General features: G+C 44.0%; 1 pseudogene; it reads right to left on the reverse strand.

Moving 5' to 3' along the window:
- Nucleotides 1–11,738: 11,738 nt before the first annotated feature.
- On the reverse strand, nt 11,739–47,446 carry LOC132209347 (utrophin-like; annotated as a pseudogene).
- Nucleotides 47,447–72,089: the final 24,643 nt, after the last annotated feature.

Below are 72,089 nucleotides of genomic sequence, written 5' to 3' on the forward strand. Positions count from 1 at the left end.
CGTGTTGTAACAGTGACTGCATCAACCTGTGTTTATGCGTCTGACTGGAAACCCACACAACATGCATAAACAAAAAAATAATCTGAGGTGATAGGAGAAAAAAATGTATGTCTGCAACGTCTTTGAAAAGCAATTATTTGTAGCGGCTGCAAGCCCATAAGGAATCTCGTTTCACAGATTATATTCATTTGCACTGCAGGTCATGCCAGTCAGAATCAGTTTTCGTTTCATGACGGATAACTAAAATGTCCATTACAATGAACTTTGGTTGATCAGAAGATTTTAAGTAAGGACTATGTCTTGTGTGAGCTGACGGCATTAGGGGATGGAGAAGGTACATGCACTGCTGGCATCTTGACACCATTGAATGAGCAAGCGTGGACGCAAAGGTTGTAACAGGTAACAATTGTACAGGCAATATCTTTTGAGCTCCTTCCGAGCAGGCCTGGAATACTCTAAAGCTGTGCTAGACCTTCACTTCCTCCACCTTACGTACGCTGCCTTTTCTTTTTGACAAGAAGCACCTCTGTACCCGTCATCCAAGGCTCCTTAATCTTACCCCTTCTTACCTGTCTCAGAGGAACAATTTATACATCACTCGCAACAACTGCTCCTTGAACAGCCTCCACATGTCTGCTGCTCCCTTTCTGTGGAACAATTGCTCCCAATCTGTACTTCCCAACTCCTGTCTGACAGCATCATAGTTTCCTTGACCCCAGTGAAATATCTTCCCCTGGTAACTGCTCCTTTCCCTTTCCATGGCTATGGTAAATGGGAGGCTCTTGCGGTCACTGTCGCCAAAGTGTTCTCCCACCACGAGATCTGACACCTGTCCTGGCTCATCGCCGAGCACCAAATCCAAAATGGCCTCCCGCCTCGTCGGCCTGTCCACATACTGAGTCAGGAAACCCTCCTGAACACACCTGACAAAAACGGCTCCATCCAAACCATCTGCACTGAGGAGGTTTCAAACTATATTGGGAAAGTTGAAGTCACCCATAACAACAACCCTGATACGTTTGCACTTTTCAACAATCTGCCGGCCAATGAGTTCTTCGATCTCCCAACTGCTATTTGGGGTCTGTAGAAAACCCCCAGTGAAGTGACTGCTGCCTTGCTGTTCCGAACTTCCACCCACACTGACTCAGTCGACAAACCTTCCTGGGCAACCTCAGCCCATACCACCGCAGTAGACGAGTCCTCAAAGGTTCTTTCAGCCGCCGTTATACTGTCCTTGACCAACAAAGCCACACCTCCCCCTCTTTTACCACCTTCCCAGACCTTAATGAAAGATCTAAACCCGAGAACCTGCAACATCTATTTCTGACCCTGCTCTATCCATGCCTCCGAAATGGCCACAACATCGAAGTCCCAGGTACCTATCCAAGCTGCAACCTCACCTACATTATTCCGGATACTCCCGGCATTAAAGTCGTCACACTTCAATCCAGCTTGCTGTCTGCCAGCACACTTCTGTGACAGTGAGGTCCTGACCATGTCCTCCCTATGCTCATCCTCCTGTGTACTAGGGCTACACCTCAGTTTCCCATCCCCATTCTGAGCTCGTTTAAATCCAACCAAATGGCACTAGCCAATTTCCCACCCAGGATATTCGTGCCCCTCTGGTTCAAGTGGAGACCGTCCTGTTTGTACAGGTCCCACCTTCCCCAGAACGAGCCCCAATTGTCCATGTGCCTGAAGCCCTCCCACCTGCACCATCCCTGCAGCCACGTCTTCAGCTGAAATCTCTCCCTGTTCTTTGCCTCGCTATCACGTGGTACGGGTGACAAACCAGAGATGACCACTCTGTTTGTTCTCGCTCTCGGCTTCCACCCGAGCTCCCTCAAATCCTGCCTGACATCCCTATCCCTCTTTCTACACATGCCGTTGGTGCCTATCTGGATCACGACTTGGGGCTGGTCACCCTCTCCCCTCAGGACCCGAAAGAGACGATCCGAGACATCACAGACCCTGGCACCTGGTAGGCAACACACCAATCGTGGGTCTCTTTCGTTCCCGGCAAATCTTCTATCAGTCCCTCTAACTATTGAGTCCCCAATGACTATCACTCTCTTCCTATCCCCGCTTCCCTTCTGTGCAAGAGGGACAGACTCTGTGCCAGAGACCTGCACCCTACTGCGTACCCCTGCTAAGTCGTCCCCCGGAATAGTATCCAAAATGGTATCGTTGTTTTTCAGGGGAGCTACCGCAGGGGATTTCAGGGGAACGATCACAGGGGAAGGTTAGTCAAGCTACACCGGGTAAACGTGCATTTTTGGCTGAAGAAACATGTGTTTCAATGTGAGCTAATGGAAGAAGCCATGGAGTCAAAGCTAAACATTTCGACAATAAGACAACCATTCTTAAAAGCAGCAGACAGCGTGAAAAAGAAATGAGCTGCTTTAACATCCTCTTAAAATTTATGTGGAATATCAGATGGAATTTTCTTATTGACTCCATTGTGCAATCATGTCGAGCTAAAAATGTCAACTGCATTAATTAATACTAACCAGAAACGGACTTTGTAGTAAATGGTTTGACGATTTTCTGTATCTGGAACATCCCTTTTCCTTCTCGAACGAAGATCGTACCAACCTGTGGTACCAAACTGTGAGTCAAACGGATGGGACACATAATCTTTCAATTCCTCATCAAAACAGTCTCATCGTATGGTTCTGTGCAATAAAAGAGAAAGAATAAACATGTTTCCCACAATTTTGCTGATGTTTACGAACAGAATGCTCAAATTCAAAAAGTTTGGGCTGGCATGTCTGCTTCCTCCAGCCTGTTTAAACTGTTCCATTCAATGTGAAATTTGTGATAAGTTTTAGCACACAGGTCTATGTGATCTGCGCCACCACCTTCTATTAGTCATATATGCTTTCCCCCTCTTCCTGTAATACATTCCTTGAAGTGTTCAATGAGATTTTGATTTTAAATCTTATCGTCATATTCTTTTGATTCTCAAGCATCAATGAATCTGATGTTGCCGCCATTCCATGCAGTGCACAGCACGTCAAACAGGAGTCTTACTCTTGCCATGAGCACTGAGGTAGTATGGGGTCACAACTGTCTCATAGTTCGGAATGAAATTCTACATATAGGGCTATGAAGAGTCATGCAGTTAATTTTATTTGACACGCTATTTCTTTTCTTCACAAATATGCTGGATTTAAAGTGATCTTCACCCTCATTTAAAATGAATTCAATATCCAACCATCTGTAAAACTAGCATATCCAAATTTTAATTTGAGTTCAGTGTTACACAAATATATGACTTTTTAAAAAATTATGTTTGAGTCAACATTAACATTTCATTCCCTGACAGCGGGTGAACTTACTTTTAAACTCCAATTTTCCTTCCGTATTAATGGAGAGGTGAGCCTTTTTGCACCGAAAGGCTGCACCAGTTTATGCTAAAACTTACGGAACTGTAAGTTTCACAAATATGTTCCTCTTAAACACTAATTCCTATTGAAGCAGTATGAAGCTAAATTCATTCAACTGGACAGCAAAAATGGTCAAGATTTTAAAAGCAAGCAACTATTTTGAAGTCACTCTTCGAACTAAATTCCATCTTGGTGTGTGAGAGTCCATAGGTTCCTCACTCTCAACGAACCATTCAACTGTCATGCAATTACTGAAACACACAGACAAAAAACATCAATGTTAACAGTCACTAAGATTTTGAGAGTGATTTGGAATTCGTACTCAATACCCGCTGGGGAAAATCTGTTCCAATCTGGATAGTACTCACTTATTACCATCCCACCTACCTTCCCCAGCACCTCCTCCCCCACCACACTAGTTGTTTCTGAGCTCCCTTCCACCCTCCATTTCTCAGGAAGGGTCCTGACCCAAAACCCCAACTTTCTTGAGCCTCTGATGCTGCCTGCCCTGCTGTGTTCCTCCAGCTCCACAATGTGTTATCTCAGACACCAACATTGGCAGGTCTTACTATCTGGATAACTCATTCTCACCATGCAACAAGTGTTTTATAGTCATTTTCTGATCAGATTACGCATGTACATGTATATACATAAATATACATATTACACTTTTATGCCTGAACCACTAACCTAGAGGATATTTTAAAAGAGTCTCTTCATATCTGCATGAAAGAGAAATCATCAAGGTCATAACTTTCATTTTAGGAATAACTCGAACATTCAAAGTACTCACAGTCAGTGTCCCATTTCCTTGACCAGTCAATTTGATGTGAATCTTTCTTCCAAGTGGAAACTATAACAGCAATTATATTTGAGAGTCAAACACTTCATTGCATCACCAATATTTCCTTGTCTGTTTGAAGCATAAGATAATGAAATAATCATGGACAGATTGGCCAACAGTGTAATTTAATGTGTGTTATGGCAACTCAAAATCACAACCATTGAAGTGATCTTTAAAAAGCTGCTGTCATACACCAGAGCACTTTTTGAGATGCAGTGATGAACATACTTCCTGAGATGCAAATAATATATGCCAAATTAATTCCAAAGAATACCTTTACAATTAAAAAGAAGCTAAAAATCTCTTTACATTGCGAAGCTTGTCAGATTGCTATTAGTCAATGGAAATCGTTCAGAACAATTATTTATTCCCAGATGAAAAGGAAGTGTATACATTTCATGACAACAAAATGTGAGGCTGGATGAACACAGCAGGCCAAGCAGCATCTCAGGAGCACAAAAGCTGACGTTTCAGGCCGAGACCCTTTTCTCATGATCATTGTTTCTTGATTTAAAAATTAACCTGGCCGTTACAGCCTAGCATATGATTAATGGCATTACCTCTAAAATCTTCTTGGCTAAAGTGTTCAATAAATTGCTACAACCTGAAAGAAGTCATTCTTCCCTGAATTCATGGGCAACCAATTTGAAAATGTGGCCTCTGGTCGTAAAATCTTTCACAAATGAGAGTAATCTCTCCGGATATACACTATCAAGCCTCTTAAGAATCTTACATGTTGAAAAAATAAGATTTTTTTCAATCTTATAAACGCCAATGAATGTAGTCCCTGCCTGCCCAACTTTCATAAGCATAGCAATCCCCTCTGCCATTTCTCAAATCAACCCAGTCAACATGAGGTGTTCGGCCTCCGCAGCATTCGCTCTGTGGCCGTACATGACTTGTAAGTTACCATCCTGCTGCTACGTCTCTACTTCTATTTACGATGCAGTCCTCTGTCCATCCGAACATACTACCCTTGAACACATGGGCTCTTTTCTTTTGAGACACCTTATGAGCTGCACCTTATCAAATGCTTTGTTGAAATCTCAATGTACGACATCAACTGGTGGTCCTTCATCAGTAATGTTTGTTTCCTTCTCAAAGCACTGTAGCAAGTTTGTCAAGTATTATTTCCCCTTTATAAAAGGATGTTAACTCTGTAGGATGTTATAGCACACTAAGTACCCTGTTATTTCATCTTTCATTGCAGGCATGAACATCTACCCAGGTTGACCTAAATTGGCAATACATGCTTACTACTTTGTCCAAGTATCTTTGTAATAATGGTGTTCTGTTCACAATCTTTCAATCCTCTGAGAATTTTCCACAATCTAAGGATTCTTGGAAGATTATCATCAGTGCCTCCATTGTATCTGTAGCTGCGCTGTTCAACATGAGAGGATACATATCCCCTTGGATATTTTCTCTACTGATTGGAGTCATATTTGGAATTCTGTGCAGTGACATTCACTTTTAACAGTTTGCTAAATACTACCAGGAACAGAAATTGTGATTCAGCTGCAACTAAACTAAAGCTTTCAGCACAGAAGGAAGTCTTTCAATTCATTATGAACCTAATAACTCCTGAAAAGGGCAATACAATTTGCCTCAGTCCATAAATGTTCTTCCTCCAACATCCTGAGATGCATCATCTGTATTTCAACAAATTTACCACAGATTCTGTTTCAATCATCCTTTCAGCAATACGCATGACAACAATTCGGCATTCTTAGTCCCCCTGTAGCCTCCGTTGCACACGTGCATTCTTAGATGATTATTTCTTTGTGTGCCTGCTTTTTTGCTCGAATGGATAAAGGTAAATTTCTGTTCTTTTGTCATCAGAGCTATTGCCTCCTCATTCTCATCCTCCTTGTTTTATCCTGTGCTGGAATATTTAATTTGTTGACTTATCTGAAATATGTTGTTGAATGGATCGGGTTTTGTAACATTGCATTCCCCATAGACCATCTACCGATGCTGTTGCTTGTTCTAACAGTTATTATCTTGCAGAGAGGAAAATGCAGTTTGAAAGCAATGGAACATTATCGATGAAGAAGTTGATGCATAAATTGCTGCGATCTTCCAAACTACAAACTCACCTTCAATTCTTTCTTGGTCAGAGCATTATGCCGGCGCAAATGAATCGTGTTCTCAAAGGGACTTCCAAAACCATGGAATTGAATTTGCATGTTGATTTCTTCTTCCCTCTTCAGAAATGCAAAGTAGTATCGTGATGAAGCTTCCAAGGCGATGATTGTGTCCTTCAATGAACGGAAAAGTGACTTTTAGCTTCATGGAAATATTTCACTACTTCTATAGACATGAAAGGCAAACATTCTCCCTGCATATGACCCAGTCTCATTTTATCGTATCTTTCTGATTTTACATGCCACGGGATAATCATTGCAGTGTAACAGAAATGTTGATCATGGAAATTTATCACTGTTTTCATAAATAATGGCAAATTTTCAACATCTTGCAATTGTATGAAGGCTCAGTCTCATCACACCTCGCCTGCTGCACAAAGACATTCTTACACTGCTTTCAATGTTAGGGCTCAAACAAAACACAATCATGACACAAATGCATCAACACACCACTTTCAACAGGATCTGATATCCTTGCCAGGCACTGGAGGGGTTGCGGAGACTGGTGAGTGGATAAAGTCGTTCCTCTGTTCAAGCAGGAAAACAGGGACTTTCCAGGAAACTACAGACTGGTGAGTGTCTCATGTCTCAAAGGTATGGGCTAATAAGGGACAGCCAGCATGGCATTATGCGGGGCAGGTTATGTCTTACCAAGTCAGTTGAAGTTTTCAAGGAGGTGACAAGGGTGATCAATTCGGGTAGAACAGTTGATAGCATGTACATGGATTTTACGAACGTTTTCAACAAGGTCCCTCATGGTATGCTCATCCAGAAGATTAAGATCCATGAGATCCATGGTGACTTGGCCTGCCCATATAAGGCAGACGGTCGCGGTGGAAGGCTAACAAAGATCACACAGTATAGGGCTGGAGGAACACAGCAGGCCAGGCAGCATCAACAATGTCAGCTTTCCTGTTCCTCTGATGCTGCCTGACCTGCTGCGTTCCTCCAGCTCCACACTTGGTTAACTCTGATTCCAGCATCTACAGTTCTTGCCGTCTCAGTGGTGGAAAGCTGTTTTTCTGGCTGCAGCTCAGTGACGAGTGGTGTTCCGCATCGATGTGACTTCTGCTGTTTGTGATATATGTAAATGACTTGGTGGCAAATGTAGATTGGGGATTACTAAATTGGCAGATGATATAAGGACCAGTGGACTTGTGGACAGCATGGAAGGGTGTCAAAGGACACAGCAAGATACAGACCAATTGCAAACACGAGCGGAGAAATGGCCGATGGAATTTAATCTGGGCAGGCATGAGGTGTTACATTTTAGGAGACCAAGTGTTAAGGAAAGGGATACACAGTTAATGGCAGAATCCCAAACAGCAGTGATGTCCAGAGGGATCTTGGGGTCCTAGACCATAACTCCCTGACAGTAGCCACACAAGTAGATAGGGTGGTCAAGAAGGCATATCGCATGCTTGCCTTTATTCATAGGAGAACTCAGTGCAAGAGTCAGGATGTCACACTGCAGCTTTACAAGACTTTGTTGAGACCACACAAAGTATTGCATCCAATTCTGGCCGCCACATAACACTTAGGATGTGCAGGCTTTGGACAGGGTGCAGAAGAGATTTACCAGCATGCTGACTGGAATAGAGGGTATGAACGAGAGGGAGGAGCTGGAAAAACTCTTCGTTTTCTCTGGGGCAGTAGAAGCTGAGGGCAGGCTTGATAGAAGTCTATAAAATTAGGAGATATTTCAATACAGCTAACAGTCAGAAAACTTCTCCCCCGGAGTTGAAGTGTCCACTATTAGGGGGCATGCATTTACGCTGAGAGGGGGGAAGTTCAAAAGAGATGTGAGGGGCAAATATTTCACACTGAGCATGTTAAAAGTGTGGAATACATTGCCCGGGGTGGTAGTGGATGCAGATACGATGAAAGCATTTAAAAGGGACTTTTAGTTCCGTGCACGAATATGCAAGGAATGGAGGACTATGGATCAAGGACAGGCAGAAGGGATTTTTTCATTTGTTGTCATGTTTGGCCCAACATGGTGGGCCAAAGGGCACATTCCTGTTGCCGTCGTGTTCCAAGTTTTATGCTCACTTGTATCATGATTACAAAAAGTAGGATTGGGAATAATTTTTGAGAAGCGTTTGAGAACATTATTTCATGTTAGGACAAACGGGATAAGGATGAAGTGACACAGCACAATCAGATCTTGGAGCCCATGATGAATCATAGGGACCTCACAAGCACCAATGATCAGAGGGATCTCAGGATCTTGATGTGTATGCCTGTTGATCCCACAATGTAATGGACCAGGTCGTTGAAGTGGTTTGGAAGGCAGATTGGATACTTGTCTTTATTAGACTTAATATTAAGTGACAGAGTTTCAGAATAGGCAGGGTATGTACAACACTGTTGGGCCGAACCAACATTAAGTCAACGATGAGAAAATACAGTGAGAATTGGACAACGATCAGGCTTGGCCTGAGAAAGGATAAGTTACATTTGCACCATACAAGTGCTAAGCAGCAATCAGCTCCAACAAGAGAGAATATGGCCATATCAAAAAAATTCCATGTCCTTACCCTCACATCATCGTTACATTTATTTTTTTTTAAATGTGCAAGTGCAATCCAAGCCATGCAAGGCTACGGGCCAGGTGTTGGAAATGAGGTCAGAACAATTCAGTGCTTGTCCTTGACTGTCACAGAATCTGTCAGCTTAAGAATGCATTTCTCCTGTATTGTAGACTACTGAGGTGCTTGGCTATCCACTGAACCAAGGTTAACACTGATCTAAAACTAAACTGGGTCAGTTATATAATCAGCAGTAGCCAGGTCCATAGTGCAAACCACCCTGCTGTGGGACAGAGTAAGGCAAATCCAAGTGAGCGAGTGTGGTTGGAGACTCATTCGTTGGGGGCATAGATTCTGTTGCCACATTTGAGACACCAGGGCTGCGTGTTGCTTCCCTGGTGCAAGGTCAAGGACATCTCTGAGTGGTTGCAACAAATTCTAAAAGGGGAGGGTGAGCAGCCAGAGGCCACGGTGCACGTTGGTACCAATGACATCGGCAGAAAGAGGGATGACATTCTGCGGACTATGGGCAAGGAGTTAGCAAAGAGGCTGAAAGGCAGGACCGAGAGGGTAATAATTTATGGGTTGCCATGAGTGCCACATCTTAGTGAGCTAAGTCAGAGAAAGATAGGTGAGATGAATGCATGGTTAAGGAGCTGGCACAGGGGGCAGGGTTTCTGGTTCATGGATAATTGGGACCGTTTCTGAGCAAGGGGTGACCTGTCTAAGAGGGATGGGAGGCAAGACGCTGTCAGCGGGTCAGGACAGAGGGGACAAGTCGTTGTGAGCGGGTTACGACGGAGGGAACAAGTGCCTGTGAGCAGGTCAGGAAGGAGGGGCAAGTCGCTGTGAGCAGGTCAGGGCTGCGGGGGCAAGTCACAGTGAGCGGGTCAGGGCTGCAGGGGCAAATCCCTGTCAGCGGGACAGGGCTGCGGGGGCCAGTCCCTCTCAACGGGTCAGGGCTGCGGGGTCCAGTCCCTGTGAGCGGGACACGGCTGCGGGGTTCAGTCCCTGTGAGCGGGTCAGTGCTGCGGGGGCCAGTCCCTGTGAGCGGGTCAGGGCTACGGGGGCCTGTCCCTGTGAGCGGGACATGGCTGCGGGGGGCAGTACGCGGTGAGCAGGACACGGCTGCGGGGGGCAGTACGCTGTGAGCGGGACACGGCTGCGGGGGGCAGTACGCTGTGAGCAGGACACGGCTGCGGGGGGAAGTACGCTGTGAGCGGGACAGGGCTTCGGGGCCCAGTCCCTGTGAGCGGGACAGGGCTGCGGGGCCCAGTCCGCTGTGAGCGGGACACGGCTGCGGGGGGCAGCACGCTGTGAGCGGGACACGGCTGCGGGGGGCAGTACGCTGTGAGCGGGTCAGGGCCGCGGGGGCCAGTCACTGTGAGTGGGTCAGGGCTGCGGGGGCCAGTCCCTGTGAGCAAGTCAGGGCCGCGGGGGCCAGTCCCTGTGAGCGGGACAGGGCTGCGGGGGCCAGTCCCTGTGAGCGGGTCAGGGCTGCGGGGGCCAGTCCCTGTGAGCGGGTCAGGGCTGCGGGGGCCAGTCCCTGTGAGCGGGTCAGGGCTGCGGGGGCCAGTCCCTGTGAGCGGGTCAGGGCTGCGGGGGCCAGTCCCTGTGAGCGGGTCAGGGCTGCGGGGGCCAGTCCCTCTGAGCAGGTCAGGGCTGCAAGGGCCAGTCTGTGAGCGGGTCAGGGCTGCGGGGGCCAGTCCCTGTGAGCGGGTCAGGGCTGCGGGGAGAAGTCACTTCGGGCGGATCAGGACTGCTGGTCGAAGTCACTGTGAGCGGGACAGGACTGCCGGGGGGAAGTCACTGTGACCGTCTCAGGAATGCAGGGGCAAGTTGATCCAGTGAATTCAAATATGAAATTACACGAAAGACAGCAATGAATTTAAAGCATCAAGAGGAAAGGGATTTGGAATCGAGCATTAGTTCGTGGGGATGGAGCAGCACTTGGAATATTGCCTTCAGTTCTGGTTGCTTCATTACAGGGAGGATGTGGAAGCTTTAGTGAGGGTGTAGAAGAGAGTTAGCAGGATGCTGCATGGAATGGATGGCAGGTCTTAGGAGAAAGGGTTCGGGGGCGAGGACTTTTCTCATTGGAGCAAAGAAGAATGAGAGGTGACTTGATTGAGGTCCACAAGATGATGAGAGGCATAGCTGGAGTGGATAGTCAGAGATTTTTTTCCCAGAGCAGAAATGACTATTACGAGGGGGAGAAATTTTAAGGTGACTGGAGGAAGGAGGAGGGGAGATGTCAGAGCTAAGTTCTTTACACAGAGAGTGGCGGGTGTGTGGAATGCACTGCTGGCAGTGGTAATGGAGTCAGATACATTTAGAGACTTTTAAGCGACTCTTGGATAGGCACATGAAGGACAGTAAAATGAAGGGTATGCAGGGTAGCTTGATCTTAGTGGGATAATAGGTCGGCACAACATCGTGGGCCGAAGGGCCTGTACTGTTCTTTGTTCTCTGTTCAGCCAAAGGTTCTTTTCTTTTGAGGAGCGGGGAATTGATTGTCGTTTTTAAAGACAGAACTGGAGGACAGAGAAAGATATCAAGGAAGGTTGCACGTTAGTGACAGTATCAACAAGTCCTCAGCAGATGCACTCTCTGAGTAACTACACTGTTTTGAAGGCGAGAGGACCAATGATATCATTAAGCCCCCCTTGTTTTTGTATTGTGTATGTCTGACATATGCGCAAATGGACAACCTCACTCTCCTGCTAAGCTGCAGAATGAATAATGCTGCAATATTTGTCAACTCCCAAATGGGCATTGATACATTAGTAAATCTCACATCAATAAACTTACATCTCAAGGTTCTCACCTTCTAGGACTGTTTGTACTGGGAAATAACCCAAACGAGGATGCTTGGCCAAGTATTTCTTTGATCTGAACTTATTTTTCAGCACCTTGGTGAAATCACGCACATCTTCACCTGATGTTGTCTAAAAATGTAAAATAAATCAAATTTAGTTCAGAATTAACAATGAACCAATCGACTCAACTCACTCGATAATCCATGCTCTCCCTGCTAAATGTCTTTGAAGATGTAAAATTGAAGAGTCTGCAACTCTGAGGGATAAAGTCAGCTATCTTTCTGTAAGATTATGATAAAGTTAGATATGTCTGAATGTGAGTTTCAGACTATTAAGCTTCAGTTTCATAGAGTCAGACAGCATGAAAACAGATCCTTTGGTCCAACCAGTCTATGCTGATCACAATCCCAAACTGAACTAGTTCCACCTGCCTGTGCTTGGCCCATATCTCTCCAAACATTTCTGTCATCTTTCTATCTTCTGGCGACAACATCACCTGAGAAGAATTCTCCATCTTGTGGCCAAATACTAGAACTATACAATTAAGTCATTTCAAATGATACACAGATCCAGGATTCACATTAGTGGCCTTTCTGGTTGAACTGCTAATTATTTTAACAATAGTGCATTTTTTTGTCCAATTTTGCCATATAATCCAGTGATCCAAAATTCATCTCATTGGGTTTAATTTTTTTGGTTTTCTGTACTGTGTCAAAGATGAGATCAATACATTGGTGAGAAATTATCTTGGTTTGGAGATTCAAAGTCACTATAGTCCCAGATGGGACCACAGGGCTGCTCTCACAGTCAAGAGAGATATCTGGAGGTGGTTTAAATTGAAGGTTACCACACCTCAGATGAGGAGACAGGTTGAGAAGGAGACTCCTTCATTGTAACTTCAGACAGTGTAGTATCCCATGCTGTTGGTATCATTCTGAATTACAAACCAGCCAACTGAGCTAACTGGCTCCCAGGCAAAATATAGAATCAGTTTGGGTAGAGATAAGGAGCAGCAAAGGAAAGAAGTCACGGCTGTGACAGTTTCAGATTCATAGATCCCCTATCAGAAGATACAGTCCAGGATAGCAGAGAGGCTATAGACCAAGAAGTAATGGGATCTTGTCAGAAAGATGTTACAATAAACTGTGAATTCAATTTGCACAGGTAGTCTGGAAGATTCTTTTTTATTCACAGGATGTGGATGTTGCTGGCTAAGCCCAATTACCCTGGAGAAGGTGGTGGTGAGCTGCCTTCTTGAATAACTGCAGTCCTTAGAGCAGTGCTGTTCAGAAAGAAGCTCCAGAATCTTAACTCAATGACTATTAATGAACAGTGATATCGTTCCGAGTCAGGATAGTGTGTGTGGCTTGGAGGGAAACTTGCATGGGGCACTAATTATGCATTAGTGATGATAGAACAGATGTTGAAGGTGGTGGGTGGGGTACCAATCCAACAGGCTGCTTTGTCCCATATGGTTCAAGCTTCCTGAGTGTTGACGGAGCTGCACCAGTCCTGACCAGTGGAGATTACATTCCTGACTTGGGCTTGATAGATGGTGGACAGGCTTTGTGTAGGTAGGGGGCTCATTATTCACTGCAGAATTCTTAACCTCTGACCTGCTCTTGTCGTCACAATAATTACAAGTTTGGTCCAATTCAGTTTCTGGAAACCTGATAAGCCTCAGCATATTGGCAGTAAAGGAGTGTAAGTCATGGGGCAATGGTTAGATTCTCCTTAATGGTGACGTTCATTGCCTGTAACTTGCGCAGCACAACTACCACTTGCTTCTCTTCAGCTCAAAACTAGTTATGTTCCGTGGACATGGACTACTTCAGCATCTGAGGAGCTATGAGTGGTGCTGAACATTGCACAATCAACTGAGAACATCCCCACGTACGACCTTCTGACGGAGGGATGGCATTTGATCAAATAGTTGAAGATGGTTGAGCTCAGGGCACAAATTTACGTAACCCCCGCAGTGATGCTTTGGAGTTGGGGCAACTGACTTCCAACAACCACAACCACTTGCTTTATGGTAAGGTTCCAGCCGGCAGAGGGTTTTTCACCTGATTCTTACTGACTGCAGCTTTGCGACGGCTCCTTGATGTCATATTTGGTTGAATGGCACCTTGATGTTAAGAGCAGTTATCTACCCCTCAGCATATATTCACAGAATGCATTTGGAGTCTTAAAACTGTACCACTGGAACCAAGCAGGGATTAAGATATTTTAGACCTGATAGTATGTTTTGAGATACAACTCATCAATAGTATAGGATTCTCTGGATAAGAATGATCAGGATGTGGTAGAATTTTACATCAAGGTCGAGGTTGAGAATTCGGTCTGAAACTGTTTAATATCTTAAACTTTCATTGAAGATAATTCAGGAGTATAAAGGCAGAGTTGAACTGGGAAAATAGTTTAAAAGGTAAGACCATAGAGAAACAATGGCAGATGTTTCAGGGGATATTTCATAACTCTGAACAAAAATATTGTCAATTTAGAATGAAAGGATGTACAGCTAGAATGCACCATGGTGCCATCTGTTGCTATCTAAGAAAGTTAAAGATAGTATAAATTGAAAGAAAGATTGGAAAATTGTGGAACTGGAAATATTTCAGATGTGAACAAAAGATGACCAAAGTAATAATGAGGGAGACATTAATATAAATACAGTAAAGGCTTCCACAAGTGTATCAAAAGGAAAAGAGTAAAGACAGTGAATAATGGCTCATGAGAGGGTGAGACTGGGGAATTCATGATGGGAAATGAGGGTAATGGCACAAGCTTTGAACCAATATTTTCCATCTGATTTCACAGTAGAAAACATACAAAAAATATCAATGGGCGAAAAGTAGGGAGCAAAAGGGAGAAGGAAATCCTCAAGGAAACATTGAGGAAAACTGAGAAGATGAAGTTAACAGGTTCCCTGGGACCTAAAGACTTGGATCCCAGGTATGCAAAGAGTCCAACCCCACATCGTACCATCAGAGCTTTATTTCTTTTAATAATACTCCATAAACTTCAACCCCTAATTACTAGCTCCCATATTTATACAACCAACTCACACTCAATTCATCCTCAATTAATACAGACATAAAACCTGTTCCCTCACTTCGTTAGTTCTCAGGCATCCCTTCAGACTAAATTAGATGATAACATGGAGGATTATAAGAGTTGACTGCAGAGATGAGATTAAATTAGGTTCCCTACAGTGTGGAAACAAGTCCGACAGCCCAACAAGTCCACATCGCCCCTTGCAGCATCCCACCCCACCCCTATAACCCAAACACCACTGAACACGATGGGCAATTCAGCATGGCCGATCCACATCTTTGGACTGCGGGAGGAAATTGGAGCACATGGAGCAAACCCATGCAGACACAGGGAGAATGTGCAAACTCCGCACAGACAGTTACCCAAGGCTGGAGTCGAACCCGGGCCCTGGCGCTGTGAGGCTGAAGAGCTAACCACTGAGTCACCGTGCTGCCCAAATGGATGTATTGGCTGTAATCTTTTCTAGATTGTGGAAACATCCCAGCAGAATGCAGCGAAGTACGAATTTACTTCGTCTAAAGTTTGTCATTGGGAAATTGCTAGAATTTATTATTGAGAAGGCAGCAGCAAACCATTTAGATCATATTCAGGCAGATTTGATAAGTTAAGTGAAAAGGATAAATTTAAAAATATGGTGAATCCATTTGAGTTTCTACTTCAAGGAATTCTAATTCTTCAACAAACCGGGTCGTTGAAGCGAAATTAGCAGATGTCGTTAATTTGGATTTCCAAAAGGCGTACATGAAGCACAAAAATTTAGCTTCTATGCACAGCATGTATTTTAGAAGGCACGTGAGGTGCAAATCTTTATTTCAAGGAGGGAAGGAGTGAAAATCTTTCCACACAAGACATTGGTGACGCCACTCAAGGAGCACAGTGTACAGTTTTGGTCTATTAAGCGAGGATATGCTTACAACAGCAGTTCTCAGAACGTTCATGATGTTAATTCCAGGGGTAAAAAGGGTTATTTTGTGCAGAGTGAACTGGACAATGTTCAGGCTCAGCTGGTAACATGCTGGGTCAAAATCCAAAATTCCCTCCCAAATGGCATTGTATCTACCAACAGCAAATGTACTTTCAGCAGTTCAAGAAGGAAACTAACTGCTACCTTCTCAAGGGCAACGAGGGACAGTTGTGCTTCAGACCTCAAATGCCCGTTCTCATTTAGAAAATAATCTACGCCTCCATTTTTCCTACCAAAGCACATAACCTCACAGTGTCCCACACAGTCTCTGTCTGCCACTTCTTTGCCCAGTCTCCGAGCCTATGCAAGTCCTTCTTCAACTTCCTCACTGCTATCTGTCCCTCCATCTGTCACTGTGTCGACTGTAAACTCAGCAACAATGTCTCAGTTGCTTCGTACATATCATGAAGGTATTACGTGAACTGTTGTGGTCCCAACACTGATCCCTGCAGGACTCCACTAGTCACCAGCTGCCATCCTGTAAAAGACCCCTTTATCTACACTCTCTGCCTTCTGACAGTCAGCCAATGCTCGATCTATGGCAGTACCTTGCTAAAACACTATGGGCTCTCATCTTATTTGGTACCTTCTCAACAGCGTTCTGGAAATCCAAACAAATCACATTCACTGGCTTCCTTTTGTCTAACTTGCTCACTTTCTACTCAAAGAATTCTAACAGATTTGTCAAGTATAACTTCCCCTCGATGAAGCTGTGCTGATTCAGCCCGATTTTGTCATGTACTTCCAAGGTCTCTGCAATCTCATCCTTAATAATGGACTCTAAAATCTTACCAATGATTGAGGTCAGGATAACTGGCCTATAATTTCCCTTCTTCTGCCTCTCTCTTTTCATAAACAGGGGTGTTGCTTTAGCCATTTTCCAAATCCCTGAGATCCTCCCTATCTCCAGTGATTCCTGAAAGATCAGCACTAATGCCTCAACAATTTCCTCAGCTATCTCCTTCAGAACTCTGCAGTACAGTCCATCTGGTCCAGGGGTGATTGGTCCACCTTCAGACTTTTCTGCTTCCCGAGCACCTTTTCCTTAGTTATGGCTGTGAAATTCACCACTGCCCCTAACTCTCAAAGTTCTAGTATGCGATTGGTGTTTTCCACCATGAAGACTGATACAAAGTACCTGTTCAGTTCCTCTTCCATTTCTTCGTTCCTCATACTGATTCTTCAGCCTCCTTTTCCAGTGATCTACTGCTACTTTTTAATGTCAGTTGCAATACTGGTCGAAGACGATATCACAGCTGTACTGAAGGAGGGCCCCATGGAGGGCTCAAGCATTGAGGCAATATGGGTAGAACTCAGAAATAGGAAGGATGCAGTAACAATGCTGGGGCTGTACTACAGGCCTCCCAACAGCGAGCGTGAGATAGAGGTACAAATATGTAAACAGATAATGGAAAGGTGTAGGAGAAACAGGGTGGTGGTGATGGGAGATTTTAATTTTCCCAACATTGACTGGGATTCACTTAGTGTTAGGGGTCAAGATGGAGCAGGATTTGTAAGGTGTGTCCAGGAGGGTTTTCAAGAGCAGTGTGTATGTAGTCCAACTCGGGAAGGGGCCATACTGGACCTGGTGCTGGGGAATGAACCCAGCCAGATGGTTGAAATTACAGCAGGGAGTGACTTTGGAAATAGCGACCACAATTCCCTAAGTTTTACAATACTCATCGACAAGGATGGCAGTGGTCCTAAAGGAAGAGTTCTAAACTGGGGGAAGGCCAACTATACCAAGATTTGGCAGCATCTGGGGAATTTAGATTGGGAGAAACTGTTTGAAGGTAAATCCACATTTGATATGTGGGAGGCTTTTCAAGAGAGTTTGATTAGCGTGCAGGACATGTTCCTGTGAAAATGAGGAACAGAAAAGGCAAGATGAGGGAACCATTGGTGACAGATGAAATTGTGAGACTAGCCAAGAGGAAAAAGGAAGCATAGATTAGGTCCAGGCGACTGAAGAGAGATGAATCTTTGGAAGAACACGGGGAATTTCGAGCGCATCTGAAACGAGGGATGAAGAGGGCTAAGAGAAGACATGAGATATTGCTGGCAAACATGGTTAAGGAAAATCCCAAAGCCTTTTATTCATATATAAAGAGCAAGAGGGTAACTAGAGGAAGGATTGGCCCACTTAAGGACAAAGAAGCAACGTTATGCACTGAGTCAGAGAAAATGGGTGACATTCTTAACAGAGATAATGGGAACTGCAGATGCTGGAGAATTCCAAGATAATACAATGTGAGGCTGGATGAACATAGCAGGCCAAGCAGCATCTCAGGAGCACAAAAGCTGCTTTGTGCTGCTGTGTTCATCCAGCCTCACACTGTATTATCTTGACATTCTTAACAAATACTTTGCATCGGTATTCATCAAGGGGAGGGACATGACAGATGGTGATGTGAGGGATAGATGTTTGCTTACTCCAGGTCAAGTTGACACAAGGAAGGATGAAGTGTTGGGTCTCCAAAAAGGCATTAAGGTGGGGATCTATACCAGGTTATTGAGGGAAGCGAGACAGGAAATAGCCGGGGCCTTAACAGATATCTTTGCAGCATCCTTAGACACGGGTGAGGTCCCGGAGGACTGGAGACTTGCTCATGTTGTCGCCTTGTTTAAGAAGGTTAGCAAGGATAACCCAGGTAATTATTGACCAGTGAGCCTGACGTCAGTGGTCGGGAAGCTACTGGAGAAGATACTGAGGGATAGGATCTGTTCCCATTTGGAAGCAAATCAGCTTATCAGTGATAGGCAACATGGTTTTGTGCAGGGAAGGTCATGTCTAACCAACTTAATAGACTTCTTTGACGACGTGACAAAGTTGATTGAAAGGGAAAGGCTGTAGATGTCATTTACATGGACTTCAGTAAGGTGTTTGATAAGGTTCTCCATGGCAGGCTGATGGAGAAAGTGAAGTCGCATGGGGTCCAGGGTGTGCTCGCTCGATGGATAGAAAAAAAATGGGCTCGGCAACAGGAGACAGAGAGTAGCGGTAGTAAGGAGTTTCTCAAATTGGAGACCTGTGACCAGTGGTGTTCCACAAGGTTCTGTGCTGGGACCACTGTTGTTTGTGATATACGTAAATGATTTGGAGGAAGGTGTAGGTGGTCTGATCAGCAAGTTTGCAGATGACACTAAGATTGGTGGAGCAGCAGATAGTGAGGGGGACTGTCAGAGATTACAGCAGAATATAGATAGACTGCAGAGTGTGGCAGATAAATGGCAGATGGAGTTCGATCCGGGCAAATGTGAGGTGATGCATTTTGGAAGATCTAATTCAAGGGCGAACTATACAGTAAATGGTAAAGTCCTAGGGAAAATTGATGAACAGAGAGACCTGGGTGTTCAGGTCCATTGTTCCCTGGAGGTGGCAAGCCAGGTGAAGAGGGTGGTCAAGAAGGCATACGGCATGCTTTCCTTCATCGGACGGGGTACTGAGTACAAGAGTTGGCAGGTCATGTACTGTTGTATAAGACTTTGGTTCAGCCACATTTAGAGTACTGTGTACGTTACCAAAAGGACGTGGACGGTTTGGGCAGGGTGCAGCGGAGGTTCACCAGGATGTTGCCTGGTATGGAGGGTGCTAGCTATGAAGAGAGGTTGAGTAGATTAGGATTATTTTCATGAGAAAGATGGAGATTGGGGGTACCTGATTGAGGTCTACAAAATCATGAGGGGAGAGACAGGGTGGATAGCAAGAAGCTTATTCCCCAGAGTGGGGGACTCAATTACTAGGGGTCATGAGTTCAGAGTGAGAGGAGGAAAGTTTAAGGGAGATAGGCGTGGAAAGTTCTATACACAGAGGGTGGTGGGTGCCTGGAACGCGGTGCCAGCGGAGCTGGTAGACGCAGACACATTAGCGTCTTTTCAGATATATCTGGACAGATACCTGCAACAGGTATGAGATTGTTGCTCCCTGTACGGTTGAGGAAAAGGACTGTGGACAGGATGAGCCAGCTGACCATGGCACCGTGGCGCACAAGGTCATTCAAGAGGGGGGGAGCAAAAAGACAGGTAGTTGTTATCAGGGATTCTATAATTAGAGGGACAGATAGTATCCTGTGCAAGCTGCATCGGGCGTCCCTCACGGTGTGTTGCCTGCCCGGTGCCAGGGTGCGAGACATCTCCGACCGGGTTGAAAGGATATTGGAGCAGGAGGGGGAAGATCCGGTTGTTGTGGTCCACGTTGGGACTAACATCATAGGCAAAGCTCGGGTAGAGGTCCTGCTCAGGGATTATGAAACACGAGGAAAGAAATTGAAGTACAGGTCCTCAAGGGTGATAATCTCTGGATTACTGCCCGAGCCACGTGCCAATTGGCATAGGGAAAAGAAAGTTAGGGAAGTAAACATGTGGCGAAGGAATTGGTGTGGGAAAGAGGGATTCCATTTCATGGGGCATTGGCATCAGTTTTGGAACCGGGGGGGATCTGTACCATCGGGACAGTCTCCACCTGAACCGATCTGGAACCAGTGTTCTAGCAAAAAAGATGAATAGGGTGGTCAGTCAGACTTTAAACTCGTGAGTCGGGGGGAAGGGAAAGTGAAAGAGGCAGGGAGTATGGAGTTAAATGGAAAGATAAGCAACAGGATAGCATGTGTACAGGAGGATTTAAGCTCGAGGCAGACTAGGAATACAGCAAAAAGGAAGGATAACTTAAGGCATCTTGGCATGTCCAACCTCTCTCATATTGATAAGAAAGCTTGCATTAAGACACTTCATCTAAATGCTCTTAGCATTCGCAACAAAGTAGATGAATTAACAGCACAAATCCTCTTGAATGATTATGATGTGGTAGGCAGCACAGAGACATGGTTGCAGGGAGCTCAGGACTGGCAGTTAAACATCCAAGGATTCACAACATATCGAAAAGAGAGGGAGGTGGGCAGAGCGGGTGGGGTTCCCTTGTTCGTTAAGAATGGAATGAGATCTACGGCACTAAATGACATAGGGTCAGAAGATGTGGAGTCTATGTGGGTGGAATTGAGGAACCACAAAGGCAAAAAAAACTATAATGGGAGTTATGTACACACCTCCTAACAGTGATCAGGATGAGGGGCGCAAGATGCACCAAGAAATAAATAGGGCACGTCAGAAAGGCAAGGTCACGGTGATCATGGGGGACTTCAACATGCAGGTGGATTGGGTGAATAATGTTGCTGGTAGATCCAAAGAGAAAGAGTTCATGGAATGTTTGCAGGATGGCTTTTTGGAACAGCTTGTGATGGAGCCCAGAAGGGAACAGGCTATTCTGGACTTGGTGCTATGCACTGAGCCAGACTTTATAAAAGATCTTAAAGTAAGGGAACACTTAGGAGGCAGTGATCATAATATGGGAGAGTTCGGTCTGCAGTTTGAAAGAGAGAAGGCAAAATCGGATGGAATGGTATTCCAGTTAAATAAAGGTAATTACAGGGGCATGAGAGGGGAATTGACGAAGATCGACTGGAAGCAGAGCCTAGCGGGGAAGACAGTAGACCAACAATGGCAGGAGTTTATACGTGTTACTGAGGACAGAGTACAGAGGTTCATGCCAAAGAAAACAAAGATTATCTGGGGTGGGATTAGACAGCCATGGCTGACAAAGGAAGTCAGGAAATATATCAAAGTAAAAGAGACAGCCTATAAAGTGGCCAAGAGCACTGGGAAATCAGAAGATTGGGAAGGCTACTAAAACAGACAGAGGATAACAAAGAGAGCAACAAGGAAGGAGAAGATCATTTTGAAGGTAGGCTAGCTAGTAATATTAGAAATGATAGTCAAAGCTTCATTCAATACACAAGAAACAAATGAGAGGCCAAAGTAGATATTGGGCCGCTCCAAATTGATGCTGGAAGGCTAGTAATGGGAGATCAGGGAATAGCTGAAGAACTCAATAAGTACTTTGCGTCAGTCTTCACAGTGGAAGACATGAGTAGTATGCCAACAATTAGGGAGAGTCAGGGGGCAGAGTTGAGTACGGTAGGCATTTCAAAAGAGAAAGTGCTAGAAAACCTAAAGGGTCTAAAAATTGATAAATCCCCTGGCCCCGATGGGCTACATCCTAGAGTTCTGTGGGAGGTGGCTGAGGAAATCGCGGAGGCATTGGTCGTGATCTTTCAAAAGTCACTGGAGTCAGGGAAAGTCCCAGATGATTGGAAAATTGCTGTTGTAACTCACTTGTTTAAGAAAGGATCAAGGCAAAAGATGGAAAATTACAGGCCGATTAGCCTAACCTCAGTAGTTGGTAAAATTCTAGAATCCATTGTCAAGGATGAGATTTCTAAATTCCTGGAAGTGCAGGGTCAGATTAAAACAAGTCAGCATGGATTTAGTCAGGGGACGTCGTGCCTATTAGAATTCTTTGAAGAGGTAACAAGTATGTTAAACCAGGGAATCCCAGTAGATGTTATCTATCTAGACTTCCAAAAGGCCTTTGATACAGTGCCTCACAGGACGCTGCTGAGCAAGGTGAGGGCCCATGGTGTTCAAGGTAAGCTACTGGCTTGGATTGAGGACTGGCTGTCTGACAGAAGGCAGAGAGTTGGGATAAAAGGCTCTTTTTCAGAATGGCAACCGGTGACGAGCGGTGTCCCGCAGGGTTCAGTGTTGGGGCCACATCTGTTCACCTTATACATTAATGATCTGGATGAAGGGACTGCGGGCATTCTGGCGAAGTTTGCCGATGATACGAAGATAGGTGGACAGTCAGGTCGTACTGAGGAGGTGGGGAAGCTGCAGAAAGATGTAGACAGTTTAGGAGAGTGACCCAGGAAATGGCTGATGAAATTCAATGTGAGTAAATGTGAGGTTTTGCACTTTGGAAAAAAGAATACAGGCATGGACTATTTTCTAAATGGTGAGAAAATTCGCAAGTCAGAAGTGCCAAGGGATCTGGAAGTGTTGGTCCAGGATTGTCTACAAGTTAACTTGAAGGTCGAGTCCGTAATTAAGAAAGCGAACGCAATGTTGTTGTTTATCTCAAGAGAGTTGGAATATAAAAGCAGCGATGTGCTTCTGAGGCTTTAGAAGGCTCTAGTTAGGCCCCATTTAGAATACTGTGTCCAATTTTGAACCTCAGGACGGACATACTAGCCCTGGAGCATGTCCGGCGGAGATTCACACGGATGATCCCTGGAATGGTAGGTTTAACGTATGATGAACGGCTAAGGATCCTGGGATAGTCCTCGTTAGAGTTTGGAAGGTTGAGGGGAGATCTAATAGAAACTTGCAAGATAATGTATGGTTTAGAAGGAGTGGACGCTAGGAAGTTGTTTCCGCTAGGCGGGGAGACTTGGACACGTGGGCACAGCCTTAAAATTAGAGGGGGTAAATTTAAAACTGAAATGAGACGACATTTCTTCAGCCAGAGAGTGGTGGTCTTGTGGAATTCATTGCCGCAGAGTGCATGGAGGCCGGGACGTTGGATGCCTTCAAGGCAGACATCGACAAATTCTTGATCTCAAAAGGAATCAAGGGCTATGGGGAGAGTGCAGGCAAGTGGTGTTGAAATGCCCATCAGCCATGACTGAAATGGCGGAGTGGACTTGATGGGCCGAATGGCCTTACTTCCACTCCTATGTCTTATGGTCTTATGGACAGGTACATGGATAGGCAGGGAGCAAATGGACACAGACCCTTAGAAAATAGGTGACAGGTTAGACAGAGGATCTCGATCGGAGCAGGCTCGGAGGGCCGAAGGGCCTGTTCCTGTGCTGTAATTTTCTTTGTTCTCTTTATTTGTACTCTTGCCTTTCTCATACCTTTTCTAGCTGAAAAAAACTCATGCAATTTTTTTCCATATTACCCTCATTAATATTGCCCTCAAATTTCATCATCTTCCCCCTTATTGCCTTTTTACATGTCCGCCGCTAGTTTTCGAAAGGCTTCCCAATCCACTGGCTTCCCACTAACCACAACACATTTTATGCTTTTTCTTTTGCTTTCATCCTGTCCCTGACTTATCTTGTTAGCCGTGGTTGCTGATCCTTTCCTGATCTCAACTCCACTCTCCTGCCTGCTCCCCATGGCCCTTTCTCCCTATTTTTCATCAGAAACATATCTATTTCTTTCTTGAATCGGTCGATTGGTGCTGCCTCCATTGCATTCAGGGGCAATGAATTCCACAGATTCACAACTCTCTCCTCATCTCCATTTTGAACATTCCATCTCTCACTCGATAGCTACAGCTTCTTGTTTGAGACTGTCCCACAATGGCGAACATGTGCTCAATGCCCATCTTTTCAATCCCCTTTACTATTTTATATACCTCAATCAGAACCACCCCCTCACTCTCTCGAACACCAGCAAGTACAGGCACAAGCTACTCAGCAACTTCTCATATGACAGCCCTTTCATCCCGGGAATCAATCAGTCCAACCTCCTCTGAACTGCCTCCAGTGCAGATGTATCCATCCTCAGTAAGGGGATCAAAACTGGACACAATACTTTGGTCTCACCAACACCCAATGTGTTCGGAAAAACACTGTGTTACTTTAATGATCCAGTCCTTTGGTGATAAATGCCAGAGTTCCATCTGCCTTTCTTATGCTATGCTCTTCCTGCATACCCACTTTCAGCTACAAAGACAGCCAGACAACTCTGCACTGACACACTTTGAACCTTCCCTCCATTTAAATAAAAATTCGCCCTTTTTTTCATGGACAAAATAGGCAAGCCTTGTGCTTATGCACATTAACCACCTGCCAGATTCTGGTCCATTCTCCTCGCCTGTCAATATTCAGCTGTCTCTGTTTTATTTCACATCACAGGCTGTTTTCCCATCTCTTTCAGAATCATCCACGCATTCTGTTATGTTACATTTTGTCTCTGCTTACATATCATTTGTATACGTTACAAATAGTTCAGGTCAGAGACCTGAACCCCGCAGCAACCCACCAGTAACAATTCACCATCCAGGCAAAGACTCATTTATCCTGACACTCAGCTTTCTGTCAGTTCGCCAGCCCTTTATTCAAACCAATATTCTACCCTTAATCCCCTTGGATCTAACCTTCTGGTTCACTTTTTTATGCAGCAACTGGTCAAATTCTTTCTGGAAATCTCGATATGCCACATCCCTCGGATCCCTGTAGAAGATCCTCAATTCTGCCACCTCATCAGCTCCTGACTTCATTACAGCTTTTGTTCAAACATGGTCAAAAGAGTTGAATTCCCGAGGTGAGCTAAGGATGGCTACATTTGACCGAGTGTGGCATCAAAGAGCGCTCGCATAACTGGAGCTGGTGGGAATCCAGCAGAAACTCACCACTGGTTGGAATAATATCTGTACAGAGGACGATATTTTTTCATTCTTGAATCGGAAAGAGGTAATTGCTGGTTAGACCAGCTTTTATTGCCCATCCCAAATTGCCCAACTGATATTTGGAGTTCCATGTAGGCCACAGCAGGCCACGCAGTTTCCTTCCCTAAAGAACATAAGTGAATCAGATGGGGTTTTCCGACAATTGGCAATGGATTTACGATCATCATTAGACGCTTAATTCCAGATTTTCATTGAATTTAAATTCCATTATGTGCCATGGTGGAATTTGAACCAGGTCCTCAGAACATTACCTGAGTGTTTGGATTAATAGTCTAGTCATAATACCATTAGGTCATCGCCTCTCATGATTGGCATTTTGGTTGTTAGAGGTCACCTGCAGGAGGTCCTGAGGGTACAGTCCGAAGCCTAACCATCTTCAGCTGATTTATCCCATCATCTCTCCATCATAAGCTCAGAAGTGGGGATGTTCACCAGGGATAGCAGAATATTCAGCATCATTCACCACTCCTCAGATACTGAATCTGTCCATGTCCAAATGCAACAAGGCCAGAACGATGTCTCGGCTTGGGCTGGTAATTGGCAAGTCGCATTTATACTGCACAAATACCAGGTAATGACCATCTCCAGGAAGAGAAAATCCATAAATTGTCCCTTGACATTCAAAGGTGTCACCATCACTGAATTGTCCGCTATCAAAATCCCGGGTTTTACCACTGAACAGAAATTCAACTGGACTTCCTATTTAAATGCAGTGGCTACTAGAGCAGGCCCAAAGCTCCGATTACTGCATCAAGTGACTCACCTCCTGATTCCCCAAGCCTGTCCACCAGCTACATGGAACAAGTCAGAAGAATGTTGGAATAATCCCCACTTGCCTAGATGGGTGCAGCTGCGAAAGCACTCAAGAAGTTCGACACCATCCAGGAAAAAGCAGCCTCCTCCCTGCAGTGCTCAATAGCAGCAGCGTGCACCATCTATGAGATGCACTGAGAAATCTGCAAAAGATCCTGAGACAGGACTTTCCAAACCTATGACAAATTTCATCTACAAGGGCAAGCGTAACAGATATATGGGAACAGCACCACCTACAACACCCTGTCTAAGCCACTCACCATCTCAACTTGGAAATATATTGCTGTTCTTTCACTACCACTGGGTCAAAGTCCTGGAAATTCTCCCCTGACTGACTGAGTCTACCTACAGCACATGGGCTACATTGATTCACCAATTACAAGGGTAACTAAGGATGGGAAGTAAATGCTGGCCCAGTTAGCGATGCCAATGGCCCAGAAACAAATAACAATTAAGTATCACCTATCTCCTCCTAATTCCAGTTTCTCATGCAGCACCATTCTGATTATTCTATAAAACCTGGTCTTTCTGTGGCAATGCTCAAAGCTACACACAGTACTCATTTGTGATCAAATCACATTCTGCACAATATTAAGAGCCATCACTGGCTGATGAGTATGATTGCCCAGCTTGGAAATTCCATATCACAGGTCATGAGCTCTGTGCGGGTTGATTAGCCTCAACTAGAGCCACATATCTGACCACATGTTTAGGAGGTCTTTCAGTGTGATGGAAGTGGTCTTGGCCTTGAGAACACCAGCATTCCTTTCTCCAGTTCCTTTCCCACACTTCAACTTCTTGTCTGGTGCTGTTGAAGAATTATGTGCCTTCATACAGGAGATTCACCAAGTTGGTTTCTTCTGAATGGGGATATCCCATACTTTGACCTCGATGTAGTATTTCTTGAAGGAACATTTCAAGGTCTTTGAAATGCTTCCTTTTACTTCTTGATCAGATGCCTTCCTTGAGTTGGCAAAAATTTACTTTGGTAGTCATAACTTAGGCATCCAAAGTACATGGCCAGCCCAATGGGGTTTGTTTCAAATCATCATGGCATCAATGCTGATGCTAGGAGGTTTTTCCTCCTAGCTGATGTGGAGAATCCATGACAAAACTGTGCTGAAAGGGTCTTGAAGTGGCAGCTCTATGTTATCCAGGTTTCACAGTCATATAGAAGAGGCTGAACGATGCATGCCTTGAACTCAAGGATCTTGCGATCAGCACAGATGTCACAATTGTGCATTCTCATCCTCTGGAGTCCAAAGGTGCCACTCGCAGATTGGACGTAATGTTAGAATCTCTGTATCGATGTCAGCCTTAAAAGAGAGAGAGCGTCCCATCTAAGGGAAATGTTCTACATTTGGGAGGATTTCTCTATTAATTTTGATGAAAAGATGGGCCACAACTTGACAGATTGGTAAAGGATTTGAGTCATCTTGAGGTTCGAACACAGAACATAACAGCGCAGTACAGGCCCTTTCGGCCTTGATGTTGTGAAACCAACCTGAAGCCCATCAAAACTACACTATTCCATTATCATCCATATGTTTATCCAACGACCATTTAAATGCCCTTCAAGTTGGCAAGTCTACTACTGTTGCAGGCAGGGCATTCCATGCCGTTACTACTCTCTGAGTAAAGAACCTACCTCTGGCTTCTGTCCTATATCTATCACCCCTCAATTTAAAGCTATGCCCCACCGTGTCAAACATGGCCATCCGAGCCAAACGACTCTCACTGTCCACCCTATCTCATGCTCTGATCATCTTGTATGGTTCTATTAAGTCGCCTCTTAATCTTCTTCTCTCGAACGAAAACAGCCTCAAGTCCCTCAGCCTTTCCTCATAACGCCTTCCCTCCATACCAGGCAACATCCTGGTAAATCTCCTCTGCACCCTTTCCAACGCTTCCACATCCTTCCTATGATGCGGCGACCAGAACTGTACGTAATACTCCGAGTGCGGCTGCACCAGAGTTTTGTACAGCTGCAACATGCCCTCATGGCTCCGAAACTCAATCCCTCTACCAATGAAGCCTAACACACGGTATGCCTTCCTAACAACCCCATCAACCTGGGTGGCAAATTTAAGGTTGAGGCTAATTCTTCAGTATACTTCTGCAAAGGCCTTAAGGGAGATTTGAAGACTTCTGCGAGCGGAAATGACGTTGTGAACCACATACTGAAGCTCCATAAGCGAGGTCAGTGTCATTTTCTTCGGTGATTTTAACTGGTTGAGGTGAAAAGGTTTTCCATCCATCCTGTCCAGGCCACTGAGAAGCTTGTTCTTGATGAGATTAAGAATGGTGGTGACAAAGCTGGAGAAAAGAGTGGGCGTGAGCCTCAACTTGACCTCAAAGAGCTTCTGCACAACATTGTATTTCTGGTATTGAAGCCTGATTTAAGCTGTTGGCCTTTTATCATTTTAGCAAACTACTTCAACTTTGAGGGCAGATTGTATTTAAATGGTTAAATCCCTAAGTTTCCACAGATCGGAATAATTCTATCAAGTGGAACAATGTATTACTCACTGAAGTGCAGTACTCCACCATTGGGTAATGTAACTTGTGCCCCTTGGATGTGCGTCCCGAAAAGAAACAGCTTCGGCAGATGTCATAATTTAAGTGTTTGAGGCTGCGGCACCGATTAAGGAAGAACAAGAAGTAAGAGAAATGTTCATTTTTGTTTGGATATTTTTAACCATCCAAGGAATGCAAGTTAAGTAGTTAAATTATGTATTTTTTTTATTTTGAAGAAACGGCAAAATTGTGTGGGGAGAAGCAAATGCTAGGTCAGTCGAGGAAAACTGTCCCAACTCCCCCAGTCAATTTTCATAATGGGATATCCCATCCCTGGAATTATTTAAATTGCTTCTGCGCTGCAACGTTCCCATAGTATGGAAGGTTTTCATCTGCCACGGTGGCATAAACCTATTTAGAAGTAACCTTGCCAGAATCTTCCTGGAAAAGGTAAATCTGACGAGCAGCGATTGTAACATGTGAAGCTGTAAAGGCAACACTGAAGGAGGAGGACACACATTTTCAGCTCAGACAGCAGAAGGGAAGTACTCCAGGGAAAGAGAAGAAATAGCGAAGAAATAAACTGCAATAATGGCTGAGTCACAGTGGTATAGTGGCAATATCATTGAGCTAAATGCTCTGGAGAATGTAGGTTCATGTTCCAACACTGTAGCTGGTCAAATTTACATTTCATTAAAAAATACTCAGAACTAAAAGTTATTTCCAGCAACACTATCATGAAACTATCAACAAATGTTGGTAAAAACCCATCCGATTCACTCATGTCCTTTCGGGGAGTATTCGATCATCCTTACACCACTACATGTGGCTGCAGAGCCACAGCAATGTAGGTAGCTCTGAACCACCCTCCCAGCCATCCACTCAGTTCCACGGCAATTAGTGAAGGACAACAAATGATAACTTCACCAGTGATAGCCAAATCCCTTGCAAGAATGGAAAATGTTCTCATGAAATGGAAGGACTTGATCAATGTAGTGTGAAATTATCAACAGATGAATGGATAGAACTGCATACAGAATGTAGGTCATCAATACGATGAGATGGTGCAAAACAGAGGATATTGCCTTCAGGATTCCTGTCATGAAGCCAAACTCTGAGACTCAGCAAGCACTCAAATGTGTGAGCAGAAACTAAATAGCCATGAAAACCAACATAAAAGTACAAATAGCAGGCTCTTAAAATTTTTGGAGATATGCAAGCCAATATTAAATTATGCACTGAAGTGGTTAAGTTCAGTTAATCCTCTTGTAAATAGCACTGCTAACAGGAAACTCACTGTCAATTACAGATTAGTCCAGAATTTTCAAGGCAATAGATAAAGTGAAGCAGAATACCAGTTTCCGTGAGGAACAAACATAATTTGGAAGTTAAAGGGATGAAAGGAATTACTTTTCTGAACAACATTCGGAAGAAACACAGACAGACGGTTGATTGAGAAGATGAAACATGAGAAGATGGTAAGGAAAGAAATAGATTTGGAAGCAACAGTGTGGTAGAATTGTGGAAGTTCACTGGCCTCACGCAACATCAGGAACCAATACATTTGATCTTGAGAGAACAGAATGTCAGAGAAGGGGGGCTCTCTTCCCAAATGGTCAAGCTTACAAAATGTAGGAAAAAGGCTGCCTTCCTCTTGGTGCTTCTCACTGGATGAACACGCGAGGAAAGTTGTGCTTTTTGGTTGCGGACCTATTGGTGGTTGGTTCATTCATATCAGGCAGATTCTCCAACAGCGGGTGAAGGTGTGGTCACAGTCTTCGCTCGGGGCAACTGAATCTATTCCTCTTCTTTGTTCTTTCATGCAAGTTTTGTGTTTGGATTCCTGATTGCGGCTACAAAATCTCCTATCTGTCCCTCGAACTGTCAAGTCTGCGATCACTCACGTCCTGTTTACCTCACCCTTTTCCGCCGTGTCCCAGAGCCAATTACACTTTACTTTAAAGTAATTTTAAGTCCAAATCACAGTAAAAGGAAGCCATTTGGTCCATCATGTTTGAACTAGATCTCCAAATACATATCACAAATTAGTGCCTTTTCCTTAACCTGCACATTATTTCTCTTTAATTAATCAACTAGTGCTTTCTTGCATCTTTTACTGAAACTGCCTCCTCTAGGTAATGCATTCTATAGACTGTGATAAAGCTATTTCTTACACTGCAGTTACTTCTTTAGTCAATCACTTCAAACCTCTGCATCTTATTCTCAATTCTGTCACAAGTAGCAAAGTCTTCCCCTCGTCTACTCTGACCAGACCTCAAATGATTTTGCAAGATTCAAAATAATCTCTTCTAAGTCTCAGCATCTTCGAGGAAAGCTGTCCCAATTCCTCTAATCAATTTTCATAATGAGATATCTCAACCCTGGAATCGTTATTGTAAATTGGTCCTGCTCTGTCTCTCTCCAACATTTTCACAAAGTTCCCTTCGCACGGAAGGTTTTCATTTGCCATGGTGGTATAAACCTATTCAGAAGTAACCTTGCCAGAATCTTCCCAGCAATGCAAAGGCTGGTGATCTCATGGTTCTTTGAGCAATCTGACATTTCTCCTTCAGTTTTGTACAGGATATGGCATCTTAAAGATTCTGTGAAATCCTGCCCTGTTCCTCATAGTCCATGAAAAGCTAACAGATCTTGGCCTTCAGAGTTAGGCCACCATTCCTCAAGCTTCAGATGGAATTCAATTGACTCCGGGTCGTTGTTGCTCTTGATTTAGTTACGGCAGTCATAGTTTCATCCACAGTTGGGCTCTCACTCCAGTTCTTCTCAGACAGAGAGTTGTTTGATCAGATCAATGGCAGTAACACGCACCTTCTCCAAGATGGCCAATCTTAGAAATGTAGGAGAATAGTTCACCAAAAAGGTTCAATTTACCCCTTAGAAATCCTGTCCAAATCTGCAATTTAATTTACGAGTTGTGGACAAGAAGTTTTATCGATCATTTAGCAACAACACAGCAATCACTTTCATAGGATGCACACACACTGATTACAGGACTAATAAAAAGGCCTTTCTGTAAATTCCCAATAATTGCAAATTACAGAACCAACCGGAAGTCGAGTCACAATCCGTTCTGAGCCACAGTGTCTGTGATCAATGCAACTGCGAACAAAATACCAAAAGCATACAGCACTCACCTCTCACAAAAAATTAAGGTAAAGAAGTTGATACTTAATTTGTCCTAATTACTTCTCTGGTCCATGAATTTGTTCGGGTTTTGTGATGATCTCAGTTGTGTTGTTGACTGATGGAGTTTCTAATAGAACATCTAAAGTAAAAGCTTTCTTTAAAAACTAACTCCCTCTAACTTTCTGCTGGTTTGCACATCTCACCTGAAACCTACGAGTGGGTACTCTTTGCAAATGTTACACTTCGCCTGATGTTTTGCAGTTTCAGCAGCTGCCACACGGTGTCGAACAGGCAGCCACACCATGGACTGAGGCTCCAATCTCATCCACTCTACAAAGTGTTTAACATCAATCTCTGGTTTGTTCTGGCCCTAGAAGAAAATAAAAGATCAGCTGCATGATTAATTGTGTCAAGTTTACATCCGCTATCCTCAGACATATCTAATACACTATCATTGGGGTTTCTGACATTGTTTTTATTAAATTAATGATTAAAAACATTGACTATTTATAAACATGATAGCCTTGGATTAGTGGTGGTACATGTTGGCCTCTGGAACTAATTCAAACCGAAAATGAGCACAAAATTCATACTGGCAAGTAGACCCGCTTGACCTTCTGAAGTGGCGCAGAGCACACTTACATGTTGGAAGCAACTGCGGACACTTGGTTCAATGTTGCTGCCTCCAAATGAAGGTACCTCACCCAGCTGCCGAGGGATCTGGACTGCATTGTGAAGCAAAAGGCTCAGGCTTTGTTGGTCACATAATTCTGTGGGTTCAGCTCCTTGTTTGAAGAGGTCTGCAAAAGTTATCCATAAGAAAAAACTTGATATTCCGAAACTTAAGGGAGGTAGTTAAGAGTTCAATACATCCAATATATCTTCCTCAATTGCCTTGCTTTGTAAATTATCTTAAAACATTATTTTATGATCTTGATTGGCTATTTGCAAACAACTGTGGAAACAAAAACTTCTGTTTCTTGGCACCAATGGACAATGTATGTTGTATGATTCTCCAAGGAAGTCATTTCTTTCTTGATTGTAAATCTCAAACCTCTCTGATATCTCCTCGTTCTTTTCACAGAGATAATCTTTGTGTGGACCTGGAAAACATGGGCACTGTCCTCAATGAATACTTTGTGTCAATCTTTACAATGGAAAAGGACACTGCAAGTATTGATATCAGGGCAGAGGACCTAGGAACATCAGAAGTTTAGACATCGGAAGATGCAGCTGGTTCAGCAAATTTAAAAGTGGATACATCTACAGGCCGAACTGAAATGTATACCAGCGAGCAAGGGAAGTGAGGGAGGAGATATTTGGGCCCCTGTCAGCAATTTTCAAACCCTTGTCAATCACACGTGAAGTCATGAAGGACGATGAACATTGTCCTACGATGAACAAATGGAGAGAGGAACAGACCAGGAAATTAAAGGCCAGTCAGAATAATCTCAGCACTGGAGAAGCTATAAAGAGGCATTCTTAGGGGTAGAATGTACTTGCATGAACTAATCAGGGATAGTCAGTATGGATTTGTTAAGGTGAGGTCACGTTTCAGAAATTTGATCCTTTTTTGAGGAGATGTTGGAGTGTTGATGAGCTTATGCATTCGATGTGGACTTAGTAAAGCCCCCCTTGGCAGACTGATCAAGAAAGCAACAGTCAACGGGATCAAAGGCAAAGAGGCACGCTGGAGCCAAAACTGGCTGAGGCAGAGAGCACAGGGTGATTGATGGTAGAGGGATATCTATTTGACAGGATGTTTGCTTTGAGTGGGGTTGTGCAGGGCTTGCCACAAGGACCCTTGAAATTTGTCAACGAGATTCATCATTTTGGCTTAAACACAGTGTGTATGACCGTGTTGCTAGCGAATGACTAATTTAGTGAGGAGGATATCGACGGAATGGTCATGTAAATAACAGCCATGGGATCAAAGGCAAAGTGGTACACTGGACCCAAAATTGGTTGACAGACAGAAAGAATAAACTTCAGGAGGAGATCAGCACACTGGTCAGCTGGACACAGCAATTGGAACTCAACCAGGAAAAGTGTGAGCTGACGAACTCGGGAGGGCTAACAAGGCAAGGGATCACACTATGAAGGGTGTGATCCTGGACATTACTGAAAAAACCAAGATGCTGCCTGGGCTGGGGGTTCTCATGGAATCATAGAGTACAGAAGAGGTCCTACGGCCCACTAAGGCTGTACCTCTAAAAACACACTGCGACATATACTAGTCCCATTTTTACACACTAGACCATTCTCAAAAATATTATGCCATTACAAGTGCTCATCCAAGTACTTTTCAAAGGGTGTGAGGTTTCCTGTTTCAACTTCCCTCCCAGGCAATGCATTCCAGACCTTTGCCACACTCTGGATGAAAACGATTTTCCTCAAACCTCCGCTAAATTTCCCGTGTTTCTCTTTAACATTATGCCCTACCGTTATTGATGATTTAACTCAGGGGAACAATGCTTTCTACTCAACCTATCTTTACCTCTCATAATCTTATATGCCTCTATCAGGACCTCCACTCAACCCCGAAAACTTCTCTGCTTCACAGAAAATAATCTGAATTTTTCCAGCCTTTCTTCACAGCTAAAATGCTCCAACATATGCAACATCCTTTTCATTCCCTCCAGTGCAATCACATCCTTCCTGATGGGTGGTGACCAAAATGCCACACACAACTCCAGCTGTGGCCGAACCAAACTTTTAAACAGCACAAAGTGACCTCCCCACTCTTACCATCTGATAAAGGGAGATGTCCCATATGTCTTTGTAACAACCCTTACTAGCCTGACCTGACCCCTTCAGGAATTTATGAACTAGCACCCTAGGATCCCTTTTCTCCTCTCAGCTTCCCAGTGTCCTGCTATGCATTAGATTTAGACTTAGGTTTTATTATCACACATATTCAATACAGGGTACAGGAGTGCAATGCCACCTCAGACGGTGCCATCTCAGGTACAAAGTACCTTGGTACGAAATTTCAGTTGCAAATGTAGAAAATTTATCCATCCTTCTTTACTCAGTCGCAGGGGAGTGGAACGCAAAGCCGGAGAGGGTAGTGGAGTCGGCCTCATTAGGGGCATTTAATCGGCCATTAGACAAGTACATGGATGACAGTATAAGGTAGTGGTGGAGGTGAGACAGACCTTGGGATGAGGGTAATAGTTCGGGACAACATCGTGGGCCGAAGGGCCTGTACTGAGCTGTACCGTTCCATGCTCTATGTTATAAAAATAATTGAATACGCTAAAAAGTTCAGCACTACAGTCTTCTTAGTTTCACAGTAGAAAAATAAAAACAAAAGTTTAAAAAGTCAAACATTACAGTCCTTTCTTAAGCCACGAGTTTTCAGACACTCTGACCGAGGCTTCCCCCATGACGGTTCGTATTCCCCTGCGCTGGGCTAAGGCCCGCCCATCCTTGCCGGTGGACTTCACTGCTGACTGTCGTTGCTGACCTCCATCGGGCACGACAGGCTTTGCCACATTAAGTACTCTCTTATCTTAATCCTTCTTCAGGCTATATCAATCTGCCACTGACCTGCCCATCTGACCGATGCCAAGATTGAAGCAGACAAGGGGAACTGGTAAAGATGTTTAAGATTTTGAAGGGCATAGAAAGGATAACTGGAAGCTGCTTTTTCCATTCGTAGACATGTCAATACACAGGGGGCATAGATTGAAGTTCACAGGTAGAAAGCTAAGAGGGGAGTTGAGGAGAACCTATTTTCCCAGTGTGGTGGGAGTCCTGAGCTCACTGACTGAAAGTGTGGCTGATTCAGAAAGTGTCTGAATATTTAAGTATTTAGATATTCACTTGTGTTGCCGTAGGCTCCAGGGCTATGAGCCAAAGTGAGTTCGATGCAGACAGATCTTTGTTGAGCAGTGCAGGAACTACGGACCGCATGGCCTCCTCCTGTGCAAAAAACATCCATGAGACTATAATTACACAGCTTTTCTTTGAGGCATTTCTCCACTTGACTGATTCTTTGTAAATGCAAGGCCGATAAAATAAATCCTTTTCTTAAAAGCTTCCATCTCACTGAGAAAGCTTCAGGCCAATTTGATAATCTGCTCTCAAAAATCTGCTCATGTTTTGATAGTTATGACAAATTCTACTATCAGGGCTGACACAATCCACAACATTCTAAATCAATCAATAATATTCCAGAAAGATGATCATTTGCCTATCCGACCAATTGTAACTGTTGCTTTAAAAAATAGAGAAATAAATCTGGATCTGTCAAAAACTAATCAGTTCTTCCTTGGACCATACCCGTACGTACCAGCTTTCAATGAAATATGCCCATTAGTTTGTGAGATACATTGCTGACCAACAGAACAACAAATGGGCAAAAACATTACCTCACATTCAGTGTTATCACTTCTGCAAGTGAGCAGTAGAGTCATACAGCACTTCCAAATCTTTTTCCCAGTGCGAATGATGAAAACATTATTGGTCACAAAAACAGCCGCTAAGGTTAGTGCCTTTGAGAAACAATCGCATCATACATATGTAGCGCATCATTTATCTTGCAGGAATGCACTGTGCACATTCTGCACAGACCAAGTTATGACTTAACACTCATGTGGCAGTGACTAAATACAGAAATATACTAATACAGCAAACCTTTTGTTAAACAGCACCTGCGGTACCAGGAATGAGCTGAATAATCAAAAATTCCAGTTGATCAATAGGTCCACACACGCAAAAAACACACACTCAATAATAGGAACATAATGCATGGGATATACACATTGTATCAGTGATAATGGGAACTGCAGATGCTGGAGAATCCAAGATAATAAAATCTGAGGCTGGATGAACACAGCAGGCCCAGCAGCATCTCAGGAGAACAAAAGCTGACGTTTCGGGCCTAGACCCTTCATCAGATGAAGGGTCTAGGCCCGAAACGTCAGCTTTTGTGCTCCTGAGATGCTGCTGGGCCTGCTGTGTTCATCCAGCCTCACATTTTATTATCTGGGATATACACATCACTGTTCTCCCTCATTTACAGCATAAATGACTTCAGTAATGAGGCAACTTTGCCTCAATTAAAACTTACTGGCAGAGTGCCTTTTCACTTGCATCCTCACCATACATCACAAGATGATGAGAATACAGTAAACATCTGGTGTATAATTTTTGTCAGTTTATTGAGTGTGCTAGTTTGTTGAACAAAGTTTACATACAGTTAAATCTACAGTTTACATGTGTATCAGCAATGATAGATTTAGTACTGACACTTGTATTTTTCCTCCAGATGACCCTTGTAGAGTCACGTCAAGCCAATTTTCAAAGAAAGCACTCTGATTCTTCCACTCATACTTCTGGAAAAGGAAGTTGCAGAACGTCACTGACTGACTTTACTTATTTGAATACAGCGTAAGGTACATAGAACATCGAACAGTACAGGCCCTTCAGCCCACAATGTTGTGCCGAACTTTTACCCTAAACCTCAGGTCTATCTAACTCCACCCCTATCTTATATGACCATCCATATGCCTGTCTAATAGTCACTTAAATGCCCCGAATGAGGCCGACTCCGCAACCCACTCCAGCTGAAACAAAGATCTCTTTGAATTGTCATTTGTCACACATGTATTGAATCAAAAAACAAATTTCTCACTTCCATAGATTTCTGGAGCATCTTAATATGATTTGTGAAGATTAATACTTCACCCGATCATTTTATAAATACAACTTTAAACAAAATGCCACTATATGGAACTTGTATGTTGGTATTTGTGCAGATGCCAATTCAGTTTGTGTGATCTGTTTCGATGCAACGAGTGATAAACACTTTGATTAAAATGGTTGAGAGCAGTATATGTGAGATTTAATACCATGCTTTATCTACAGATAACTCATCTGCAGGTAGTTATTCATGAGACTCAACTGACATCATGTCTCAGGGGAGCTTGTGGCCTCTGGGTTAGGTGTTGTTTGACCATTGCCTACTGGTCACTGGTTGAGAGGAAAGAGAACTACTAGCTGCTATCCATTTTCAACAAGTGATCATGATAATCTACCTGCGTTTCAACGTCCCATCAACATGCAAGAATTGTTGCTCGAAGAGGCTTCTGTGTAACAAACAGGAGCAGAATCAAGATCAACCTTGCTTTCCCTATCTGAACAAGCTGCCAACACCAGAAATATGGGACCGTCTTAATCATTCTTATACAATTAACTTTTACAATAGACAACAGGTGCAGAAGTAGGCCATTCGGCCCTTCGAGCCAGCACCACCATTCATTATAATCATGGTTGATCATCCACAATCAGTATCCTGTCCCTGCCTTATCCCCATAACCCTCGATTCCACTGTCTTTAAGAGCTCTATCCATCTCTTTCTTGAAACTATCCAGAGACTTGGCCTCCACTGCCTTCTGGGGCAGAGCATTCCATACATCCACTGCTCTCTGGGTGAAGAAGTTTTCCCTCAACTCTGTTCTAAATGCCCTACCCCTTATTTTTAAACTGTGTCCTCTGGTTCTGGACTCACACATCAGCGGAAACATGCTTCCTACCTCCAGAGTATCCAATCCTTTAACAATCTTATACGTCTCAATCAGACACCCTCTCATCCTTCTAAGCCAGGTCCCTGTACAGCTGCAGAAGGACCTCTTTGCTCCTATACTCAATTCCTCTTGTTATGAAGGCCAGCATGCCATTAGCTTTCTTCACTGCCTGCTGTACCTGCATGCTCGCTTTCATTGACTTATGTACAAGAACACCGAGATCTTGTTGTACTTCCCCCTTGACCTAACCTGACTCCATTTAGATAGTAATCTGCCTTCCTGTTCTTGTCACCAAAATGGATAACCACACATTTATCCACATGAAACAGCGTCCGCCATGCATCCGTCCACTCCGCTAGCCTGTCCAAGTCACCCTGTATTCTCATAACATCCTCCTCACATTTCACACTGCCACCCAGCTTTGTGTCATTGGCAAATTTGCTAATATTACTTTTAGTGCCTTCATCTGTATCATTAATGTATATTGTAAACAGCTGCGGTCCCAGCACTGAACCTTGTGGTAGCCCACTGGTCACCGCCTGCCATTCCGAAAGGGACCCGTTTATCACGACTCTCTGCTTCCTGTCAGATAGCCAATTTTCAATCCAAGTCAGTATTTTGCCCCAAATACCATGTGCCCTAATTTTGCTCACGAATCTCCTCTGTGGGGCTTTATCAAAGGCTTTCTGAAAGTCCTGGTCCACCCCATCCACTGGCTCTCCCTTGTCCATCTTCACAGTTATATCCTCAAAAAATTCCAGAAGATCAGTCAGGCACAATTTCCCCTTCGTAATTCCTGCTGACTCTGACCTATCCTGTTACGGCTATCCAAATGAGTTGTAATTTCATCTTTTATAATTCACTCCAGCATCGTTCCCACCACTGACGTCCGGCTAACCGATCTATAATTTCCTGTTTTCTCTCTCCCTCCTTTCTTGAAAAGTGGGACAACATCAGCCACCCTCCAATCCGCAGGAACTGATCCTGAATCTAGAGAACATTGGAAAATGATTACCAATGCGTTCACGATTTCCAGAGCCACCTCCTTAAGTACCCTGGGATGCAGACCATCAGGTCCCAGGGACTTATCAGCCTCCAGACCCAACAGTCTATCCAACACCATTTCTTGCCTCACATAAATACCCTTCAATTCATCCATTACCCTAGGTCCTTCAGCCATTATTATATCTGGGGGATTGCTCGTGTCTTCCCGAGTGAAGACAGTTCCAAAGTACCTACTCAACTCTTCTGCCATTTCCTTGATCCCCATAATAAATTCACTTGTTTCTGTCTTCAAGGGCCCAATTCTAGTCTTAACCATTTTTTTTCAACACACCTTTTACTATCCTCCTTGATAATTGGAACTGCAGATGCTGGAGAATCCAAGATAACAAAATGTGGAGCTGGATGAACACAGCAGGCCAAGCAGCATCTCAGGAGCACAAAAGCTGACGTTTCGGGCCTAGACCCTTCACCCAGGCCTGAAACGTCAGCTTTTGTGCTCCTGAGATGCTGCTTGGCCTGCTGTGTTCATCCAGCTCCACACTTTGTTATCCTTACTATCCTCCTTCATATTTTTGGTCAGTTTTCCTTCGTACCTCATTTTTTTCTCCGCGTATTGCCTTTTTAGTGATCTTCTGTTGCTCTTTAAAAGCTTCCCAGTCCTCCGGCATGCCGCTCATCTTTGCTATGTTATACTTCTCTTTTATCTTTAGAGAGTCCTTAACTTCCCTCGTCAGCCACGGCCGCCCCTGCCTCCCCTTAGGATCTTTCTTTGGAATGAACTGATCCCGCACCTTTTGCATTATATCCAGAAATACCTGCCATTGTTGTTCCACTGCCATCCCTGCTACGGTATTGAACCATTGAACTTTGGCCAGCTCCTCCCTCATCGCTCCATAGTTCCCTTTCTTCAACTACAATGCTGACACTTCCAATTCTCCCTTCTCCCTCTCAAATTGCTGATTAAAATTTATCATATTATTGTCACTACCTCTAATGGCTTCTTTACTTCAAGGTCCCTGATCAAATCCGGTTCGTTGCACAACACCAGATCCAGAATTGCCTCCTCCCTGGTAGGCTCCATACTGACTCTGCATCTCCTGATTCTACGTCTCCACTCGCAAAGGGCTGAAGATTTTATATTTCTTTACATTCATAATTTCATATCTATTTTACTATTTCTTCTTTCTTTATTATTTCATATTTCTTTACTTCTGACTATTTTAAATACAACAGGTTTTCTTATGCTACATCAGTGACGACATTTCAAAGGTAGTTTAGCTGCCTATAAAGTACTTTTTATGCCTGAGACCATAAAATGAGCTACATAAATGCACTTCTTTCTTTTATTAACTTCTGTAGTTGTGTTTCTTTGCCAATGGAGGATTGGCTACAATTACACAGGGTAATGTAGGTGAAATACATTTCCTATGACAAAATTCCAAACCAAAGTTACGAAATTAGAATAATAAACTATTGGCTGTTTGCAACTGAACACTGTAGATGAGCAAAGGTCACTTAATCAGTAAAGTACTAATTAAGTATGTTCCCGACATGGAGAATACAAATGAAAACTACGGTAATGCTCATAGGAAATTGGACAACGTTCTATTTTATGATCATAGCAATGCCATATCATCAACACATGTTTTAATAGATAATAAGTCACTCCGGGATATTTATTCATTTGTTTTATATCCTCAAGATCATCTTTGCAAATCCTGTGAACAGGGACCACTGAACAGCTTACTTAGCCTTTCTTTTACACCTATAATATCCATGTTTTATCCCTCTCCCCTCGATGTTTGTCTGCAGGAAGATGAGTTAACAGGGGGCTTACAGTTTAAATTTGTACAGATATGTGTCCAATGTTTGTAAATATCTGACTGTAGCTAGAATCTATGCAGTTGTAATAAATAGGCATTCTTGTTAAGAACAGAAATCTGGACCGTGGTCTTCATCAGTTTGGATCTAAAAGACAAGTAAATTAGGGAAACTTAGATACTTTTCAAAATCTTCCACATTGGGATGACTCTGGAAACTGCAGGCTCGAATTGCAGCATGGTACCCTTCTGAATGTAACACCTGAAATCACGAAAGTAATAACTTGCTTGAAAATGAACATGGACTCTATGGGTTAAGGTGACACAAGCCCACGAGCTACAACATGGGGAAAAATACAGTGGATGCTATTTTTAATGAACAGTGTGTCAACATCAACTGTTCTGTCTGAGAGTGAAATCTGAGAAATGAAAAGTGAAAACTGCCAGGTTAGAAAGTTCCAGCTACGTGCTTACCTGATGGAAATGCATTGATTGTGATATTAATATATATATATGATTGTTAATTGAGAGTACTGATGAATTTTGCTTTTTGTTTCTGTGATGATCTAAATAATCCATTTGTCAACACAATAAAGTAGATATTGTTATTGTAAAACACCCCTGAAAATCCAAAGAAAATTTCAAGAGGGGCCAAATAAGTCGTGTTGGGGAACAAAGAAATGGCAGAGGAACTGAACAAGTATTTTGCATCAGTCTTCAGGTTGGAAGGCACCATAGTAGAACTTTAAGGGAGTCTGAAGCAGAAGTGAGTGTGGTGGCCATCTCAAAGGAGAAGCTGAAGGGTCTGTGTGGAATTTGTACATTCTCCCCATGTCTGCACGGGTCTCCGCCAGGTGCTCTTATTTCCATCCACAGTCCAAAGATGTGCAGGCAAGGTGGATCAGCCATGGCAAATGTGAGCTTGCGGGGAAACAGTACAGGGCTGGGTCTCGGTGGGATGTTCTTTGCGGAGATGGTGCAGACCCAATGGCCTCTTTCCGCTCTGTAGGAATTCTATAATTCCGAGAAGATGGTAAATTACATGGACCAGATGGACTGCCCCCCAGAGTTCTGAAGGAGATAAGTGAAAAAACCATGCAGTTATTGGTGATCTTTCAGGAATTACTGGAGTCAGGGTGGGTCCCAAAGGAGTACAAAATGGCAAATATAACGCCCCTGTTTAAAATGGAGGGAGGCAAAAGACAAGAAATTATAGACCTGTTAGCCTGGCGCTGGTCATTAGGTCAGATTTTAGAGTCCATTATTAAGGATGAGGCCGGAGAGTACTTGGAAGTACTGGTAATACTTGGAAATACATGCTAAATTGGGCTGAGAAAACACAACTTTGTCAAGGGAAGGTCTCTGTTAGATTCTATGAGAATGTAACCAGTGAGTTAAAACAAAAGAGAACCATTGAACTTTATCTGTTTGGATTTCCAGAAAGCCTTTGAGAAGGTCCCACACAGGAGGCTTCAAAATTTAAAAAAATGAGCTTATGGTGTTCGGGAGTAGGTACTGCCACGGACAGAGAATTGGCTAACTGGCGGAATGCACAGAGTGGCAATAAAAGGGTCTTTTTCAGGATGGCAGCCAGCAACTATAGGAGTTCCGCAGTCATCAGAGTTCAGACTACAGCCATTCACATTATACATTAACAATCTGGACAAAGGAACTGATGGTATTGTTGTCCATAGTGGGTTGTTGCTAAGTTTGCAGATGACATTTCGATAGGTGGAAAGGCAGGCAGTGTTGAGGGGGTTGGGAGGTCACAGAGAGTCTTTCGAGAAGTGGCATTACAGGCATAGACTATTTTCTAAATGGGGAAAGGCTTCAGAAATCTGAAGCACAAAGATGCCCCAGTTCAGGATTCTTTTAACATGCAGGTTCAGTTGGCAGTTGGGAAGGCAAATGCAATGTCAGCATTCATTTCAAGACGGCAAAAATACAAGAGCAGAGAGGTATTGCTGAGGCTGTGTAAGGCTCTGGTCATATTGCATTTGGAATATTAAGAGCAGTTTTTGGCCATCTATCTAAGGAAGGATGTGCGGGCCTTTGTCAGGGTCTCGCGGAGGTTCTCAAACATAATCCTGGGGATGAAGGGACTGTCATGTGAGGAGTGGCTGAGAACTCTGGGTCTGTACTCGACGGAGTTTAGAAGGACGAAGGGGGTCACACTGAAGGTCAGTCAGGCCTGGATAGAGTGCACACGGAGATGTTGTTTCCACGAGTCAGAGAGACTAGGACCTGAGGGCACAGCCTCAGAGTCAAAGGGACCACCCTTCAGGATGGAGATGAGGAGGAATTTATTCAGTCAGAAAGTTGCGAATCTGTGGAACTCATTGATGTAGAAAGCTGTGGAGGCCAAGTCAGAGTTGATTTCAGGCATAGATAGATATGTTCTTGCTTAGTATGGACAAAGGAGAATGGGATTGAGAATGATAGATCCCACTCAATGGGCTGAATGATCTAATTCTGTTCTTAAATCTTCAGGTCTAAAACACTGGAATGAATCAGTTCAGTGTCATTTTTATTGCACTGCAAGGACAGTATCTCTCCAAAAGACCGAAGAAATTTTCTCACTGTTGTTGCAAACCTATTCAATAACTGGCAACAATGCTCCTGTTGTGCCTCTCTCAACCGACGCTAGTTAGTTCTCCACTCAAAGTAACTGGACCATCCCGGTATTACTGGCACTCATGCCATGTTTGAAGGCTATTGTGGACCAGTAAATTGCTCAGAATCCAGAACTGCCTCGTACCGTTCATAGCATTTGTCCCAGACAGGGCAGGAAAGGGGAAATTAGCACCTTACTTTACAGTTAGGGACCTGGAGGTCCTGGTGGATGGATTGGTGCAGTGCAGAACTGTCCTCTTTCCCAAGGACAAGCACAGGAGGCCACGACACAAGACTCGGCCAGACTGATCCAAGGCTGTCCAGTGCCAATGCAGGCTCAACCACCAAAAGAACCATCCAGCAGTGCTGCAAGATCAGTGACCCCTGCTCCAACAGAAGAAGAGCCTCATTGTTCTGTGCTACCTCACATTCACCCTCTCTCTAATTCTGCACCACCCTTCAGCACAGCTCATGTAATACCATTCTCACCAAAGCATTCAATGTCTGTCTTCACTTGCTCTCGCCTACTTGAGGGCCCAAGGCTATTAATCCTCTATGTCTCTGTGCCTCTTGCTCTCACCCAGGAGACCTCACCTCCCTTCCCAAACATACATGAGCACTAACAAATGCACCAGCTCATTTCATCTCACTCAATCCCTCCCTTTGTTTCATCCAGGAAAAACAGCCCACAGTAGGGCAGAAAGAGCCAACACAGGTAGTGAGGTGTCTAACGTTCGACTTCTCACAACCTATGAGGACAGTGTCCTGACGATGGTCATCCTGAGCAGCCAACTGATTGCATCCAAGCCCCTCGAGTGATATCAGACAATGCCCTGGAGTTACCTAGATCTGCTGCCTGAAACTGCCTCCCTTGACTGGAGACCATTCCCCTCGGAACCTGAAGCATGACCATGAGGTTGGAGATAATGCAACGCGTTCTGTGCTTCTGCAGCTGGCACATGCTGCAGGTGTGAGATCAACATATCACGGTGCTGAACAGCAACACACCCACTCCTTTGATTGATGACTGCTGACAAACATGACAAGCTGTCTGGCTTTGTCTCGATGCCAAAAGGTTAATCAATATACTAGCATTATGAGTCTGTGAGGTGTGGCGGAGGGGGCAACCCATAAAAAGACAAGGCAAATGAAGACAAGGCAGAGGAGCTGTTAGCATTCATGCAGGGACAAAATGAGAGTGGAGAGCTCAAGCAAGGTGTCCTGATGTGTAACGTGGCCCAATACACGAATGGGTGCCTGTTCCTGCATATAAAAGTGCCCTGGCAGTAGCACTGCAATGAGGGGGGCTGCTGCAATCCAAAATGCAGCAATGAAGTGCAGAAGAGTACTGAAAGCAGATGTGAGATGTGCTGAGGCTGGAACATGCCACATGTCAAAACTGTGGAGATGGGGTGCTACTGAAGGGTGTGGCTGCAGATGCTGGTGACGACTACCCAAGTTGGAGGTCCAGAGGAGCATTGAGCAATGTGCAAGCACCACACACCCACTCAGAATTTCATTTTGGTAATTCTGAGAGTCTAGTTTCTGTCTGGCAGGTAGAAAAAGTATTAATGAGGGTGGTACTGAGAAATAATCCATGCCTTTCAGTACTCCCTAGTGTGAATTTCCGCTCAATGTCTGCAATTTTACTGGAAAATGCAACATTTTGGTTTTGGCATCCAGAAGGACCTTGAGCTGCAATCAATATGAAGGGTACGCACCTAATGAACAACGTCAAAATTGACAGTCACAATAATGATATAATATTGGAACACATCTCATGCAGACGAAGCTCAATTTAATATAAATGAAATATTGGAGGTGATTAGGGGTGTATAGAAGGACACTGAAAGTTTAACCCCGGACTTTCATCTCCAAGTCCTAGAATTATATCCAGCCCGGACTGAAAGAAAATAAAATTCTCTCCGCTTGCAAGGATTCCCCAATATACTGTCACAGTCCTCATACATTTCCAAGTGAAGTGCATAACATTATTCCTAAATGGAGTTTAGTAAACAATCTGACTGAGATTAGCTGAAGGACAATTAGTCTGGAAAATACCACAATGACACAGTTAGAACATAGAACATAGAACATAGAACAGTACAGCACAGAACAGGCCCTTCAGCCCACAATTTTGTGCCGACCATTGATCCTCATGTAAGCACCCTCAAATTTCTGTGACCATATGCATGTCCAGTAGTCTCTTAAATGACCCCAATGACCTTGCTTCCACAACTGCTGCTGGCAACGCATTCCATGCTCTCTCAACTCTCTGTGTAAAGAACCCGCCTCTGACATCCCCTCTATACTTTCCTCCGACCAGCTTAAAACTATGACCCCTCATGTTAGCCTTTTCTGCCCTGGGAAATAGTCTCTGGCGATCAACTCTATCTATGCCGCTCATTATCTTGTATACCTCAATTAGGTCCCCTCTCCTCCTCCTTTTCTCCAATGAAAAGAGTCCGAGCTCAGTCAACCTCTCTTCATAAGATAAGCCCTCCAATCCAGGCAGCATCCTGGTAAACCTCCTCTGAACCCTCTCCAAAGCATCCACATCTTTCCTATAATAGGGCGACCAGAACTGGGCGCATTACTCCAAGTGCGGTCTAACCAAAGTTTTACAGAGCTGCAACAAGATCTCACGACTCTTAAACTCAATCCCCCTGTTAATGAAAGCCAATACACCATATGCTTTCTTAACAACCCTGTCCACTTGGGTGGCCATTTTAAGGGATCTATGTATATGCACACCAAGATCCCTCTGTTCCTCCACACTGCCAAGAATCCTATCCTTAATCCTGTACTCAGCTTTCAAATTCGACCTTCCAAAATGCATCACCTCGCATTTATCCAGGTTGAACTCCATCTGCCACCTCTCAGCCCATCTCTGCATCCTGTCAATGTCCCGCTGCAGCCAACAACAGCCCTCTATACTGTCAACGACACCTCCTTGCTTCGTGTCATCTGCAAACTTGCTGACCCATGCTTCAATCCCCTCATCCAAGTCATTAATAAAAATTACAAACAGTAGAGGCCCAAGGACCAAGAGCCCTGTGGAACACCACTCACCACTGACTTCCAGGCAGAATATTTTCCTTCTACTACCACTCGCTGTCTTCTGTTGGCCAGCCAATTCTGTATCCAGACAGCTAAGTTCCCCTGTATCCCATTCCTCCTGACCTTCTGAATGAGCCTACCATGGGGAACCTTATCAAATGCCTTGCTGAAGTCCATATACACGACATCCACAGCTCGACCCTCATCAACTTTTCTAGTCACATCCTCAAAGAACTCGATAAGGTTTGTGAGGCATGACCTGCCCCTCACAAAGCCATTTATTCCTTGACATTAACTGGATGATATTCATATTGTGTACTTTATACACATCTTTCTCCAGCACTATCATTTGTCACCGTGAAGAGCATTACAATCAGAGTGTCAAGACGTCTACATGATCCTGTACAGATCTGACCAAATGGAATCAAAAGTATATCACTTTCAATTTTATGATTTAAAACAAAAGTCGCTCAAACTTTCAACTACTTTCTCTGTTGAACTAAAATGAAATTAGAACATACTGAAACCTTATGTCATCAATACTCGGATTGATTTTAATCAGTCAACAATCTTCACATTTACTTAACTGATCATGTACATATCAAAATCCAATACGTCGCATGCAGTTTCATGCACCTTAGGACAATCTAAACATACTACATTAACGTGTAAATCATAGATACGTATCAAAGACGCTCAGCAGCCAGTTCAGACACATGTCGACACAGAGTGACACATTGACCAAGTGATTTTGTTCCAAACCATCATAAATGGTCGTCAAACAGTTGATTACTTCAGTCACATTTCGACGTTGCTCGTTTTGAGTCAATTTGTGTTGATCCAAGACGCGTTGTGCTGTGTGCAACTCCAACAGATCCACGACAAAGGAGGAAGAAAACTAACTTCAATTACAGTTTTAACTTATTGGAGCTATTAAATAAAATTAATTCCTTTATTTGGCCTCGAAATAAATTCACAAAAGTACTCTGGAATGATGGAAACAGGCCATTTCCTTCCCAAATGCAAAATGTCAAATCTAACGAGGGAACCGTCAGTGATGCTGGTCATATTCTGTTGTTTGGTTCAGTAATTTCTGCAGAACAATGGTGGAGGAACAGTAGCTTTCTATGTCATGAAGCCCTCCTTTATATTTATGAAGCAGGACTCACAACAATTTAACCTCAAACATCCATCTCTTTCAACCGATGTTCATTCTCACGACATCCAAATCCAAAGTACAATCTAATTGGCTCTTTACCCGTTTAAAATAGTGGATCTTACAACCCATATTTCACTTCTGGTAATCAGCATTCTTTTAAATCACACTATGCCACAGCTATTAAGTGTGTTAATCACACATTCTTGTTAATTTTAAAAAGGTGCTCTGTTACCTAGGTTTTGAACGAGATTTCTCTTGTAATTTTGCTATTTTGTCATACATATGGTATGTTCTACAGTGTCTACCAAAAACAATTAGTAGTTAACCAAGTATCACTTCAATGTTAGTTCACATGATGCCAACAAAATCTGGCAAACTTCATCAAAACATCAAATGCCAGTCGAACCACTCGAAATATAACAGAACCTCCATAAATAAAATCTAATGGCAATGTGAGGAATGAAGCGCCCAGAGATATGCATTCATGTGACTGAAATCATTTATTTTCTCGGCTTCTAACCCTTCCACAGGCAGCAAGATCCTGGCCCATGAACATTGACTGCTTCAAAAAAATTCCTCTTTACAACCCCTACATCTTTTCCCCAAAACATGAATGCATTCCCTTCTCCTTGTAACATCATCCATCAGCCATGGGAACACAGCCTTTCCACGTTTATTTTACCCCAACTGATCATAATCCTTTATGTTTCATTAACTACTTATTAATCCCCTGTACTCCAATGAAAATAGCATTAGCTAAATTTGTTGATAAAATGTCACATTCCTAAAATACGTTGGGTAAATTTCATCATTATTATTCAATACTACCAAAATTATTACCCTTGAAGTTTAGTCACCAGATTTGGCTGCATCATTCCAGTCCTATTTCAAGGTTCAGGATAACTTCTTTGTTTTAGCACTGCATGAGCTCGATTATACAGCCCCATCCCACAGATACGAAGGTGGGAAGAAACACATAAAATCTGGAGGGCACTGTGTGTATATGTGTGGAAGTTCTGGGGAACTGTCAAGCAGCCTGCCTATCCTTTGGCCTGCTGAGACCAGTTGATGGCAATTTAAGAGATCCCCTCTATTGCCTAAGGAGATAGATGTCAATCAGAAAGACAGTCAGCTTTAGATGCATAATCCAGCCTAGAAAACGTGAGTTGGAAGGGGAACCTCATTCGCAGGCCCCTTGGCCTGATCCTAGGCACTTCACACCCTTAAACTCTCATCCAACCTTTCAACAACCCCTAACAACCCTCGGCCACTCCGTACCCCTCGTCGGGGACCCGCCCTCCAGCCATCAGCAACTTCAGACTCTTCTGAGCTCTAAGTGGCCAGGAGTTTGACAAGGTAGAACTTCCATCCAAGAGGGTGCCTGATGTCCTGCCTCCAGCCATTTAATGCTGCAGGGCAGATGTGAAGAGCATGGGCAGGCTCCTATTTGGCATTTCAACTGGGAGAGACCTGAGCAGGAGCTGGGGCAACAGCACCATGTCGAGTACTATTCACCAGACCAAAACTTCCATATCCTCAGCATTCTCTCCAATGTTCTGCCAATTCAACAGTCAGTGCCCAAGGTTAGTGGGAAACCAGAAATAAGGAAAGATTTCAAAGCCGAGAAATAGAAAAGAAACCGACAATAAGAGCTTATTTAAACAAATGAAAAGGAAGGAAGAGGTCAAAGTGAACGCAGATCCTTTAAAGAATGGAGGCTGCAAAAATAATAATGGGGAATCAGGAAATGGCAAATGAGACAAATAAATACTTTATGTCAGTCTTCACAGCAAAAGGCACAAATACCATCTCAAAAATATTTAGTGAACAAAGAGCAAAAAGCAGACAGGAAATATCACCAGAGAAAAGGTGCTCGGGAAACTAATGGGGCTAAAGGTCGAGAGGTATCCTGGACCTGATGTACTCTGCACTAGGATATTAAAAGATGTAGCCACAGAGATACTGGATGCACTGACAGTCATCTTCCAAATATCCTGGGAATCTGGAACATTTCAAGCAGTAGATGGGAATACTGCCAATGTAACAACTTGATATGAAAAGGAAGGATGACAAAAAATAGGCAACCTCTCATTGGGAAAATATTGCAGTCTGTTGTAAAAGCTGCAACAGCAGGTCATGTGGTCTGGCAATACTATGGCTTTAAGAGGTGTATTTTGTCCTGGCTTGTGTTCTTCTCTAAACCAATAAACAACTCGTGAGGCCTTGGGGTTTTATTTTTTGGAAGTTGTAACAACAAAAGCAGCATGCATGAATGGGTAATTTCCAAAGAAGGGTCTCAGCCAAGACATCAGCTTTCCTGCTCCTCTGATGCTGCATGGCCTGTTGTGTTCATCCAGCTCTACACCTTGTTATCTCAGATTCTCCAGCATCAGCAGTTCTTACTATCTCAGTATGAATGGGTCATGTCAGGCTCCCACAGAACCAAGGTTTTCGTTGAGATTTCGACAGTTGTTGAGGTTTGAAGTTGGCTGTGGAAGCTGTTATCTCTCTCTCTCTCTCTGTGTGTGCTAAAAGCAGGGGTTCTCTTTCTGCTACCAGAATCATGTGAGACAATCTGTTTTACTGACTTTGCCTTTGCCATGATGTGTTTGTGGGATATTATGATATTGGAACAGTTGTTGTTTGGTAGTTAAGTAATATATTATTCAATTAAGTTTTCCAGTAGAGTTAAACTAATCTTAATTCTTCTTTCTTTTGCTTGCATTTTAACTGGGGGGAAAGTGGTTTTGCTTAAAGCTGAGTGGTGTGCCCAATCGATTTACATCTGGAACACAGCACCTTAGAATTGTCTTTAAATAAAAGTTTGAGTCTATGTTGTCTCCTTGATACCTATGTGTGGGGATTTGATCGAGTCCATAACAGTGGAAGCAGATAATATAATCAAGCAAAGTCAGCATAGCTTCATGGTGGGGAAATTGTGCCTGGCAATTTTTTAAAAATTCTTTGAGTAAGTAACAGACAGGATAGATAAAACAGAACCAGTAGATGTATTGTGTTTAGATTTTAAAATGGCACTTGAAAAAATATCGCCCGAAGTTTACCTAATATAAGAAAAAACACATAATTTTGGGATAGTATATTAGCATGTTTTCAGAATTGGTCAAAGAACAGAAAATAGGCAGTTGGGCTGAAGGGAGAGATAATGGGAACTGCAGATGCTGGAGAATCCAAGACAACAAAGTGTGAAGCTGGACGAACACAACACGCCAAGTAGCATCTCAGGAGCACAAAAGCTGAAGTTTTGGGCCGAGACCCTTCATCAGAGACGGGGATGGGGAGAGGGTTCTGAAATAAATAGGGAGAGACGGGGAGGCGGACTGAAGATGGATAGAGGAGAAGATAGGTGGAGAAGAGAGTGTAGGTGGGGAGGTGGAGAGGGGATAGGTCAGTCCGGGGAGGACAGACAGGTCATGGAGGCGGGATGAGATAGTAGGTCGGAAATGGAGGTGCGGCTTGAGGTGGGAGGAGGGGTTAGGTGAGAGGAAGAACAGGTTAGGGAGGCGGGGATGAGCTGGGCTGGATTTGGGATGCAGTTGGGGGAGGAGACGAGCTGGGCAGGTTTTGGGATGCAGTGGGGGAGGGGGAGATTTTAAAACTTATGAAGCCCACATTCATACCATTGGGCTGCAGGGTTCCAAAGCGGAATATGAGTTGCTGTTCCTGCAACCTTCGGGTGGCATCATTGTGGCACTGCAGGAAGCCCATGATGGACAGGTCGTCAAAAGAATGGGAGGGGGAGTTAAAATGGTTTGCGACTGGGAGGTGCAATTGTTTATAGAACATAGAACATAACAGCACAGTACAGGCCCTTGGCCCTCGATGTTGTGCCGACCTGTCATACTGATCTGAAGCCCATCTAACCGACACTATTCCATGTACGTCCATATGCTTATCCAATGACGACTTACATGTACCTAAAGTTGGCGAATCTACTACAGTTGCAGGTAAAGCGTTTCATTCCCTCAATACTCTCTGAGAAAACAAACTACCTCTGACATCTGTCCTCTATCTTTCACCCCTCAATTTAAAGCTATGCCCCCTCGTGCTCGCCGTCACCATCCCAGGGAAAAGGCTCTCATAGCCACCCTATCTAACCCTCTGATTATCTAATATGTCTCAATTAAGTCACCTCTCAACCTTCTTGTCTCGAAGAAAAACAGCCTCAAGTCCCTCAGCCTTTCCTCGTAAGACCTTCCCTCCATACCAGGCAACATCCTAGTAAATCTCCTCTGCACCCTTTCCAAAGCTTCCACATCCTTCCTGTAATGCAGTGACCAGAACTGTACGCAGTACTCCAAGTGCAGCCACACCAGAGTTTTGTACAGCTGCAGCATGCCATCTTGGTTCCGGAACTTGATCCCTCTATCAATAAAAGCTAAAACACTGTATGCCTTCTTAACAGCCCTGTCAACCTGGGTGGCAACTTTCAAGGATCTGTGTACATGGACACCGAGATCTCTCTGCTCATCTACACTACTAAGAATCTTACCTTTAGCTCAGTACTTTGCCTTCTGGTTACTCCTACCAAAGTGCATCACCTCACACGTGTCTGCATTAAACTCCATTTGCCACCTCTCAGCTCAGCTCTGCAGCCTATCTACGTCTCTCTGCAAACTACAGCAACATTCGACACTATCCACAACTCCACCGACCTTAGTGTTGTCTGCAAATTTACGAACCCATCCTTCTACGCCCTCATCCAGGTCATTTAAAAAAAATGACAAACGGCAGTGGACCCAACACCGACCCTTGTGGTACACCACCAGTAACTGGTCTTCAGGATGAACATTTCCCATCAACTCCCACCCTCTGTCTTCTTTCAGCAAGCCAATTTCCGATCCAAACTGCTATGACTCCCACGATTCCATTCCTCCGCATTTTGTACAAGAGCCTCCTGTGGGGAACCTTATCGAATGCCTTGCTGAAATCCATATACACCACATCAACCGGTTTACTCTCATCTACCTGTTTGGTCACCTTCTCAAAGAACTCAATAAGGTTTGTGAGGCACGAACTTCCCTTCACAAAACCGTGCTGACTATCCCTAATCAGTTTAATCCTTTCCAGATTATTATAAATCCTATCCCTTATAACCTTTTCCAACACTTTACCAACAACTGAAGTAAGGCTCACTGGTCTATAATTACCAGGGTTGTCTCTACTCCCTTTCTTGAACAGGGGAACCACATTTGCAATCCTCCAATCATGTGGCACTATTCCTGTAGACAATGACGAGTTAAAGATCAATGGCAACGGCTCGGCAATCTCCTCCCTGGCTTCCCAGAGGATCCTAGGATAAATCCCATCCGGCCCAGGGGACTTATCTATCTTCACCCTCTGTAGGATTTCTAATACCTCTTCCTTGTGAACCTCAATCCCACCTACTCTAGTAGCCTGTATCTCAGTATTCTCCTCGACAACATTGTCGTTTTCTAGAGTGAATACTGTTGAAAAATATTCATTTCGTGCTTCCCCTATCTCCTCTGACACCACACACATCTTCCCACTATTATGGTTGATTGGCCCTCATCTTACTCTCGTCATTCTTTTCTCTTTTATCTTATTTATCTTCATGATGTACTTTATGAACAATACCACACTTCCCCAAATCACTTTAAACCATTGGAACCTTAACAACTTGCAGATATCTCCAATTAGCTAACTTCTTCCATTGAAGCACAGCAAGGACCAAGTCCTACAGGGTGAAAATGTTAGAAACAGCAACAAGCGCTGTCCTGCCGAGCCTTACCTAACTTCGTTACTGACCAAACTCCCAGCACCCAGCTCAAAGTTGCACAATTGCTCAAGCTTTGCATTTCAGAGAGTGGCTATTGTAAACATGGAAGATAGGAGCAGGGAGGAGGCCAATTGGCTCTCCGAGTCTGCTCCACCATTCCTTCTGATCATGACTGATCATCCAACTCAATCGCCTAATCCTGCTTTCTCTCCATAACCTTTGATCCCATTCACCCCAAGTGTTATATCTAGCCATGTCTTGAATACGTTCAATGTTTTACCATCAATTACTTCCTTTGGTAATGATTTCCACTGGCTCACCATTCCTTGGGTCAAGAAATACCTCCTCACAAGCATCCTAAATCGTCTATCCTGAATCGTCATACTGTGACCCCTGGTTCTGGACACACCCACCACTGGGAACTGCATCTATCCTGTCCAGTCCTGTTCGAATTTTATAAGTCTCTGTGTGATCCACCTCATTCATTTGAATTCCAGCGAAAACAATCCTAACCGAGTCAATTTCTGATCATACATCAGATCTGCCATCCCCCGAATCAGCCTGATAAACATTCGGTGCACTGATAAACTAAGAGAGTAACAGCATCCTTCTGCAGAAAGGGAGCACAAAACTGCACACACTATATTCTAGGTGCGGCTTCACTAAGGCGCTGTGCAACTGCAAAAACACATTCTGGCTCCTGTACTCAAAACCTCTCGGAATGAAGGCCAACATACCATTTCAGAGATGGTAGGAACTGCCATTGCTGGAGAATCTGAGATAACAAGGTGTGGAGCTGGATGAACACAGCTGGCCAAGTGGTATCAGAGGAGCAGGAAAGATGGCGTTTCAGGTTTGGGCCCTTCTTCAGAAATGGGAGAGGGGAAGGGGATTCTGAAATAAATAAAGCGAGAAGGGGAGGTCGATAGAAGATGGATAGAGTAGAAGGTAGGTGGAGAGGAAACAGACAGATCAAAGAGTCAGCGATGGAGCCAGTAAAAGTGAGTGTTGGTGAGGAGTTAAGATGGGGGTTCGTCAGTCAAGGGAAGGCAGACAGGTCAAGGAGGCAGGGATTACGCTGGTAGGTAGGAGGTGGAGTGGGGATTAGACTGAGAGTTTGGGTTAGGGCTAGGTTTAGGGTTAGAGTTACACCCTAACCCCCACCCCACCTCCTACCTACAAGCCTCATCCATGCCTCCTTGACCTGTCTGTCTTCCCTTGACTGGTCAACGCCCTTCCTAACATTTGTCTTTAGCAGTCGCTTTCTCTTCACATGTCTATAGAAACTCTTTGTGTCAGTCTTTATGTTCCCTGTATGCTTACATTTGTACTGCATTTACTCCTTCTTAATCAATCCCTTGGTCCTTCTTTGCTAAATTCGAAATTGCTGCCAATCCTCAAATGTCGTTTACTTGGATCAGATTCTATCGCTAATTTCCTTTGTTAAGTCATGGATTGGCCCTCTTACCCATTTTGCTTTAATGCCAGACAGGATTAAACAGTTGTTGCAGTCCCCAGACGTGTTCCTTAAATGTTTGCCATTGCCTATCCACTGACATCTCTTTAAGCAACTCTTTCCTATCTATCAAGGCTAACTTCATGCCTCATATCTTCAGCTTTCATGATTAAGATACAGCATCCTGGTCTCAAAATCAACTCTCTCACTCTCCATCCTGATTTTAAAAATTCTATCATGTTATGGTCACTCATCTCTAAGAAATCTTGCACAGCTAGATTGGCAATGATTCCCTTCTCATTACATAGAACATAGAACATAGAACAGTACAGCACAGAACAGGCCCTTCAGCCCACAATGTTGTGCCAACCATTGATCCTCATGTAAGCACCCTCAAATTTCTGTGACCATATGCATGTCCAGCAGTCTCTTAAATGTCTCCAATCACCTTGCTTCCACAACTGCTGCTGGCAACGCATTCCATGCTCTCACAACTCGCTGTGTAAAAAACCCGCCTCTGACATCCCCTCTATACTTTCTTCCAACCAGCTTAAAATTATGACCCCTCATGTTAGCCTTTTCTGCCCTGGGAAATAGTCTCTGGCTATCAACTCTATCTATGCCGCTCATTATCTTGTATACCTCAATTAGGTCCCCTCTCCTCCTCCTTTTCTCCAATGAAAAGAGTCCGAGCTCAGTCAACCTCTCTTCATAAGATAAGCCCTCCAGTCCAGGCAGCATCCTGGTAAACCTCCTCTGAACCCTCTCCAAAGCATCCACATCTTTCCTATAATAGGGCGACCAGAACTGGGCGCATTATTCCAAGTGCGGTCTAACCAAAGTTTTACAGAGCTGCAACAAGATCTCACGACTCTTAAACTCAATCCCCCTGTTAATGAAAGCCAATACACCATATGCTTTCTTAACAACCCTGTCCACTTGGGTGGCCATTTTAAGGGATCTATGTATCTGCACACCAAGATCCCTCTGTTCCTCCACACTGCCAAGAATCCTATCCTTAATCCTGTACTCAGCTTTCAAATTCGACCTTCCAAAATGCATCACCTCGCATTTATCCAGGTTGAACTCCATCTGCCACCTCTCAGCCCATCTCTGCATCCTGTCAATGTCCCGCTGCAGCCTACAACAGCCCTCTATACTGTCAACGACACCTCCTTGCTTCGTGTCATCTGCAAACTTGCTGACCCATCCTTCAATCCCCTCATCCAAGTCATTAATAAAAATTACAAACAGTAGAGGCCCAAGGACCAAGAGCCCTGTGGAACACCACTCACCACTGACTTCCAGGCAGAATATTTTCCTTCTACTACCACTCGCTGTCTTCTGTTGGCCAACCAATTCTGTATCCAGACAGCTAAGTTCCCCTGTATCCCATTCCTCCTGACCTTCTGAATGAGCCTACTATGGGGAACCTTATCAAATGCCTTGCTGAAGTCCATATACACGACATCCACAGCTCGACCCTCATCAACTTTTCTAGTCACATCCTCAAAGAACTCGATAAGGTTTGTGAGGCATGACCTGCCCCTCACAAAGCCGTGTTGACTGCATTTAATCAAGCCATGCTCTTCCAGATGGTCAGAAATCCTATCCATCAGAATCCTTTCGAACACCTTGCAGACGACAGGCATGACACTTACTGGTCTGTAACTGCCGGGGATTTCCCTATTTCCTTTCTTGAAGAGAGGAATTACATTTGCCTCTCTCCAGTCCTCAGGTCAGACTCCAGTGGACAGCGAGGATGCAAAGATCTTCGCGAGTGGCGAAGCAATTGCATTTCTCGTTTCCCAAAGCAGCCGGGGACAAATCTGGTCCAGGCCTGGCAACTTGTCAATCTTAATGTTTGACAAAACTTTCAGCACGTCAGCTTCCTCTATCTCTATCCATTCCAGCATGCACACCTGCTCTTCAAAGGTTTCATTCACTACAAAGTTTGTTTCTTTCGTAAAGACAAAAGCAAAAAACTCATTTAGGGCTTCCCCTACCACCTCAGACTCCACACACACAAGTTCCCTATGCTATCCCTGATCGGCCCGACTCTTTCTTTGACCATTCTCTTATTCCTCACCTAAGTGTAAAATGCCTTTGTGTTCTCCCTAATCCGTTCTGCCAAGCCTTTCTCGTGCCCCCTCCTGGCTCTCCTCAGACCATTTTTGAGCTCTTTCCTCGCCTGCCTGTAATCCTCTAGAACTGAGCTTGACCCTAGCTTCGTCCACCTTATGTAAGCTACATAGAACATAGAACAGTACAGCACAGAACAGGCCCTTCAGCCCACGATGTTGTGCCAACCATTAGAACATAGAACATAGAACAGTACAGCACAGAACAGGCCCTTCAGCCCACAATGTTGTGCCGACCATTGATCCTCATGGATGCACCCTCAAATTTCTGTGACCATATGCATGTCCAGCAGTCTCTTAAATGACCCCAATGACCTTGCTTCCACAACTGTTGCTGGCAACGCATTCCATGCTCTCACAACTCTCTGCGTAAAGAACCTGCCTCTGACATCCCCTCTATACTTTCCACCAACCAGCTTAAAACTATGACCCCTCGTGCTAGCCATTTCTGCCCTGGGAAATAGTCTCTGGCTATCGACTCTATCTATGCCTCTCATTATCTTGTATACCTCAATTAGGTCCCCTCTCCTCCTCCTTTTCTCCAATGAAAAGAGACCGAGCTCAGTCAACCTCTCTTCATAAGATAAGCCCTCCAGTCCAGGCAGCATCCTGGTAAACCTCCTCTGAACCCTCTCCAAAGCATCCACATCTTTCCTATAATAGGGCGCCCAGAACTGGACGCAGTATTCCAAGTGCGGTCTAACCAAAGTTTTATAGAGCTGCAACAAGATCTCACGACTCTTAAACTCAATCCCCCTGTTAATGAAAGCCAAAACACCATATGCTTTCTTAACAACCCTGTCCACTTGGGTGGCCATTTTAAGGGATCTATGTATCTGCACACCAAGATCCCTCTGTTCCTCCACGCTGCCAAGAATCCTATCCTTAATCCTGTACTCAGCTTTCAAATTCGACCTTCCAAAATGCATCACCTCGCATTTATCCAGGTTGAACTCCATCTGCCACCTCTCAGCCCATCTCTGCATCCTGTCAATGTCCCGCTGCAGCCTACAACAGCCCTCTACACTGTCAACGACACCTCCGACCTTTGTGTCGTCTGCAAACTTGCTGACCCATCCTTCAATTCCCTCGTCCAAGTCATTAATAAAAATTACAAACAGTAGAGGCCCAAGGACAGAGCCCTGTGGAACCCCACTCACCACTGACTTCCAGGCAGAATATTTTCCTTCTACTACCACACGCTGTCTTCTGTTGGCCAGCCAATTCTGTATCCAAGCAGCTAAGTTCCCCTGTATCCCATTCCTCCTGACCTTCTGAATGAGCCTTCCATGGGGAACCTTATCAAATGCCTTACTGAAGTCCATATACACCACATCCACAGCTCGACCCTCATCAACCTTACTAGTCACATCCTCAAAAAACTCGATAAGGTTTGTAAGGCATGACCTACCCCTCACAAAGCCGTGTTGACTGTATTTGATCAAGCCATGCTCTTCCAGATGGTCATAAATCTTATCCCTCAGAATCCTTTCTAACACCTTGCAGACGACAGACGTGAGACTTACCGGTCTATAATTGCCAGGGATTTCCCTATTTCCTTTCTTGAAGAGAGGAATTACATTTGCCTCTCTCCAGTCCTCAGGTACGACTCCAGTGGAGAGCGAGGATGCAAAGATCTTCGCAAGTGGCGAAGCAATTGCATTTCTCGCTTCCCAAAGCAGCCGAGGACAAATCTGATCCGGGCCTGGCGACTTGTCAATCTTAATGTTTGACAAAATTTTCAGTACATCAGCTTCCTCTATCTCTATCCATTCCAGCATGCACACCTGCTCTTCAAAGGTTTCATTCACTACACAGTTCGATTCTTTCGTAAAGACAGAAGCAAAAAACTCATTTAGGGCTTCCCCTACCTCCTCAGGCTCCACACACAAGTTCCCTATGCTATCCCTGATCGGCCCTACACTTTCTTTGACCATTCTCTTATTCCTCACGTAAGTGTAACATGCCTTTGTGTTTTCCCGGATTCCTTCTGCCAAGCCTTTCTCGTGCCCCCTCCTGGCTCTCCTCAGACCATTTTTGAGCTCCTTCCTTGCCTGCATGTAATCCTCTCTAGCTGAACTTGACCCTAGCTTCCTCCACCTTATGTAAGCTACCTTCTTCCTTTTCACTAGAAGCTCCACCGCTCTCGTCATCCAAGGTTCCTTTATCTTACCCCTTCTTGCCTGTCTCAGAGGGACATATTTACTCATCACTCCCAACAACTGTTCCTTAAACCATCTCCACATGTCTATAGTTCCCTTACCATGGAACAACTGCTCCCAGTCCATGCTTCCTAACTCGTGTCTAATCGCATCATATTTTCCTCTTCCCCAATTAAATATCCTCCCATTCTGCCTAATCCTCTCCTTCTCCATAGCTATGTAGAATGAGAGAGTGTTATGGTCACTATCACCAAAATGCTCTCCCACCACAAGATCTGATACCTGCCCCGGCTCGTTTCCGAGCACCAAGTCTAGAATGGCCTCTCCCCTCGTCGGCCTGTCAACGTACTGCGTTAGGAAACCCTCCTGAACACACCTTACAAAAACAGCTCCATTCAAATCTTCTGCTCGAAGGAGGTTCCAATCAATATTAGGAAAGTTAAAGTCACCCATTACAACAACCCTACTGCGTCCACACTTTTCCAAAATCTGCCGACCTATGCTTTCTACAATCTCCCTGCTGCTATTGGGGGGCCTGTAGTAAACCCCTAACGAGGTGACTACTCCCTTGCTGTTCCTAATTTCCACCCATACTGACTCAGTAGGCAGATCTTCCTCGACAATGGAAGCTTCTGTAGCTGTGATACTCTCTCTGATTAGTAGTGCTACACCCCCTCCTCTTTTTCCCCCCTCCCTATTCTTTTTAAATGTTCTAAACCCTGGAACATCCAGCAACCATTCCTGCCCATGAGAAACCCATGTCTCTGTTATGGCCACAACATCATAGCACCAGGTACTGATCCATGCTCTAAGTTCATCACTTTTATTCCTGATACTCCTTGCATTAAAGCAAACACACTTTAACCGATCCCTTGGTTCGTTCCCAGGAAAATCCTTCCCACTAGCTGGTCTACCTCTTGCTACTGCCTCACCTGCATCAACGCTCACCTCTGGTATACAGCTCAGGTTCCCACCCCCCTGCCATACTAGTTTAAACCCTCTCGAACTACTCGAGCAAACCTTCCACCCAGGACATTGGTCCCCTTCCAGTTCAGATGCAACCCGTCCTTCTTGTACAGGTCCCACCTTCCCCAGAAGGCATCCCAATTATCAACATATCTGATGCCCTCCCTCCTACACCAGCTGCGTAGCCACGTGTTCAGCTGCGCCCGCTCCCTGTTCCTCACCTCGCTATCTCGTGGCACCGGTAGTAAACCAGAGAACACTACTCTGTTCGTCCTGCTCTGCAGCTTCCATCCTAACTCCCTGAAATCACTTTTTATATCCTCAAACCTATTTCTGGCTATATCATTTGTGCCAATATGTAACACGATTTCTGGCTGTTCACCCTCCCCTTTCAGAACTTTATACACCCGATCGGAGACGTCCCGGACCCTGGCACCAGGGAGGCAACATACCTTCCGGGAATCCCGATCTTGCCCACAAAATCTCCTGTCGATTCCCCTAACTATCGAGTCCCCTACCACGAGTACTTTTCTATTCTGCCCCCTTCCCTTCTTTGCCACAGTGTCAGGCTCAGTGCCAGAGAACTGACTACTATGGCTTTCCTCTGGTAGGTCAACCCCCCCAGCAGTATCCAAAACAGTATACTTATTGCTGAGGGGAATGCCCACAGAGGATCTCTGCACTGTCTGTCTGTCCCCTTTCCTCCCCCTAACTGTAACCCATCTATCCTCGTCCTGAGCCTTAGGAGTGACCAACTCCCGATAACTCCTCTCAATTACCCCCTCTGCCTCCCGAATGATCCGTAGTTCATCCAGCTCCAGCTCCATTTCCCTAACACGGTTTTCAAGGAGCTGTAGCTGGGTGCACTTCCCGCAGATGTAGCCAGCGGAGACGTGTGCCACATCTCCCAACTGCCACATTTTGATCCTCATGTAAGCACCCTCAAATTTCTGTGACCATATGCATGTCCAGCAGTCTCTTAAATGAACCCAATGACCTTGCTTCCACAACTACTGCTGGCAACGCATTCCGTGCTCTCACAACTCTCTGTGTAAAGAACCCGCCTCTGACATCCCCTCGAGACTTTCCTCCAACCAGCTTAAAACTATGACCCCTCGTGTCAGCCATTTCTGCCCTGGGAAATAGTCTCTGGCTATCAACTCCAACTATGCCTCTCATTATCTTGTAAACCTCAGTTAGGTCCCCTCTCCTCCTCCTTTTCTCCAATGAAAAGAGTCCGAGCTCAGTCAATCTCTCTTTATAAGATAAGCCCTCCAGTCCAGGCGGCATCCTGGTCAACCTCCTCTGAACCCTCTCCAAAGCATCCACCTTCTTCCTTTTGATGAGAAGCTCCACAGCTCTCGTCATCCAAGGTTCCTTTTTCTTACCCCTTCTTGCCTGTCTCAGAGGGACATATTTACTCATCACTCACAACAACTGTTCCTTAAACAGTCTCCACATGTCTATAGTGCCCTTACCATGGAACAATTGCTCCCAGTCCATGCTTCCCAACTCATGTCTAATCGCATCATAGTTTCCTCTTCCCCAATTAAATATCTTCGCATTTTGTCTAATCCTCTCCTTCTCCATAGCTATGTACAATGTGAGGCAGTTATGGTCACTATCACCAAAATGCTCTCCCACCACAAGATCTGAGACCTGGCCCGGCTCGTTTCCGAGCACCAAGTCTAGAATGGCCTCTCCCCTCATCGGCCTGTCAACGTACTGAGTTAGGAAACCCTCCTGAACACACCTTACAAAAACAGCACCATTCAAATCTCCTGCTCGAAGGAGGTTCCAATCAATATTGGGAAAGTTAAAGTCACCCATTACAACAACCCTACTACGTCCGCACTTTACCAAAATCTGCCGACCTATGCTTTCTTCAATCTCCCTGCTGCTTCTGGGGGGCCTGTAGTAAGCCCCTAACGAGGTGACTACTCCCTTGCTGTTCCCAATTTCCACCCACAATGACTCGGTAGGCAGATCTTCCTCGACAATGGAAGCTTCTGTAGCTGTGATACCCTCTCTGATTAGTAGTGCTACACCGCCTCCTCTTTTTCCACCCTCCCTATTCTTTTTAAATGCTCTAAACCCTGGAATATCCAGCAACCATTCCTGCCCCTGAGAAACCCATGTCTCTGTTATGGCCACAACATCATAGCACCAGGTACTGATCCATGCTCTAAGTTCATCACTTTTATTCCTGATACTCCTTGAGTTAAAGCAAACACACTTTAACCGATCCGTTGGTTTCTTCCCGGGAAAATCCTTCCCACTAGCTGGTCTACCTCTTGCTACTGCCTCACCTGCATCAACTCTCACCTCCGGTATACAGCTCAGGTTCCCACCCACCTGCCATACTAGTTTAAACCCTCTCAAACTACTCGAGCAAACCTTCCACCCAGGACATTGGTCCCCTTCCAGTTCAGATGCAACCCGTCCATCTTGTACAGGTCCCACCTTCCCCAGAAGGCATCCCAATTGTCTACATATCTGAAGCCCTCCCTCCTACACCAGCTGCGCAGCCACGTGTTAAGCTGCGCCCGCTCCCTGTTCCTCGCCTCGCTATCTCGTGGCACCGGTAGTAAACGAGAGAACACTACTCTGTTCGTCCTACTTTGCAGCTTCCATCCTAACTCCCTGAAATCACTTTTTATATCCTCAATCCTTTTTCTGGCTATATCATTAATCCCAATATGTAACACGATTTCTCGCTGTTCGCCCTCCCCTTTTAGAACCTTATACACCCGATCGGAGACGTCCTGGACCCTGGCACCAGGGAGGCAACATACCTTCTGGGAATCCCGATCCTGACTTTTAACGTGCGTTTCCTTAGCTGTGGTAGAGTGATGACCCTCATTCCCCACAGGAGACCTCCTCCTTGTTTCGATAGTTCTAGCTTCCACATGACATGTGGTTTCAGTTCCAGTTGCTCCATTTGCAGTACCACACCCACCACTCACGTAGTCGTGGGTTATTTTGACTGTCTCTCTTAATTTGTCCTACCGTTGCCAGAGTGTTCCCTACTTGCTCAAAGTAGAAAATGTCTACATAAGGACTGTTTGTTGTCAACTCATTTGGCAAGGGTAATCTAAAATCCTTCAGCATTCTCTCCTAAGTGTCTGATTTACAGCATCCCACAGTGAACTTCAGTTTTTACTTTTGAAGGGGACTTGTATAATGCCATGGCATCAATGATATGGCCTTAGTATTGTATGGAAATCTTTTTTAAAAAATCACAGTCAGTTTTCCTCACTTCTTCAAATCTAACTTGTGAGGATGCTCTTTTTTAGGTTCTCCCTGTGAGTAAAATATTGTCTTGGTAACACTGGACTCCTTTCAATCCACTTCAAATCTGATCCATGGCATGTTAGAATAATCCAAGCACAGATGGATTTCAAATGGAAATCTCTTGTTTTTGAATACTACTTTACGTGTCACAATAATCAAGTATTCCCGTGACTTAGGATCTCTATTCATCTGGAGATAGACTTGACTAAGGTCAATCTTACTGAAAAGCAGACCTCTAGCTGGTCCAACAAGTAGGTCATCGATTACAAGCAAAGCATACTGCTCAGCACATAGTGCTGGATTAGTAGCGAACTTGTAAGCAACGCAGATGTATACTCCATCTATCAGTGGAATGATAGGTGTGGGCTAATCATTTTTGGATTCAAGGATTCCAATCTTGGCCAGTGTCACTCAATTATGGTCATAGTGTCATAGAGGCGTACAGCATCGAAACAGAACACTTTGGTCCAACTCATCTACGCGAACAGAATATCCTAAATTAATCTAATCCCATTTACCAGTATTTGGCCCATATCCTCTAAACCCTTCCTATTCATGTACCCATCCAAGTGCTTTTTAAATATCCTAATTGTACATGCTTCCACCACTTCCTCTGGCAGCTCATTCCTTACACACACCATCCTCTGCTTGGAAAACGTTGCCCCTTACGTTCATTTTAAATCTTTCCCCCCTCACCTTAAAGCTGTGCCGTCTAGTTTTTGACTCCACTACTTGAAGGAAAAGACCTTGGCTACTCATCCTATCCATGCCCCTCATGATTTTATAAACCTCCAAGTTCTCCCCTCAGCCTCCAAAACTGCAGGCCAAGTAGTCTAATCAGCCTCCCCATAGCTCAAATCCTCCACCCTGGCAACATCATTGGAAATCCTTTCTCACCCTGGCAACATCATTGGAAATCCTTTCTGAGCCCTGTCAAGTAGGTTTAATTCTGCCTCAACCTTTAGTCTGATTGCACGAGGCACTGATCCTGCCTTGCAACATTTTGCTTGACTCTCATACTTGATTTTCAATTCGACAGAGGTCTTCCCCATGTCTCCCAGATCCCGATGAAAATAATGGCACACTTCTTTAGAATTTTGCAATGAATCAGTTTCAGAATCTGACAAGCAACTCAGTTCAACCCAACTGAGTTTGATTTTTTTTCCAGCCATGGTCCTCCCAGTGAAACTAGCAGATTATCCATGCTGTCATTGTACCATGTAGATTTTTTTCCTACTCTTCACTTTCAGTACTTTTGCTGTACTCTGTTCATATTTCTTTCTCAAACACACCCATTCAATGGGCCCTTTATTGCCGCAGTTTCTGCATACGACTAATTTATACCAGCAATTTGCTGTTGAGTGAAGTGCTCTTTCACACCAATGGCAGTTGTGAGTCTGTGTTGGTGCTCATCTCTCAGCTGCCACTATTCCTACTATTTCTTCATAAGTTTTGAAACCCGGCTTCTCTGGTTGTACCAGGCTCCTCAGGTGACTAAGGACATTCCCACACCCTGCCATAATACCAGGAACAATGGATTCGCTGGGTGGAGGAATTTCAGGTCTCTTTACTATAAAATATTTAACAGCTGATCTGTGGCAAGATCAAACAGGGACAGCAGGGATTTATGAAAGGGACAGAGGGAAATCACACTTGAAAATTTTTAGGGGATTCTTTGTGGATGTAACTCATTCAGTTGATGAGGGTGGAACCACTGGATGTGGTTTCTTTGGGCTTTCAGAAGGCTTTTAACAAAATCCCACATAAGAGATTAGTGCTTTAAATTAAAGCCCATGGGATTGCCGTAGTATATTGAGATGGAAATAAAACTGGTCAGCAAGTATCAAAGGATAGGAATAAATGGTCTTTTTCCAAAGGCAGACTCAGGTGGTGTGTCACAAGGATCTGTGCTCAGACTCCGGCTACCCACCTATTCAAACAAAGGAATCAAATGCAATATCTCCAAATCTGCAGGTGACACAAAGCTGGATGAGAGGGTGAGCTGTAAGGAGGATGCAGAGATGCTTCAGTGTCATTGGGACAAGCTGAATGACTGGGCAAATGTGAGACAGATACAGTATTACACGGATATATGTTAGATTATCCACTTTGGGAGCAAAAACGGAAAGGCAAAAACTGAATGGATATAAATTAAGACATGGGTATGTAGAATAAGATCTGGGCAAACCTGTACTTCAGTCATTGAAGGTAAGCATGCAGGTGCAGCAAGTAGTTAAGATGGCAAATAGCAGAAGGGCCTTCAGAGTGAGAGAATTTGCATTCAGGAGTGGGGATGTCTTGCTGCAATTACATACCAAGAATATTACGTGCAGTTTTGGCCTCTTTATCTGAGGAAGCACACTCTTGCTCCAGGGACAGTGCAGCAAAGGTTTAGCAGACTGATTCCTGGAAGGCAGACTGGCATATAAGGAGAGGTTGCGTCAGATAAGATTATACCACTGGCATTCAGAAGAATGAAGGGGCTTCTCATCGAAGCTTAAAATTCTTACAGGACCAGTCAAGTCAAATGGAGGGCAGATGTTCTTGATGGCAGGGATGTACAGATCAAAGGAGTCACAGTCATTCTTCATACCCTTAAACGAAGATGAGGAGATATTTCTTCACCCAGAGACTGATGAGCCTACAGAATTCACTACCACAGAAATCAATCAATGCTAAAACATTGCACAGTTTCAAAAAGGAGTTTAGGTTTAGCACTTGGAACTAAGTGGATCACAGGATATAAGGTTAAAGGAGGAACAGGCTACTGTGTTGGATGATTCGATATATTCATAATGAATGATACAGCAAGCGTGAAGGGCCAAATGGCCCATTTCTCATTCTACTTCTTATGTTTCCGTGCAAAGTGAATGGCCACAAACTTGGCAGATGGAATATAATGTGGAAAATGTCAGGTTATGTGCTTTGGCAAGAAGAATAAAAGAGCTATATGTTATTAAAATGGAAAAAGATTGCAGAAAGCTGCAGTACAGGAGGAATTTGGAGGTCCTTGTGCATGAATCATAAGAAGTTAGCAACCATGCTCAGCAACTAACAAGGAAGTCTCCTGTTGGCCTTTAGAAGGAATGGAATAAAAGAAGAGGGAAGTATTGCTAAAACAATACAAAGTACTAGACAGACCACATCTCAAACACAGCAAATACTTTTGGCCCTTTATCAAAGGAAAGAAACCTCAACATTGGAGGCAGTCCAGAGAAGGTTAACTAAGTTGATTCTAGGTACAGAAGGATCTTCTTTCTAAGGAGGTCAAATAGGTTGGACTTGTACTCTTTAGAATTTAGAAGAGTAAAAGGTTACCTTATTAAAACATACAGGATTCTTAGGGGAACTGTTAGTGTCGATGCAGAAAGTTTGGTTCTTCTTGGAGGAGAATCTACGGCCAAAGGGCATCATCTCAGAATAAGGCGTGACATATTTAAGACAGGGATGAAGATGAATTTATTTCCTTTGTGGGCTTGATTTTGTGGAATTGTTTACTCCAGAGGCCTGTTGAAGCTGGGTTACTAAGAATATTCAAAACAGAGATAGCCATGATCTGATCGAATGGTGAAGCAAATTCAATGGGCTAAAAAGCCTACTTCCATTCCTTCATTTTATGGCTTTATGACCCCTACATTCCTGGGTTTTTCAGATCTCACACACTCTTTGGAACAATGTCTTTCGAGTATTTATTGTTTGCCACTATCCCTTTCGTTAAACTGCTTCACCTCATGCATCGTTTTCTTTTTCCTTGGACATTTCCCATTTTATATGGGATAACACAATGCAAGTTGATCAACGACAACAACAAGCGAAAAGTTGCTGGAAAATCCCAGTGGGTCTGGCAGCATCCGTGAAGGGAAAAATAGAGTTAACGTTTCGGGTCTAGTGACCCGAACTCAGAACAGTGAGCAAAGATCACCACTCTTTGCAATTATCATCTTTTCATCTTGTAGATATATCTGCCGCTAACCTAAGCCGTCGATCCAGGCTGAGGATTCATTACCACACAAGTTTGCTTTCCTGCACTGAATACTGGGTCCTTCTGTCTTGGAGTGAGAATCACACCGACATTTCTGACTCAGAAGGAGGGCCACTGCTGACTAAACCACACTGTATCCCAGATCCCCTCACATTTTGCTGTATTGAACTCTAACTGCCATGTCATTTCCCATTCTGTTGGCCTATTGCAACTGATCGGAATCATCCTCATTGTTTGGGCTCCTGCAAGCTTGGCAATCGTGGTAAATTTTGGAACTTCACGCTGTATTGCTCATGTTGAGGTGTGCAATAATAAGATGGTAACTATACCAGGGGATTTCAACTTCCTCAACATTGTTTGGGATAGTCATAATCAGTGAATCATACAATATGTGAGGCCCTTCAACCCACTGAGTCTGCGCTATCAAGGACATACTATTATATACACTAGACCCACTGTCAACACACTAGGTCATAGCCTTGAACGTAATGACACGTCAAGTGCTTTTTAAAGATTCTGAGATTTCCCGTCTCAACTATAATCCCAGAGAGTGCATTTCAGACCCCTCTGGATGAAAAAGGTTTTCCTCTAATCCCCTCTAAACCTTTCTTTTTAAAATAATGTCCACCTTGTTATCGAGTGTAAAGTGCACAGTGTAAAGAGGAGTTGGATTTCTATATACGTGTTCAGCAGAGTTTATTGTGTCAACATATGGAAGGTCCATCAAGGGACGGTCCAGTCCCAGATCTAATTCTTGAGAACAAAGTTGCCAAGGTGTTTAAGGTGGTAGTGGGGAGAATATAGTGATAGCAACCACTGTTATGAAAAGGAAAATGGTAGATTGCAAAAAAAAAATTTTGGATCGGAGGAAGGCAGATGTTATTAAAATAAAGCAGGATCTGACCAAAGTAGACCAGGTTCAGCTACGTCGGGCAAATTCTACAGTAGAAAGTGAACGTGTGATTGGGAAGAAAATGGGGAAAGCAAAGGCCCAACATGTTTCCTTTGGGATGAAATTTGGAAATAACAAGACAAAGAACCCTGGATGTGTAGGAATATTCAGAATTGGTTAAGAACAAAAAAAAAGAGGCTTTTAGTAGGTACAAAGGGAGCAAATGATGGAGGCCTTAGTGGAGTATAGAAAGCTCAGAGGGAACTTGAAGCAGTTAGGAGGAAACAGGCACATGAAAAAACATGAAGATAAAATTTGACAGATCCCAAGATATTTCACAAGTACATTTAGGGGAAGAAGATAACCAGAGAAAGAATGGGGCCCATTAGGGTCCGGGGGAAAACTTTATACCGTACAGAAGGACACTGGTAGAGTGTTTCACTTTAGTCTACATTCAAGAGGAGGAAGATGGAGGTAGAGAACTTGGGGACAGGGACTGAGGTACTTGAGCAGACTGACACAGGGAGTGAGGCTTTGCTAGGCCTAAAAGTAGATAATTCTCTAGGTTTGAAGGGGTTGTATCATATGCCACAATAAGAGATGCGAGGAAATCACAGGGGCTCTGACCCAAACTTTGAATTCTTCTCTGGCTACAGGGGAATTGGTAGAGGACAACTAATGTGGTACCATTTTTCAAGGAGAGAGAGAGATACACCAGGAATTACAGACCAATGAATCTCATATCAGTGGGAGGGAAACAACTGGGGAAATTCTGGAGGAGAGAATTCATCTCCACTTGGAAATGCAAGGTTTGATCAGCATGGCTTCATCAAAGTGAGGTCACACTTCACAATTTTGATATAATTTTGCGAGGTATGTAGGTGCCCAGATTTTCACAAGGGTTTTGATGAGCTATAACACATTAGGCTACTTAATAAGATAATAGTCCATGATGTTGCTGTTGTATATTATCATGAACAGAGGACTGGCTCACTCATAGAAGACAGAATTGGGACAAGGGAGGCATTTTCAGACTGGCAACCTGCAGCTAGCGGAGCGCCGCACAGATTAGTGCTGGGGACACAATTATTTATGAAATACATTAATGCCTTGAATGACGAAAGAGAATATACTGTAGCTGATGACACAAAACCATGTGGGAAGGCAACTAGTAAGGATTAATCAAAAAGTCTGCAGAGAGATATTGACAGGCTAAGCAAATGGGCAAAAACTTCGCAGATGGAATATAATGCAGGGAAATCTGAGCTAATGTATTTTGGCAGGAAGAATAGAAAAGCTGGTTATTATTTAATGGAGAATGACTGCAGAAAGCTACGGAACAGAGGGATTTAAATATTCTCGTCTACGAATCACAAAAAGCAAGCATCCAAGTTCATTGGGTAACGAAGAAGGCAAATGGAATGGAATATAAAAGGTTTTGTTAAAATTGTACGAGGCAATTGTCAGATCACAGCTGTAACACTGAGAACAGTTTTGGGAGAAATATCTAAGGATGTGGAGGAAGTTCACATAAGTTCTAGGAGGTTAAGAAGATTGAATCTGTTCTTGCTGTAATATAGAAGAATGAGATGCCACCTTATTGAAGCTTATAAGATTTTTGACAGGGTAGATGCAGAGAGTTTGTTTTCCCTTGTGGGAGAGTCTAGGACCAGAGGGCATAATCTCAGAATAAGGGGTCACACATTTAAGATAGAGATTGGGAGGAATTTCTTCCCTCTGAGGGTTGCAAATCTGTGGAATTCTTTGCCACAAAAGACTATTGAGGCTGGTCATTAAGTGAATTTAAGGTTGAGATAGACAGCAGATATTGGGAAAAGGCAGGAAAGTAGACTGGAGAATTAACTGTTCTGCCATGGTCTCTTTGAATCGCAGAGCAGATTCAAAGGGCTGAATGGCCTATTTCTGCTTCTGCGCTCTATGCTTATACTGCAGCTGATGCAGTTTGTATGGATTTCAAAAACGCCTTTGACAAGGTCCCACATGTGAGACTGATATTAAAGGTAAACACATCTGGCACCACTGGCTATTACGGCAAGGTAGTTCTAAAATGGCACAGTGGTAAGAGACAGAGCACAGAGGTAGAAGGCTGTTTGTGCAACTGGAAGCTTGTGTCAAATGGCGTACTGCAACGTTCCATATTGGGTCCCTCACTGTTCGTGATATATACAACATAATGAGATATGGATGGGTTGGTCAGATGAGCAGATCAGTAGCAGACAGAATTTAATCCTGAAACATATCAGGTGATGCACATCAGAAGAAGTCACAAGACAAGGAGGTACTCAATGAATGGCAAGACACTAGGAGGCTTAGGGGACACAGACGGATCATGGGGTGCTTGTACACAGAACCTTGAAGGTGGCAGGACAGGTTAACAGGATGATTAAGAATGCGTACTGAGAACTTCCCTTATCAGTCATGGCACAGATGGTTTCAGCTGGAAGGTTCCGTTGGAATTGTATAGAACTTTAGTTAAGCCAAAGTTGGAATACTGTATGCAGTTCTCATCACCACACTGTTGGAAGGATGTGATTGAATTGGAGGGGTGCCTGGGGCGGAGCACTTTAGCTACGGAGACTAGCTGGATAAGATCAGATTGTTCTCTTTAGAGCAGAGAAGGCTGAGGAGGGACATGACTGAGGTGCAGAAGATGAGGAGGGGCAAGGTTAGGAAGCAGCCGTATCCTTAGTTGAAGGGTCAATGACAAGGAGACACAATTATGAGGTGAAGGGCAGGAGATGTAGAGGGGATTTGAGGAAAAATATTTTTACCCAGAGGGTGGTGGTAATCTGGAATGCACTACCCAGAAGGGTAGTTGAGACAAGAGAGCTCACAACTTTTAACAAGGTACTGGGATGAGCACGTGAAATTAAAGGTTATTCTCCAAGTGCTGCAAAGTGGGATTAGCGCAGACTTGATTGGCTGAAGGGCCTTCTGTATGCCATATTCCCAAATTCAAATCGTGCATCTATCTCCAAAAATCAGTGTCCTCATACTTGGCAAATTGCTAATAGCGATGTTCTCATCTATTTACCATAACTTGCTGCTTCTGTCCTTCAGCCATCTTTTTTAACCAAATTTGATAGTGACCTATATATTCCATGAATCTCAATTTTATAAATCAATCTTTTATATGCACCTTCCCCTCATCCTTATCTCGGAAAGATTGCACTGCTTCATGAAGGCAGGCTAAAGTAATTCAGCATTACAGCCATACTCTGGTAGTATAATGACAGCATCAGTGACAGGACAATAAGTGCCTCATATCAATTGTTTCAAAACTGGGTTCTACAGTAGAGAGGTAATTTGAGATCTACAAATCAAATCATCTGTCATAACTTGAGATTAAATATATTGGAAAAAAGCACACTAACTAACGCGAGCTTCAATGGTGATAAATTAAATGTAACTAATTGGAACAGTAATATTCCTCATCCAACCTTGCTAAGCAATGCCTCTCTGCACTGATAGGCTGGAAAGCTGCAGTCAAGAACAGATATTCACTATTTATCATCAAGTCGGAACAATTCTGGAATGCTTTTATCTGTCATGAATGTTTAATTACTGCAATTTGAAACGCTCAACGAAATGTAAATCATGAATATGTGATGTTAAAAATATACAAAAGGATCCAGCCCTTTTCTTGATTTATCAGGCGAACAATAGAAGAGCATTTGCATAAAGTG

This window comes from Stegostoma tigrinum, unplaced genomic scaffold (genome assembly GCF_030684315.1).
Source record: "Stegostoma tigrinum isolate sSteTig4 unplaced genomic scaffold, sSteTig4.hap1 scaffold_88, whole genome shotgun sequence".
Classification (NCBI taxonomy): Eukaryota; Metazoa; Chordata; class Chondrichthyes; order Orectolobiformes; family Stegostomatidae; genus Stegostoma; species Stegostoma tigrinum.